The 71840-nt window shown below is 39.1% G+C and overlaps 3 protein-coding genes across 3 annotated transcripts; 1 reads left to right on the top strand and 2 right to left on the bottom strand.

Annotated features, from left to right (window-relative positions):
* The first annotated feature begins 17579 nt into the window (after positions 1-17579).
* pik3c3 (phosphatidylinositol 3-kinase, catalytic subunit type 3) lies at positions 17580-32643 on the top strand. Its single transcript, XM_041984965.1, has 25 exons — positions 17580-17976; positions 18827-19015; positions 19144-19287; positions 19476-19605; positions 20730-20816; positions 23109-23204; positions 23301-23372; positions 23470-23574; positions 23660-23752; positions 23864-24049; positions 24285-24415; positions 24793-24877; positions 25050-25117; positions 25212-25317; positions 25571-25687; positions 27745-27876; positions 28351-28479; positions 28560-28629; positions 28755-28819; positions 28903-28987; positions 29083-29157; positions 29244-29412; positions 29654-29744; positions 29941-30066; positions 32361-32643. Exons 1-25 carry the CDS (start codon positions 17912-17914, stop codon positions 32373-32375), a joined length of 2631 nt encoding a protein of 876 aa, XP_041840899.1. The 5' UTR covers positions 17580-17911; the 3' UTR covers positions 32376-32643.
* Positions 32644-33875: 1232 nt separating this feature from the next.
* Positions 33876-39671, bottom strand: LOC121639381. Its single transcript, XM_041984571.1, has 6 exons — positions 39431-39671; positions 37527-37696; positions 37146-37324; positions 36875-37037; positions 36599-36723; positions 33876-36518 (listed from the first exon to the last, which is right to left on the bottom strand). The coding sequence occupies exons 2-6, from the start codon at positions 37603-37605 to the stop codon at positions 36219-36221; spliced, it is 846 nt and encodes a 281-aa protein (XP_041840505.1). The 5' UTR covers positions 37606-37696; positions 39431-39671; the 3' UTR covers positions 33876-36218.
* A 2274-nt stretch (positions 39672-41945) lies between these two features.
* On the bottom strand, positions 41946-69287 carry tesk1b (testis associated actin remodelling kinase 1b). The gene is made up of 11 exons (XM_041986609.1): positions 69067-69287; positions 67635-68478; positions 52646-52767; positions 52283-52331; positions 50825-50971; positions 50213-50295; positions 46565-46655; positions 45543-45626; positions 44328-44414; positions 44026-44122; positions 41946-43933 (listed from the first exon to the last, which is right to left on the bottom strand). Exons 2-11 carry the CDS (start codon positions 67821-67823, stop codon positions 42807-42809), a joined length of 2076 nt encoding a protein of 691 aa, XP_041842543.1. The 5' UTR covers positions 67824-68478; positions 69067-69287; the 3' UTR covers positions 41946-42806.
* Between the last annotated feature and the right edge of the window lie 2553 nt (positions 69288-71840).

Raw genomic sequence — 71840 nt, 5'->3', positions numbered from 1 at the left:
CTGTAGGAGCATGTAGATGTTAAACAAAAGAGGCCCCAAAGTGGAACCTTGAGGAACTCCACATGTAATTATTGTCTGCTTAGATTTAAAGTTAAATTATCAAACTGGAAAAAACAGCTCAAAATATTTTGGGGCATATGACAGTGTGATTGGAATACATTGATAAATATTATTGAGTTAAATGAGTTTATCACATGTCTATATGGATACATTTAGCTTGATCTTTATCTTTATTGTGGATCCCCATTAGTTATTGCCACAGCAACAGCTAGTCGTCCTGGGGTCCACACACAAGTAACAAAACATACATACTGTACATAAAAAATATAACATTATAGTACACACTAAAACATTACATTTCAATATACCAATACGCTAACATATTAATATATCACAATAAGTACAATAAAAAATTATTAACTTTCAGCCAAAACTAGTCAGTCTCAAAATTACAGCATACAGTATTTGTTTTTCTTTTTGTTTTTTTTTAATGCAAAGTTGGCTTTTTCAATTTATTTTTTAACCATATCTTACTGGTAATCTGTGTTAGCTGTACTGGTAGTTTGTTCCAGTATGACATAGCTCTATACATCACAGTTTGCTGCATTGTTTTTTGGTAATGGTAGTCTAAAACTTTCCCTACAGGCATGCCTAGTATTACAATTTTGTTAATCAAATGTACATATTAGCTGTGAATATAAACAAGGAGGTTCTCTCGAAACATAAATATTCCTAACAAACAAAATCAGGCAACAATCTAGTCTGTCTTCTACCTTCAGCCATGACAGCTTGGTGTACATCCCTTCCACAGTCTCTCATTGAGCAGTTCAAGGCCAGATGAGCTGCCCTGTTATTAGGGGTGTGCTCATAGGGGACATTATGACTGGAAAAAGTGTGTAAATAAAACATTAAATCCACACTTGTTTGTACATATTGAATATGATCATAACTCCTTATTTTAGATGAACTGGAAGTGTAATTTGTAGATGGAGTCAGAGGTCAGTTAGCCAGGTTAGCATAGCTGAAAATAGGAAATAGTTTAATTCAATTAAATAAAACCTGCTTGCATCATTGTTGCTACTATCAATAATCAGTTATCTGTATTAACCTGTATTATCTTCATTTAATTGATGAAAACAATAGACATGTCAAAGCAACAGGTATATGTTTTTTCATGATTCAGCACTACAGTGCAGCAGCTAGCATCTTCTGTAACAACATCATGTAGAACAAGATTTAGCATGTTTTAAACCTTTCCAAATATCACTTTGATCCAAAATTTATTTTCATACGATTAATTTGTGTGTCATTGATAAAGTACTACTTAAAAAATGTCACAAGGTTTGACAGGTTTCAAGACCTTCAAAGAAAATAAGTTGTCTAGACTTGTTGACTTTTTGTATAAATTTCTAAGTATTAAAGCTCAGGGAGAGGGAGAGAAAAAAAAACAAACCTTTAATATTTAACATTAATGTATATTTTTCAGTAAATTTTTAATTGCAACTCTCATCAAAACTTTTTTTTCACAAATTATAACATTTATATTAATAACATAGTTTACCTTAAAACATAGGTGACAAATAAAGTCAAGTTTACTGCATATTATACAGATGTTTCAATTTTTATTCTTTGTCTCAAGACAAAAAAAAAGACAAAATGTCAAATGTGAAATATGTCTTCTGACCTAACATGAGTGTGCAAAAACAACCAAAAACAAAAAAACATTAGCTCATGTTCTTCCACTTGTTTACTGTCTGGTGATGAGGTCAAGATCGTAGGAAAAATCCTCACAAGCTTTTAACAGGGGGCCTCAGGGTCTCATATCGTGATGTTTTACGTGTTTTTTCTGGTAACTCCACGGTAGTTGAAGAGTGTTGATAGGTCTCTCTGATCAGCCAGGGGTGCTACTTCATTCAAACAATCTGCATGACTCACAGTTGCCTTGTTCAAGCTGCACACAACGGCTTTGTGGGTTTGTTGCAGGTTGTCATAAATATGAACAAAAATATGTAATAACTTAAAAAATCAGTTCTGTTTCATGCTTTTTTTTTTCTACAGTAGGTATATCAAGCAAGGTGTTTTAATAACCCATGCTCATCCTTATGTTTAGCAAAAATTATGTTGATCCCTTCCAAAGCTATGGGTCCTTTACAACACAGAGACAAAAGTTCACACCCTGACTTTTCAAACACGGTGTCGTCAGTGACACATAGGGAGGAACTCATCACAACAGAGGATGAGTATTTTCCTGTCACGCCTTTTAACTTCACGGACTTGCACTTAATTGGAGACAAGTGCATTTTAATTGTGGAAGACTTTGAAAAGTTCCCAAGACTGTTATCATGAGCTCATCACCTTTGGCATCTTTAATTTTTAATAAGAAAACTGTTCCTATCCATTGACCTTTTTGGTATGAAAACCAGCCAGAATACCTATGTATTAATGTCTGTTGGTGTTTAAATATTATATAGAATTGTAAATATTTTTGTTGAAAATTTTTATTGATTTAATTTTGAGCTTTACATTCACGTTTGCATATTCTCCTCTCAAGAGTTAATTAAAATGACCAAAGAATTAAAACGGGCTTTTTTAAATTAGCTTTGAAATTGTCCACTATTGATGAGGTCCTGATGTGGAGGAGAAGGCAGTTCCACAGTTTGGGTAAAAAACAGAGAAAGCTCTGTCATCCTTGTGTTTTAACCTGGACCTGGTACAACCAGAAGCATCTGATTAGCAGCTCTCAAGGCTCTGGAAGATGTGGGTACAGTTAAGAAGGTGCAAACCCATTCAAATACTTATAAAGCAAACAATAAAATCTTAAAATTCACTCTAAAAGGGACTAGGAGCCAATAGAGAAGCTAAAATTGGTCACGTTTTGTCCCTGTTAAGAGTCAAGCAGCTGGGTTTAAAATAAGCTGCAGGAAAGACCACAGAGACTGACTTACACCTAAATACAGAGTGTAACAGTAGTCTAGCCTTGATGAGAGCATTGCATGAATCCCTTTCTCAAGGTCAGAAAAAGATAGGAATGGTTTGAGCTTAGAAAGATCTTTTATCTGAAAGAAGCTGGCTCTAATGATTGCATTTATCTGTTTATCAAATAAAAAGTCATTATCAAAAAGCACTCCTATGTTTTTTGCAGATGTTCTTTTGCACAGTTCCAGAGGTTCGAGGTGGAGGGCACGTAGGCCCAAATAAAATTAATTCAGTTTTATCCTAATTTAACTGGAGGAATTTTTGTGCCATTAAACCTCCTTTAGACACGATTTAATAATTATCCAGTTATGAATAAAATTAAATGGATCCAACAGCTTCTTGTCAACTTCTTCACAATAACCCATCAATTTCAGTCAGGTGTGTTAGATCAGGGAAACAATGAAAACCTGCAGGATACCGGCCCTCGAGGACCGGAGTTTGACACCCGTGCTCTAGGAATTAAAGAGCAGATTGTAAACCTTCTTCCAATAAAGATATGAATGGAGCCAACCTACCGTAACTCATTCTTCAGAATGTATTTCAGAACCTTATCAAAACTGTCCTAATTTTCTGTGACATAATAACCATGAATTAGTCAGTCAGCACCACCGATGCACATTTGAACATTCAGAATCTATCTATCTATCTATCTATCTATCTATCTATCTATCTATCTATCTATCTGGTGAGTGTGTGCATGTAAAATATTTGTGTAATGTACCTTTAACAACGCAGTTGTAAGCATAACACAATATAACCATGCATTCTCTAATGTCATGGTTTTATTTGAAAGAAAAATAGTAAAATTCGTCATTTTAGCTATTCATAATTATGTGGTGCCATTTTCCCATCATAGGCCAATGCTTGAAAGACATGTAATTTCTCAATGGTAAAACCATTATAAAAACATTAATATTTCTCCCTTTCTATAAAACAATTTTTAAACCAGCATCAAATTTCTCAAATAGAACATTTATTTTGCACTTTGCAACATTTTTTAATCCACAATCAATACTGAAAATTCACAATAACTAAAACAATGACTGTGTTAGAAAATTGGCATTTAAAGGGTTAAAAAGAATTTTAATTATTTAATATTTGATTTTTTGGTAAGGGCTGAAGATGATTAAAACATCTGAGCAAAAAGAAAAAAAAAAAAAAATAGTAAAAAATTTTATTTTATAATTTTTAATAGTAGTTTTTGGAAGGGGACAACCAGAAAGGATAGTAAATTAGTGTTACCCACAAGGGTTAATGTTATTTGAACTTTTAACCGTTGTACAGATATTTACACAAAAATTCAATCAATGTGAGTTTACTAAGGAATACTTAACATTTCAACAGCATATGTACCATTATTTTTTATTACCAAGCAAGGCTAACACACGCCACGTGGTGTCTAACCAACCAATGAGAAGTGTGCAGACTTCGTGAAGTGTCCTGTGTTCTAAATAAATACCTTCCTTCGAAACTTCGAAACCATTTCATTCTACATTGTCAAAATGGAGAAAACTAAAGCTGAGCTCACAACCAACAACATGCCAGAGAAATGTGTTAGTTTTGCAGAAGACCCAGCCATTGTACATATTTCGTACAATAATTACAACAGTGAGCTCCTTCTGTTCATTACTACACTATAAAAATTTTGGAAAACTATGATGTCACAGAATACCCAGACATCCCATATATTCTGTGCAATAATCAGAACAATAAGCTCCGTCTGTATCTTACTCCTCTCATTGTAAAAATTTTGGACAAGTATGAATTTTACAGAAAACTACCAAAAGTTGGAGATGGTGGATGTTAAGCTAGCTGAGCTAAAACAACAAGTTACTCAAAGTAGAACTATGCTTACTAGCTTGGCTAAGGCAGTGGAATTTAACGTGGAAGAAGTGAAAAAGTGCAAAGCCAAAGTCAAAGCAATGGAGAAACTAAATGAATAAATAAATAAAGAGAACATTGAGCTGAAGATGAGACTTCATGCACAGGAGAGATACAGAATTAGGTGGAACCTCCACATTAAAGGCGTAGACGAAAGAAAGGATGAAGACATCAGAGCAAGAGTTATCCAAATCTTGGGGCACATAGTGCCTGATATGGGCACAAAATTGGAAGCTGCCGCTAATGTTGTGCACATGCTGGGAGAAAAAGATGGACAAAAGACATAGACACATTGTGGTTATGTTTTCTCACAGAGTAGTCAAAAGATTAAATTTGGACAAAGAGTAAAAATTCCTCCTTTTGCAAGGAGAAAGGCATAAGATTTTCAGAGATGTTACCAAGAGAAGGCTGAGAGGAAAGGCAGTGACTGTGGCCCCAAATAGAGCAAGCAAGAAGAGCTGGAAAGATCATCAAATCAAATCAAACTTTATTTCTAAAGCACAAGTGCTTTACATGATTAAAAACACTTATGCATATTAAAAAAATAAAACAATCATTCACATACATCAAAGTAGAATAACTATAAACACTCATTCAAATATTTCACATAGTCGCACGCACACACATGTATACACGCACACTGAGAACTCGTGCCGCCGAGTTCTGGAGTAGTTGTAGGTTTGAAATGGACTATTTGGGAAGACCAGAGAACAAGGCATTACAATAATCTAATCTACAAGAAATAAAAGCATACATCAGCACCTCTGTGCTGGCCGGAGAGAGAAATAGGCAGACTCTGGTGATGTTTTTAAAATGTTAAAATCCAGTTTTTTGTTATATTTCTGATGTGTGGAGTAAAATCCAGCTCAGAGTCAAAAAGAACACCCAGATTTCTCACACACTGAGAAGAATTGAAATTATGTAGTCTTGATAAAATGAACTCTCTCTTGCACTCAGGACCAATAAATAAAACGTCAGTTTTGTCCTGGTTAAGCTGTAAGAAGTTTTCTGCCATCCATGACTTAACATCTAAAATACAGTTTAAAAGGACGTTAACTGGCTCCAGGTCATCAGGAAACACTGCAATGTAAAAGTGTGTATCATGAGCATAGCTGTGAAAATCAGTGCCGTGTCTCTTGACGACATCCCCAAGAGGTAACATATACAAATTAAAAAGTATCAGGCCTAAAATTGATCCTTGGGGAACCCCACACTTGACTTTATGAATTCCTGAGGAGCATGTATCCATACTTACAAAAAATTGGCTATCTGTCAGACAGGAGTAAAATCATTTAAGAACAGTACCTGAGAGGTCCACCAGATTTCTGAGTCTGTCTAATAATTCTGGTGATCAGTTGTATCAAAGGTGGCACAAAGATCCAATAAAACCAAGACAGAAAATTCCTGAGTCTAAGTCAGATCTAAGATCATTAACAATTTTTGAAAGTGCTGTCTTGGTACTGTGGTTTGTCCTAAAATTGCTTGATATTTTTCTAAAATCTTGTGTTTATTCAAAAACTCATGCAATTGAATAAAAACAACTTTTTCTGTCATTTTACTTAAAAAAGGTAAGTTGGATACAGGTCAGTAGTTATCAAGAATGTTTGAATATAAATTACTCTTCTTCAGAAGGGGCCTCACCAGCACCTTTTTAAAGGCAGCAGGGAAGACACCCGTCTGAAGAGGGTAATTTACTATGTTTAAAAGCGCAGGCTCAAAGAAACCATAAAATGTTTTTAAAAGTGATGTGGGAATTGGGTCTAAAAGGCAGGTTGTTGTGTTAAGTTGGGAGAAAACTCAACCAAGCATCATTGCATCAACCAGGACAAAACTCTCCAGTGTTTCCTCAGGTAAAGGCAGAGATTCAGATCTGTCATTAAGATAAAAGACTGGATGTAATAACAATGATCTTACTTGTGAAGTGGTCTGCAAAGTCCCCACATGCAGCATCTTATGCAGGCATGGAGGACTTGTTAAAATCTGTTTGTTAAAAGAGCAATGGTTTTAAAAAGTAATTTTGGGTTGTTTTTATTATTTGTGATGAGATTTGAGTAGCAGAGTTTTCTTGCCTGTTTTACTGAAATATTGTAGAATTTGCGTTGTTCCTTTAAAATTTCATAATGGACTGTTAATTTTGTTTTTCTCTGTTTCCTCTCTGCTCTCCTGCAGCTTCTTTTTAACTCATTAATTTCCTGGCTTCTCCACAATGTTTTTAATTTAACACCTAATGTTTTTGTTTTAAGTGGAGCTGCTGAGTCAAAATTTGCAGCCACTTCATAAGTAATATATCGTTTCCTCACAGTTCTCTCCGAGGTCTCCCGCTGGCTAAAACTGGTGATGTTAAAAAACACACAATAGTGGTCTGCCACAGCCACGTCAACAACAGAGGACACGCCAGTGGACAGGCCATAGGTAATGACCAGGTCCAGGGTGTGTCCTTTGTTGTGAGTAGGCTGTGTTACATGCTGTTTAAAACCCATACTATTTAAAATGTTTAAAAACTCACTGGCGTAGGAATCACCACTGTTGTCAATGTGAAGGTCAAAATCACCAGTTATTAAAATTTTGCTGTATTTAATGTGTACAGTTGATAAAAACTTTGAAAACTCTAATAAAACAGGAAGGAGGGTTTGGTGGTCTATAAATTGTACTGGATAAAACAGGTGGGTTGTTAAAAAGGATGCTTAAATGAAGAATAGTTTTTCAATTATATTATTTGTGCTGATATTCTATTCTATTCTACTCTATTTTACAGTCATTTAGAAGACGGTTTTATCCAAAGCGACTTACATTTGAGAGTAAGAACAACACAATCATGAATTCAAACAAGATGGGACATCATAATTAAGTGATATAAATGTATATTTAAGTCATTTTGTTTAAATACAAGATCACGATTTCATCACACAATATCATTTGGGCATAAGTGCACACAGCTTCTTCAGTACTTGGTTGAGCCAAAGAGCTGGACAAATCTTTCTAACTCATTCTGTTGAGTAGAAGAGTTAAGCTAAGTGTGGAAATGCTCCTTAAACAACTGAGTCTTTAGCTTGCTCTTAAAAGTGGATAAGGACTCTGCGGATCGGACGGAGTTTGGTAGATCGTTCGACCACTGGGGAACAACAGAGGAGAAGAGTCTAGCGACTGATTTTGTGCTACATTGTGGTGGGAGCACTAGGCGTTTTTCGCTGGCAGAGCGTAGCTGTCGAGAGGGAGTGTAGCTCTGGATTAAGGAGTGAAGGTAGACAGGAGCCGTTTGGGTCATTGTTTTGTAAGCTAGAAGCAGAGCTTTGAATTTGATGTGTGCTGCAACTGGAAGCCAGTGAAGAGCAATTAGCAGCGGATCATCTGCAGAGGTTTAACTGAGCATGCAGGCCAGCCAGTAAGGAGTTGCAGTAGTCAATGCGTGAAATGACCAGAGCCTGGACCAGGAGCTGTGCCGTGTGTTCAGTTAGGTAGGGTCTGATCCTCCTGATGTTGTAGAGAGCAAATCGGCAAAACCAGGCAACTGAGGCAACATGGTCCTTAAAGGTCAGCTGGTTGTCTACCATGACACCAAGATTTGGTAGAAGACGTAGGAACAAGTGTGATAGAGTCGAGCTGCACGCTTATCTGTGGCAGTAAAGAAGGATTAGCTGGAAAGACATTAAGCTCAGTCTTGGACAGATTTAGCTGAAGGTGGCGATCCTTCATCCATGCGGAGATATCAGCAAGGCATGCTGATATTCGCATTGAGACGGTTGTGTCGTCAGGTGGGAAAGAAAGGAAAAGCTGAGTGTCATCTGCATAGCAGTGGTAGGAGAAACCATGAGAGCTAATGACTGCACCGAGTGAGGAGGTGTATAGTGAAAAGAGAAGAGGGCCAAGCATCGAGCCCTGAGGCACCCCTGTTGTCAGCCCATGTGATCTGGACATTCCCCCTTGCCAAGATACTTTGAATGATTTCCCTGTGAGGTAGGACATAAACCACGAGAGGACAGATCCTGAGATGCCAAGCTCCAAGAGTGTGGAGAACAGTATATGATGGTCGACCGTGTCAAAGGCAGCAGACAGGTCCAGCAGTATAAGGATTGAGGATTGACCAGTGGATCTGGCAAGCCGTAGGGAATCAGTGACTGACAGGAGCGCAGTTTCAGTAGAGTGGCCTTGCCTATAGCCAGATTGATATGGATCAAACAGGTTGTTGTCTTGGAGGAACTGTGAGACCTGACTGAAAACAGCATGCTCTAGTAATTTAGATATGAATGGAAGCAGTGAGACTGGCTGGTAGTTTTCAGCCTGGGCTGGGTTGAGTGTGGGTTTCTTCAGCAGCGGGGTAACCCAAGCTTGCTTGAAGGCAGAGGGAAAGACATCGGATTTAAGAGAGGAGTTGATAATATAGGTTACTGCAGTTTTGATTGTTGGTAAAATGCTCTGCAGGATGTCAGAAGGAACAGGATCAAGAGGACAGGTTGTGGGTTTTGAGCTGACTAGAAGTTTAGAAGTTTACTTCGTCCTCATTTAGAGAGCGGAAAGAGCAGAGTGAGGCACCAGTAGGTGGTTTGGTAAGGCTGAGTTGGTCAGGCTCAGTGAATTGGTTACTGATGGTAGCGACCTTTTCAGTGAAGTAGGAAGCAAACATTTCTGCAGTCAGCACAGTGGGAGGCTGAGCAGGTGGTGGAGATAGAAGAGAGTTAAACGCCATGAACAGTTATCGTGTGTTGGGAGCATTGCAGATCTTGTTCTGATAAAAAGGCTATCTTGGCTGCCTTTAGGCTGGATGTGAAAGTTTCAAGTTTTTGCTGGTACTCAGACAAGTCAGTGTGCTCTTTTGATTTGCGCCACTTTCTTTCTGCAGCCCTGAGTCCTGCTCTGTGCTCCCTTAGAACATCTGTGAGCCATGGACTGGGAGGATTTTGTCTAGCTGGTTTGGACACCAGAGGACAGAGTTTGTCCAGAGAGGAGGCGAGAGAGGAGCAGAGTGTTTCTGATAATGACTGTTGAGCAATCGAAGCTGTTCCACCGCCTTTTTTACCTCCACTGATAGAAAATAAAAAATTTAAATTTGGGGGAGATACCTCAGTGAGCACGACTGATGCATCAGTGCCGTTATGTGAATCAACTGCTGGTGGGTTACATCCATCAGCTGATTGTTTTTTGGACTTCAGTTCCTCAGATAGCTTCCGGATGTCTTCTTTCAGGTTAGTGATCTGTTTGTTTGTTGGTTCCAGGCTTTTATCGGAAAGTGCTGACGCAGCCATTTTAAGCCTTCTCCGGTTTCTGGTCAAAACCGTTCTTCATAAAACCATAATATTAAAAGCTACGGTTAGTGTATAGTGTAACTGTACAGTTCAGGTTTTAAAAGGCTTAAAACAGCTTAAAAAAAAATAAAAAAAAAATAAAAAAATAAAACCGATAAAATTAAGCAAAGTTGGGCAGAGCGTCTTGTACAGTGTCTGCTAGCGGAAGTAGGTGGCCTACTTCCGTGGACCCTTTGGATACATCGAAGGTCGCAGGATTGGATCTGATGGTTGAAGCTACTCTGATTGGGTGAAAATATGTGAAGGGACTTAATTGCATTAATCTACCTCAAGGGTTTAAAGAAAAAAAACTACTGAGTACAGTAGTTTTTTTCCTGTGCTGTTTGTGTGTGTATGTGTGGGTGGGTGTTCTAAAGTGAACAAGACCCAGAGATAAGTGAACACCTCCACCTGGGGCAGGACCTCATTGCCGACCCGGAGAAGGCACTCCACCCTTTTCCGGCTGAGGACCATGGTCTCGGATTTGGAGGTGCTGATTCTCATCCCAGCCTCTTTACACTCGGTTGCAAATCACTCCAGTGGGAGTATATCACTCAGACTTCACTTTATTGCCACTTGGCAAATCTAGCTAGCTGCCCCTTAATAAAAACTCATAGTCCAATGTGATAAACTCTGAATCACCTAAATTAAACTGCTACTAGTTATTGGTACACAGTACCAAAAAATGTGGTGTAATGCAAAATTCCTACAATAAAGTGTGATTTAGTTTTTTTTTTTTGTTTGTTTGTTTTTAGTTTTTCAGTAAGATGCTAAATTAATATTATAATTTTAAAAGGCAGATTTTTTTTTAGCAGATTTTACATGGAGAGGGGTTTTGTTTAAACCTGCGATTTAAATACAATAAATCCCCAGTGGGAAATAAAAAGTAATAGAAACAACTGTAGCTTAACATGGTTTTTTTTACCAGATAAACAGCACCTGTGCAGCGAATTTCAAATGGCTTTAATTTGGTTAAACTAGCTTTAGTTTTGCATAACTAATAAGTATTCCCATTATATCTAATTGCACATTTTTTCCAATGCATTTTAAACATTCAATTGTTATACCTTAAAAAAATGTCATGTTTGATATGTGCATCATAATACTCATCGTCAACTATGCTTTCTTTTGTCAATAGCCGAGATGTCACCTGCTTGAACGGCTTCTGCATAAAATACAAAGTGGATTCAGCACAACAACATTGAATCTTGATTACCTGGAGTTTTTATGTCGCCAGAAGCTGGACGTCCTGAACACCCTATCCAATTATGTACAAATACCCGTCGTCATCACAGAAGCTAATTTAGCCATTACAGTCATTTAAAAATATATATATTTATTCAGGAGCAGCAGGCAGGAACACTAATATTGATCAGTTTGTCATTTTTCTTTCCCCAAGCTTTATATTTATCATTTCATTATGCACACGGAAACTGATTTATTTACTTTATTGCCTTGCCCTGTTGTCTTATGTCATTAAAAAGTTTGTTTTTTGAAAGGTTTCACTTGTTTTCTTACCCTGTGGTGCCAGTCCCACTAGTAGGTCAGATGAGTTTTTAGTTAAATCTAGGTGTTACTCAGTGAGACATTTCATTTTACATTCAAAGCAAAGCAACTTTATTTCAACAACATGGTGATTAAAAGGGCTTTACAAAGACATTAAAAACATAAGATTATATGAAGCATAATTAAAAAAAAAAAAAAAGACAAAAAGGTAAGAACATAAACTAAGCATGATCACGGTTTTTTTTTTTGTTTTGTTTTGTTTTGTTTTTTTTCTTATCCAGCTTAAGAGAGACGGTGCAGATTTGGTCTTTTAAATACAAACCACTGAAATGCAGCTGCGAGACAGAATCCTGTCTGAAGGGGATCTTCAGTGTTGTCTGCGTTGTCTTTGACTTTAAGTCCATAGTGCTGGGACATTACATGCTACCACAGGGCTGGCTTTAATAGATGAAAGAAAGCCGCATCAACCTAATCATTTAACCTTATGAAAGTGAATTGTAAGGATGGTTATCATATATCTATAAGAAATATAGAGGCTAATGAGGACCATCATGTCTGATCTTTAATAAATGCTAGCTCGTTGGTTGAGATGAATATTTCCCGCCAAAAATGTATGAAATTATTGTGCTGGTTACACTTATTTAATCTATTGTCAAATATGACTTGATCATCACTTAAATCAACATTAACATAATAATGCATTCAGTGACAAACGTGTATGTGCAGCAATAATATGTTTATTTAGTTTTCACCCTCAGTAATCTGATCGCTGCTGTCTGTTCTGTAGCAGAGTCTGTCAGTGCGAGGTTGTTGGAACTATTAGAGGCTCCATGACCCACGTGACCGCTCTTACAGCGAAGTCAATGGATGGCGTAACTCCGAGTATATCGAAGGGTCTGTCGGAGACAAGGGAGAGAGACCGACAACTGACCAATCAGAGGATAAGACACATCAGCCACAGTCTCCGCCTCCGGAGTCTCAAAACTCCAGCAGCTGAGCGAGGGAGGACTGTTTAGCCGAGCGTGCAGTGACAGAACTGAAAGCGAGCGGGCCACCGCTGCGAGGACATTGGTCCACATATGTGAACACAGTGGATTGATGAGCTCTCACGAGGGTGAAAAAACTGAAAAAAAGCCATATAGGAGTCTCTGGGGGACACGGTCGAACGCCTTCTCCAAGTCCACAAAGCACTTGTAGATTAGTTGAGCAAACTCCCATGCCGCCTCCAAGACCCTGAAGAGAGTGTAGAGCTGGTCCACTGTTCCATGACTGGGACGAAAACCACACTGCTCCTCCTCAATCTGAGGTTCGACTATCCTGCTCTCCAGCACCCCTTAATAGACCTTACCGGGGAGGCTGAGGAGTGTGATCCCTCTGTAGTTGGAGCACACTCTCCGGTCCCCCTTTTTGAAGAAGGGAACCACCATCCCAGTCTGCCTGTCCAGGAGAATTGTCCCTGATGTCCACAAGATGCTGCAGAGGCGTGTCAGCCAAGACAACCCTACAGCATCCAGAGCCTTAAGGAACTCTGGGCGGACCTCATTCACCCCCGGGCCCTGCCACCGAGGAGCTTTTTAACCACCTCAGCGACCTCAGCCCCAGAGATGGGAGAGCCAACACCAGGGTCCACTGACTCTGCTTCCTCATCGGAAGACGTGTTGGTGGGATTGAGAATTATTTTATAAATAAAATTTGATTGATTTATACTCTGGTGGACCCGCTAGAGTTTTGGGTTTTCAAAACAACACAATCAAACAATTTTATGTGAAAATACTCAACAGATGTTTACTTAATCACAATTACAAGCCATATGAACAGCAACCATGGTTAATATTTGCCCTTTACCTTTTATAGAACACATTTATAGATTAATGTGCAACTCGTTTTTTTAAATAAAATGTAATATAAATATGAAAATCAGGTATAATCAAGTGAAGTAGGGGGGAAAAAACTACTGATATTATTCATTTGAACTTCATTAGACATATAACTCATTTAGGTTAGTTTACATAACACAAGTTGAACATATACAGTAACAATATCAGTCTCATCACATCAGCCCCACTGAATTCTGTTTACACAAGCCTATACAAAACATGAGGGGCAGAGTTTTACAGTGTGTGCGTGTTGCATATGTATTTGTTACACTTGCTGCATGTATATTGAGTTTTCCTGTCCAACTTGGGTCCACAGACTTCACATCGCTTCTTTTTGTTTTTGCTTACCACAACCTAGAATAATGAAAAGATCAGAAATGTTACTAACACCTCTCTCTGTTGCAAAGCATACATGACATACTGCAACAGCATCACACACTTACTTCAGGTTCATCAGATGGTGGTTTTGTAGGTCGGGTGGATGGGGCACCAGCATTCTCCTCTTGAATTCTCCCCACAATGGCTGCAGAAGCTGGTGTTCGTGGAACATGTTGTCTTTTGAGGATTTGAGGTCTCACCAGTGACTTTCCCAGTTCCTCGAGAAAGAGGCGTCTCCTCTGGAGATTCCCTCTGTTCCACTCTGTGTTCAGTGCCATCCAGATGACAAAGGCATCTTTCTGGTGGGCTTCTGATCCCGGAGCTGGCTGCTGATGGGCTGGTCGTCTTCATTTTGATTGAACCTCATCTTCTTCTTCAAAGACTTCAGACTCTGAATTTTCAGAAATATGAGCTTCAAATTCTGAAACCTCTTCCTCATCTTCAGAAGCTTCTCTCTCTTCCCAAATCAATTGCAAGGCCCTCTCAACAGATAATCTTTTGGCCATCTTGATCATGGATTAGATTTATATAGCGCTTTTCAAGGCACCCAAAGCGCTTTACATTGTGAATCCATTATTCATCCACTCCTCACTCATACCTGGTGATGGTAAGCTACGTGTGTAGCCACAGCTGCCCTGGGGCAAGCTGATGGAAACGTGGCTGCCAGTCTGCGCCTACGGCCTCTCCAACCATCACCGAACATTCATCCACACATTCATACACCAGCGATGCCAACACTGGAGGCAAGGAGGGTTAAGTGTCTTGCCCAAGGACACAACGACAGATGAGTGGGAATCGAACCGCCAACCTTCTGATCATTGGATTACCTGCTCTACCGCCTGAGCCACTGCCGCCCCACTTTTAGTAAAAGTTTGGTTCCCGCAAGACAGAGGGTAAAATGTGGGGGAAAGTAAGAGCAGACGGTGTTGGTTGCAACAATGTTACAACTTTGTGTGGGAACAGGAGGGACAGAAAACACTATCAGTAGCCCCAGAAAGGAGGAAGACAGAGTGAAGGTACACAGGACCTAAACTTTCCACACTTTATTATCCCTGGGTCCAGTGGACCCACACACCCTGTATGTAATATAAATACGTAGGGTGGTGTACAGTATGCGGTCATTGAAAATGTGTTTTGATTTATGTTCTTCACAGATAATGAGCCAAAGCCAATGGATTTCAGGTTGAAAAAATAATTAATTGTTTCATTTTTCTATTGATAAAAACTGAAAACGGGTCCCACAGACCCAAACAAAATTGATTTTAGCATGAAAGCGGGTATTTTTTAATGTGTAATGGTGACCTGCATCATAACCATATCTCTGCTGTTTTTAACAAAGCAAATCATTAGAAAATTGGGTAAAAATGCATGAAGTTGTGATGATTGTAGTTGGACATACTCCTTAGAAATAATTTTTTTTTATTTTATTCAAGTAAACACATCAAAATACAGCATGACATAAGTACAATAAATCACAAGTACAAAGAAAAAGAACAGGGCTGAGCAGCAACAACACAAAGGATGGGAAAACAAGAGTTCAAGGTAGGTTTATGTATATATATTAATGAAAAAAAAGTAAATAAATAAAACAAATAAAACAAAACGGCACAGATTATTGTTATTTCTGTTATTTCTTTTCTTCTTTATGTTATTTCGGAAGTTGTTTCAAATAATCATCCAATGTATGGGCTTTACCGGATTTGCAATATTTCAAAGCTTTATTCAAAAGGAATATTTCTCTTTTGAAGGCCTCAAGGATTGGGTCAATTTTCAGGAATCTACATTTGTGAATAAAAAATTTTGCTAGTATAATCACATTATTAATTCCAAATTCGTTTGTTTTATTTTCCATTCTCAAACCAAATCTAATTATTTGAAAAGTTAAGGGGGGATAATATATATTTTTACCGGTTATCCAGTACTGAATATCAGTCCAAAAGTCTAGTGTTTTTTTGCAAGAATAGAAAAGATGCTCCACTGTTTCAATATCCGCCTTACAGAAAGTGCACATATTCGAACTGATGTTAAACTTATTATGTAAAAACTCGTTGGATGGATAAATAGCATTTAAAATTTTAAAATGGATTTCTTTTGCTTTAGGTGGAATTGGGAAAGCTAAATATTGAATCATAAATTTCGGGTTATAATCTTTTAAAAAGCATTTTCTTTTTAGTTGAGATGGAAAGTAGTGTTTAGTGAGATTTAATCTCAAAAATTTATTGTTACATTTTTTATCCATAAATACACAACCTTCAATTATTAAAGATGGTTTTCTGATTATATAGGAATGGAAATGAGTCAAGATCTCTTTTGCCAATTGAAACATTGCCAAAGGAATAGCTTTTAGTACTTTCTTGAATTTATTTTCAGAACATACCACCTCATATTTCTCAATGAATTTGTAGTATGAGAGAGGATTTCCATCAGTATCTAATGAATGTAAAGTGGTCCAGATTCCTTTGTCCATCCAGTCTTAATAGAAAATAGATTTTCTATTTATTAAGATGCACCTATTGTTCCAAATTGAGGTTGTGTGAGGGGAAAAGTTGTGTTTGTACATCATTTTCCAATATTGGAGAACCTGTTGGTGAAAGTCTGATAATTTAATTGGTAATTTAGAAATTTCAAAATCACATTTTAGTAAGAATTCGATTCCTCCAAGGTTTTCAAAAATTATTTTAGGGATGTAATACCAATAATTGTTTTGTTTATTTATGAATAATTGAAGCCATTTTAATTTTAAAGTACCATTCATTGGTACAAAATCAATCATATTTAAACCTCCTTCCTCCAATGATTTAACTGTATCATTCTTTCTGATATAATGATGTTTATTTTTCCAGATGTAATTAAAGTGATTTTGATTTATTTTTTTCATGGAATTTTCAGATATATAAGCATTGAGAGGGGTAGATTAATCTTGAAAGACCATCCATTTTAGTCAGCAGAATACGTCCAAAAATGGACATGTCTCTTAGGAGCCAACTATTTAAGATCTTCTTAGAGTTTTGTATATTATTTTCAAAATTTAGGCTTTCTCTTTAATTATGTCCTTTGTGATTGTAATTCCTAGATATTTAATTTCATCTCTAGCTGGGATGTTAAAGTAGTTTCCAGGTGGTTGATTGTGAATTGTTAATAACTCACATTTTGTAATATTTAAATGTAAACCTGAAGCTTTAGAGAACAATGAGATTTGAGACAGTGCAATAGGGACTTGTGAAATGTTCTTTAAAAATAAAGTAGTGTCATCAGCTAATTGACTAATAATCACTGGATTTCCCATCAAATTTAAAGGTGCAATATTATGATTGTTTTTCATAAAAATTGCCAATAGTTCAGTCACAATGATGAAGAGCAGGGGGGATACTGGGCAGCCTTGACGAATTCCACGTTTAACATTAAAGCGTTTTGTTGTCCCGAAAGGTAGAGAGATCGAGCTACTCCTTAGAAATAAATGCTTTGGAGGCGCATGAGACACCCATCCAAGATGGCGGCTGCGTTGTTCGTCAGCTCCAATAGGCAGCGCATGTAGTGAGTGCGTGCGTGCGTGTAAAATATTTGTATAATGTACCTTTAACAACGCAGTTTGAAGCTCCGCCTTTTTCCCCTATGTCACGCATATCCTTATCAGACTCGATCAATCAATGCATGATTTCGCGATCCTCGGCTCAGTCACATTCGCCACACTTCGTCGACTATAGACTTCTCTGGCCTGGCTGTATATGTCAGTTGCCGCTGTGTTTTTGTGTAGCTTACTAAAAAGCTCATATCATATCCGATGAGACAACCGTTGAAGTAGCACTTTTGCCGTGTATACAGGCACCTAAATAATTTTAAAACGGTGTACAGACTGACACAGTCTCAAACCGTGTGGTCGGGGTGTTAACTCGGCTTTGTGGGGTGTTCCTGTGTTGATCTGAGGCCTTGTCGCAAAGTCTCATAAAACCAGCCGGGATTTCATGTTGAAGTCGTCTGGTTTGGGGTTAGAATTTAGCGTTTTCCAGTCGGAAGATGGAAACTGACAAATTTAACTATGTCTACAGCTGTGATTTGGACATTAACGTTCAACTTAAGATGTAAGTTCCGTACTTAACGCGTCTCTTTTGGTCATGCAGTGGGACTGATGTACCCCGTGACTTGACAGGGTGCTTGGTGTTTACTGTGCAACAATTTCTGTCACTAATATGCTATTCTGACTTAAATATTCTTTTCTTTTCATTTTTCATTCTTTATTGTCTTAAATACTATTTATTGATTATATTTTAATTAAGTACAAGTCTCACAATTACAGAAAATAAAAAGTCAGACACTAACATTAACATATAATAAACTACACTGTCTTTCATCCCAGTGAGTTGACAGGTTGTAAGTTTTCTGTGTGTAGTGTTTCTCGTCTTATTTATGATGAAACCAAGTAATTAATCGTTTATTGTAACCCCGTGAACTGAAAGCTTACTCTTAGCATGTTTACTATTAGCACAATGACTCAGGGGAGCGCATACTTACTGAGCATTATTTATACGAATATATAAACTACATTTTATTGTGCTCAGTTTTTGCATTATAAATGTGTAATTACTTAAATGGTCTGCTTTTTTTTGTAATCAACTGAATCATGTGTCTTGTGAGTCACATCATATGTTAATGTTATTTGGAGTAAACTTTATACATGCTGTCCTTGTCTAAATGCAGTTTCTACACTACAGACGTGTGATTTCCTTCCATATTATTAGCAAAGAGAATTGAACAAATTTACCAGAACATGTAGATAAAAAAAAAATAGGCTAAGCATCCACAGGACTTAATTAAAGATCTTGCGATGTGAGAGCAAGTTGCAGCACTACTTGAATATGAAAAAGAAAAGTTAAATAACCTGATCCATTTTCTTACCTCTGTGTGTTGTCTTTTTTGTCTTTCCACTTCCAGAGGCAGTTTGGAAGGAAAGCGAGAGCAGAAAAGCTACAGATCACTGCTGGATGACCCGATGCTGCGGTTCTCCGGCCTCTACCAGGAGAACTGCTCAGACCTCTATGTCACCTGTCAGGTGTTTGCTGAAGGAAAACCTCTCGCCCTTCCTGTTCGCACGTCATACAAAGCATTCAGCACACGTTGGAAGTAAGTATGTCATGTCTTTTTCAGACCTTCATTTACAGGTTATAAGTAATGTATTGTGGTGATATTTCTTATATCTGTGGAATAGTTAGATTTTGTTTGTTTTATTCACTCTGGTGTCTCCTGTACAGCTGGAATGAGTGGCTACGGCTGCCAGTCAAGTATCCAGACCTTCCTCAGAGTGCTCAGGTTGCTCTCACAGTGTGGGACATCTACGGGCCTGGCAGAGCCGTTCCTGTCGGAGGAACCACTGTCACGTTGTTTGGCAAATATGGGTTAGTTTACTCTACTACTGTTATGTATGGATTACTGTTGATAAGACTGGGTTTTGGCAGTTCACTGCTAGGCCGAAAAATAAGCTATGATTTCATCTTGCAGCTGAAGTTTGTTTTTATTTGTATGTAAGTAAACAGGAATCATAGTGACCTGTAGCATAGCATCAACTCCTCCTGTCCCATTTTAGTATGTTTCGGCAAGGGATGCATGACCTGAAGGTTTGGCCAGGTGTGGAGGGGGATGGAGGAGAGCCCACCACCACACCAGGACGCACCAGCAGCAGCCTGACGGAGGACCAGATGGGCAGACTTGCCAAGGTAAGTGTTCGGATAGGAAGAGGAAGGGTTGTGGCGAGGGTAGGCTGGTGTGTGTGACCATATACAAGAAACAGAAAGAGAGTGACTAGGAAAAGGAGTAGAGGGGGAGGAAGAAGAAGAAACCCCTGCATATAAAGTTCTGTCTAAACAATAATCTGTTCCAGGGCCCTGACCTGGAGGTACTCAGTGATGTGAGTACAAGTGCAGGAGTAGTGCTGGCAATGGAGAATGTGTGTGTGTGTGTGTTTTACTCTCTTTGTATGAAGCCCTTGGCCAAAATGTATTTGCACATAAATCTTGCTGGTATAATTAACAGTTTTGATGATGATTGCCACATTAGGACAATTCAGAGTGTGGCAGAGACTTTGGATTCTTCTTCTGTCCTCTTTGTATTGCACTATGTGGGAACCCCATCATGAAGTGAAACTTTCACTGCATCTGCAAATGCATTTTGAGCCGGGTGGTGGTGTGAACCCTCGTCTGTCCAGGTGTATGGCTGTGTTCTTGTAAACATCACATACATTTATTTTTAAGGTTTCTGTTGTTGCTATGTGTTTGTATGTTTTAGTGTGTGTGCGCATGGATTTCATGTTTGTGTTTAAGTGGATGCAAGAAAATGATCATCAGTTGCTTTTGATGCTGCAGCTTTTTGGGTTATTTGTTTGGAGGGTGTCAGGGAGAATGTTTTCAATAGACTTTTTTTTTCTTCTTAAATGTTCGTTTCCCTAATGCTCCCTGATTTGTCTTTCTTTTAGTACAGTAGATTTAATCATTCAGGATTGTGTTCAGCCTGCTACTATTTCATATGTTGCTTTAAAGCGTGAGCACTAATTCCAGGCAGCTGAATTGTGAGCTTGACTAGTGTGTGTGCTAACATTCTCAACACCTGCACTCACCATCCGATGAGTGGATTGGCTGCTGAGTGTGTGAGCAGCGTTGTTGGACTGGCTGCTAGCACTGAGTTAATGCATGATTGGTTGAGCTGTTTGCACAGCAACCACCATGCTGTGTCCAGTTCTGCAACAATATGGCCCCAGTTTTGCATTTTTTATTTATTATTGTTTTAGTTCATCTCTGCCTTCTTCTTTTCCCTGATGGCCATCTTTATTCCCATCTACATCCAGCTGACAAAGGCTCATCGGCAAGGCCACATGGTGAAGGTGGACTGGCTGGACAGGCTGACCTTCAGAGAGATTGAGATGATTAATGAGGTGAGATAGTTTTGCTGGATTCTAATTCAAAACTGTATGAGTGTGTCTCAGTACCTTCCAGTGCACTGGAAGATACTGCGTAGTGCGCACTAAGCATTAAGCACTACCTTCTGTAGTGCACGCTATCATGGGTGAGTCCAACATTTTGCACTTACCGGTAGTGACGTACCAGCTATTGACGGCGATTCTACTACCCGCTTTAATTTACAGAATGAATTTCCAACTCTGGAATTTACTTTCTTTTTTTTTCTCCTTACTTAACCCCACCTGTAAACTTTGTTGCATCCAACGCAGGATCCTCCTTGGGCTGCACATGAATTAGAACGTCTGCTTATTTATTTAAGGTATATGACCCTCCTACATGCTGCCTAATGGCAGCACAGCTCCGTTAATATACCTTTTTTTTGGACAATCCGTCCAGGTTCTTCTAAAATCCAAATCCAAAATCACGTTCACATAAGTGTTTGCATGTCATCATACTTTATGTTATTAAATGTCTGTAAAAGGCCTCATTTGTAAAACAAAGAACAGTGGCTTCCACTGTATTTATCCTGCCTCAGTTGATAACAATAGAAACCATCAGCACACGTTCATGTGTCTTTGCATGTCTCCCCCATACCTGTTAGTATAAAGTGCAATTTAAAACACTAAAAAAAAGCTTTTAAATATGCAATGATATGTTCACTGAATTAAAGTACTTGACATTATACATGTGTTTTCATTGGTGTTTACACTGATACGTTCACGTCTGCAACAGGAAACCGATTATAATAGAAATCATCATTTAATATATGAAATGCAGTAATGAAGACGCTAAAACAGGGATGCAGAAAACTTTTTATTAAAACATTTCTGTCTTGCCGCCTCCTCTTCTCCACAGCAGCGTGCTAATACCAGGTGGTAAATGCCGCAGTGCCACTGCTGGCTCGGTAGTTTGATGCCACAGTGACCTACGGTGAACACACAATGGCAGGTTATATATAAGCAAACATTATTATGTACTTTATGGGTACTTTGCAGACTCTTATCTAAAGTGATGTAAAATCAGCTTGGGCTTTGTCAGCGGTACCATGGAAACGGGCCGGTTCTCTAACCAACGGTGTTGCCTAATCAGTTTTCAGATCAAGGACCATTTCGTTTATGCCAGAGACCCCGCAGTGCTTAATCTGGAGGTTCAACAATCATGAAAAAACCTACAGAACCTATAGCATTAATCATTTTTAACACTTATAGCCTATCTACGTCCGGTAAACCGGCTAAAAAACTGTTAACATCTACGTGTGCTAACTCTACTGCAGCCTCCAACAAATGATCAGATCCATAACTGTTGGCAGGGATAGAAGAGATAAGAAGCATGCTGCAGTTTATATTAGAATTATGATCAAATAACTTCATACTGACAACAGTACAAAATAGCCTCTGCCTGCATCGGTACCGCTGAGTCGGTGGCTGCCATTATTCAGCTTTGAAAAACTAGTTGAAAGTCCCTCCCCTTCCACTACTTCAGCAAGATGGCCTCCGTTTAGTGCGCGTAGTGTCCATCATTTCCCACTAGATTTTTGGCCGAGTTTAGGGCAGAATCTCTGTACTTTCAGTGCACTTTTTACCGAAATTTCTGTGTCAGCGCACTAAGCACTTAAATGTAGTGTTCGAAGTATAGAAGTGCGCGGATTGGGACACACCCTATTTTAAAGGTTTGAAACACATTCAGGACAGGCTAGCTAGTCAATAGTTTATTATTAAGTCCATATTAGTCTCAGCCAATTGTTTACTTTGATAAGACTGTGCAAGACTGTATTTGCTATTACATGATAAGCACGTGCATTTTTAACAGATATTTCAACCATGAGTAATTTTTTTTTTTTTTTTTTTTGTTCCATTTTTATTTTTGTCTCTCTTTGTCGTTTTTTTAATTACAAAATAGACATTTTAAAAAGCAAAATTCACACAATAGTAACAGGAGGGGTTACTTTCTGTATCACCGGCTTATTAATCTGGTCTCATAAAAAGAGTTTTCCTCATAGATGATCCACAAAGTCTAGTGTGGGTCCGTGCTTTAGTCCTGAGAGAATAGGTCAGTTTTTCCATGGAGTATATTTCCTCTACAATGTCCTTCCACTGATTGTAGCTTGGAGGATCACATTTCTACCAGTTCCTTGTAACTGCCTTTTTGTATGCAAGTATCAACATTTTGAATGGAGATAGGGCTTCAGGTATCAAACGTTATTTTAGGATCCTCTGGAATCTTGACTTTGTTTTCTCTTTCAATGAAATCTGTGTGTATTTCTGCAGAGTGAGAAGCGCAGCTCTAACTTCATGTATCTCATGGTGGAGTTTCCCCGGGTCAAAACAAATGACAAGGAGTACAGTGTTGTCTACTATGAGAAGGTAATTTTATGATATTAGTGTTTAACTAAGTGTATGTCACACTGCAGGACGTCAGCAGCATATGTGTCAGCTGATGAGAGCTTTGTTTCCATTCAGGATGGAGATGATTCATCCCCCGTTCTTACCAGCTGCGACATCGTCAAAGTCCCTGACCCACAGATGGGGATGGTGGGAAGATCAGTTCTTATAACAGCTTTAATTATTTTTTTTGTTTTGTAGATTTAGTTTCAGATGTCTTCTTATACTGTGTTCATGTGTGTTACAGGAGAACCTAGTTGAGAGCAAGCATCACAAACTGGCTCGTAGTCTTCGCAGTGGCCCTTCAGACCACGACCTGAAGCCCAACGCTGCTACTCGTGATCAGCTCAATGTAAGTAACTTAGCAATCTTGCTTTATAGATGGTGTACTGTGTATGTACAATTCTACAATAAGTACATTTTGGATGTCACCACAGATTATTGTGAGCTACCCTCCAACCAAGCAGCTGAGCTCGGAAGAACAGGACCTGGTGTGGAAGTTCAGACACTACCTCACCACGCAGGAAAAGGTGTGTGCAGTGGTGGTTTCTTCTCTTTACCCTTCACAATCATTCTCTCCACATGGATGCTGCTTAGTGAAAATTTGCACATATGCTCAGTTCTTTCTCCTTCAACTCTAGGCCCTGACAAAGTTCCTCAAGTGTGTGAACTGGGATCTGCCCCAGGAGGCCAAGCAGGCTCTGGAGCTGCTGGGGAAGTGGAAGCCGATGGATGTGGAGGACTCCCTGGAGCTGCTATCGTCCCATTTCACCAACCCGACAGTGAGACGCTACGCTGTTGCACGATTGCAACAGGCTGATGATGAGGTATGCTGAAGGTTGGGGAGGGAAGTTTAACATCTAAGTGTGTACTCTTGCTAGTGGTTTCCCACTTACTAATGTTACTCAAACCCTCACAAACATGAATTAAAACTTGTTTTAAGTACTTAATTGCATGTATTAAATACATTTACAATATTAGGTTTTAGAGCCTTTATGGGGAGAAATCTAAGCAAATTCTTGTTGTACTATTGTTATAATGGTTCCCACCTCCTCTCTCTAGGACCTGCTGATGTACCTTCTCCAACTGGTGCAGGCTCTCAAGTATGAGAACTTCAGTGATATTCAGGGAGGCTTAGAGCCAGGCAGCAAGAGAGACAGCCAGGGACTTTCGGATGACTCCACACTGGACAGGTCAGAGCAACATTTGAAAAGCTGCTTTGAATGCAGCTCATAAAATAAGTCAGTGCAATGAGCCACGCTGACAGGCAGTGTGAGGGCACAAACATTTTTCTCCCAACTCCGGGATCTAAATTTATCCCAAAATGTTCATTGGCTTACGGAGCATTTGCAGTATTGGATTATTTCTCTTTCAGAAAGCACAATGACCTCACCGGGTGCTGTAATTTTACTGGCTGGATGCAGAGAACTCTGTAACCACACTGACCTCCATGTAGAATGAACCACAAAGACAATAAAATGAAATTACTCAACCTACTCATTTTAATAGGCGTCTTAAAATGTCATGTTCTGGCTTTATTCTTGATCATTTTGTTTTATTTTGCTTGTAGTTGTCAAATACTTTCTGGTGCATCTGGATCATCAACTGTCCCACTGCAGAAAGGCAAGGAAGGAGCTGACAGTGAGAATTTAGAGGTAAGAGACCTCAAAAACAAACTGAGGTTGAAAGGAACTTATATAAATTCACAAAAAGCATCTACTGATAAAGAATTTCAAATGTGCTGTTTCTTTGGTAAACAGCAAGAGAAAAAAGGTCAGCAAACATCAGAAAAAGCACTAAATTGTCTTTATAAATATTGTTTTCTAGCAAGACCTGTGTACGTTTCTCATCTCGCGTGCTTGCAAGAACTCTACACTTGCCAACTACTTGTACTGGTGAGTAATGCTTGCAGTGTTTCTGTGAAGATTAAAAGCTGTGTAGTTAATTAAAACAGATGCTGAGTGAGTTGAATCGGATTTTCTTCTACAGGTATGTGATTGTGGAGTGCGAGGATCAGGACACACAACAGAGAGATCCGAAAACCCACGAGATGTACCTGAACGTCATGAGGCGCTTCAGCCAGGCTTTACTTAAGGTGAGTACCACAAACTAAATTTAAACTAGAAACATTTATTTTAGCTAAACAAAAACAAACAAAATCAAATCTGCTATATTCTTTTGTAAAGAAAATGTTCAAGTGAAATGTAAATTAAAAGCTTTACTCAACAGTTTTTCAGTCTGAAATATTCCTGCATCACAGCTGTCAGACTGATGCTCTACAGCAAACTGAAAAAACACCAGTTAGCTAAATTTAGATGTCCTACAGTACAAACTCTTCTTCCATCCAGGGTGATAAAAGCGTGAGGGTGATGCGGTCCCTCTTGGCAGCCCAGCAAACATTTGTAGACAGACTGGTGCAACTGATGAAAGCTGTCCAAAGGGAGAGTGGAAATCGTAAGAAGAAGGTAACTCATCTCTCATCACTTGGAAAACTAGTAAAAAAATCTGCAGATTTAAGTTTGCAAAGTCTTTAAAAGGTATGCTGTAGATTTCAGTCTTCTGAATTTGTGGGATTTTGCAGTTTTAACAAATATCAAAAGAACATGTCAGAAGGATCATTATAACAAAAGTTTAAAAAATAACAGACATGACACTAAAGGTATATGGAAAATAAACAGTGTAATTAGAAAATACTCAAACGATTCAGATTGTGACGTTGAGAGACCAGATGTGGTCTATGGGTTCAGTGAATACTTTTTAAATGTGGGACCAGAGTTAGTAGATAAAATATATAAATAAAAATGTAGGAGATACTATGGAAAACAACTTCAGAAATCCAGACTCAATTTATCTGAAACCAGTAGAAGCAAAATAAATCACAGATAAAGTAAAAAGATTCCAAATCAAAAGATCAGCTGACTGGAATGGACTTAACATGATGGTAGTAAAAAAGGTTATTGATTGCTTTGCCACTGACTTGCATCTTTAACGTATCATTCAGCTCATAAAATGAAAATAGCTAAAGTTTTTCCATTACATAAAGCTGAGGATGAACACCATTTTGCTAATTACAGGCTCATTTCTTTATTTTCAGTTCTGAAAAATATTGTTAGAAAGTATTTGTTTAAAGGTTAGATCATTTTATTGAAAAGCATAAATTACTAACAGAAAGTCAATATGGTTTCAGAGCAAACAGACCTACTTTGATAGCAATAATTAACAGAAGAAATCATAAGTAGTATGGATAATAAAAGGTACTCTATCAAAGTATCAATTTGAAGATGGCTTTTGGTACCATTAATTTATGAAATACTGTGCAAAAAATTGGAAAGATATGTAACTGGGGGTGTGGTGTTAATCTGGCTGAAAATCTGTATTGAAATCCGGCCACAGTTTTTACAAATCTGTAAACCTGCGGTGTACCGCAAGGGTCAGTGTTAGGACCCAAATTATTAGAATGTATTAAAATGATTTACATAAAGTGTCTAACGTGTTGAAACACATTGGTTTTGCTGATAACACAACTATATTTGTACTGGGGAGTACCTCCAGCAACCACAGACCACAGAAGTGACTAAATAAAACAATAGTTTGACATGGAACAGATAGTCATTAAATTTAAGCAAAACAAAATTTATGGTATTTGGAAGCTGTAGTATTCCTTTACATACAACACTAACAATAAGAATTAATAATGTTGAAATAGAATATCTGAATTAAAGTCAGACCTAAAATTAGTTTAAAAAAAAACCAAATTAAGTCAGAGAAAAACTAACACGTGTACTTAATTAAAATCTCGATGCCTGTATTCATCTCTGGGGTAACACTTCCAAAAGCAGCCTGCAACCATTATATATACTACACAACGTGGGTCCTAGGGAACACACCTACACACTACTTTTTAAAGCAAATACACTCAAATTAGGGGACCTGGTCAAACTGAAAACATCTCTTATGTTCAAACCAAGACACAAATTACTTCCAGGTATCATTAAAAAAAAGTTTAAAGACAGGGACGAGGATTATAACCTGTGTCCGTACCACACAGAGGAGGATGTGTTCATCGTTTTGTGTTGTAGATTTAGGGAATGGGCTGAGTGAGGAGTTGAAGCAAATCACAAATTTAAAAAACATTTACAGAGGAAAACAAAAAAAGAAATGGTTGGGAAATATGTGGTGGAGCAAAAGTTGTAAATATTAATTGGCTCAAATCAACCATTGAGCGGTAATGATGTCTGTATTCATCTAGTTATCTAGGAGTTAAGGGTTTTTGGACACTTTTATTCTGTACATCTTTGTTATAAGTTGTGTTCAAAATAAAGTAAATGATGATGATGATAATGATGAAGTACATTACTCCATTTCCCCCCAATAATTTTATTCTGCTGTAGCACGTGGGGTTTATTCCCATAATGGGGTTTCAAATATTACTCTCCATATATAAACAGTTTATTCTGTTAATTGGCTGTAGAAGGATCACACAGATCATTCTGACTTGTGTTTTAATTGCCTGTGACTGCAGACAGAGAGACTGCAGGCTCTGTTGGCTGACAACGAAAAAGTGAACCTCTCAGAGATCGAGCCAATTCCTCTCCCTCTGGAGCCACAGATCAGGATCAGAGGCATCGTCCCAGAGACAGCAACACTTTTTAAGGTACAGAAACTTTCCTGTGCTTCCTATAAATGAAACTTCTGGCATTTATACAGGTTATAAAGTCTGGAAAACAGATTTTTTAAAATAAATATTAGTGCTTTGTTCATTTTTTATAAACTAGAAAACCAAAAGTAACACCACAATTAAGACAGAATACAACTTTTGTGTACAAAATACAGTCGAATCCTGCAAAAAGCATCACTGTGTATGACGGTTGCCCTGAACCAGACGGCAGTATGCTGTACAACAACCTTTCTTACAAACAGGAACACACTTCTTATCCTGATTGTATGTGTGCTGGTTGGTTGAATGACAAAGCAAACATTCAGTCCAGAAAAGTGCGCTGAAAACTTTAGCTGACAGGCTAAATCACAGCTCAACTGCATCCCATCACACAACATGTAAATGCACCTGCAGGTGCCAGCCAGGTCTGTGTTATATCATCGTGTTTGTGTGTGTGTGTGTGTGTGTTAGAGTGCTCTGATGCCAGCCAAGCTGATTTTCAAAGCCGAAGATGGAGCCATGTACCCAGTTATCTTCAAACATGGAGACGACCTGAGACAAGATCAGCTCATCTTGCAGATCATCTCGCTCATGGACAAAGTACCTTATCTTTACTTTGTCTACTTTGTTGTTCTCAGCTCTTCAATTCAAACTTGTGTTTTTGTGTTTGCTGCATATAGTTGCTAAGGAAAGAAAACTTGGACCTGAAGTTGACCCCATACAAAGTTTTGGCCACCAGCACCAAACACGGTGAGATCTTATCACCACTCATAAGTTTGTGTGGGAAGTAAATCTAAAAACACCCCATTATGTTACACATTATTAACTGCTATATGTTCCGCTCTTACTAAAGTTAACTAAAAATCTTATTTCAGGTTTTATGCAGTTTGTCCAGTCTGTTCCTGTTGCTGAAGTTTTGGCCACTGAAGGCAACATCCAGGTGAGCAGAGATATAGAAGAATGCCTCATAATGCTTCAGTCAGGCTGCTTCTCACGTCTGACGTCTCATTTTAATCTTAACAGAGCTTCTTCAGGAAGCATGCACCGAGTGAAAAAGGACCCTACGGCATCAGCTCGGAGGTGATGGACACCTACGTCAAGAGTTGTGGTGCGACGCTTAACACATCATCGATCACACTGTTGGCATGTTTCGGTGTAATAGTTAGCGGACTAATCAGTGCCTCTCTCTTTCTGCCTCTCCAGCTGGTTACTGTGTCATTACATACATCCTGGGAGTTGGAGACAGACATCTGGATAACTTGCTATTAACAAAAACAGGTAAAGCAAACACACCCTTTAAAGACATTATAGTCTTTCTGCAGGATGAACTTCTTCAGACGGTATTTTCTCCTGTCTTCGTCCAGGGAAGCTTTTTCACATAGACTTTGGTTACATCCTGGGTCGAGACCCCAAACCGCTGCCTCCTCCCATGAAGCTGAGTAAAGAAATGGTGGAGGGGATGGGAGGCACGCAAAGCGAGCAGTACCAGGAGTTTAGGAAGCAGTGCTACACCGCCTTCCTTCATCTGCGAAGGTAAATTAAAATGTTTCTGTGGAGGAGAGCTGGGAATTAACTGTGGATCAAAGGAACTTTATGATATCGTTACACTATACATAGCATCAGACTTTTAGCTCTTAATGAACAACCGTTCTCAGATCAGGTCAACACACTTAGAAAATAAACTAGCAGTCTTTAATTTGACCTAAAACTGGTTGACGGCAATCACAAGTAAAGTCAGCCGTGGTAAAGTCTTCCCTTCGCTCTGTTTCTTCAGATACTCCAACCTGATCCTGAATCTGTTCTCTCTCATGGTGGATGCTAATATTCCTGACATTGCTCTGGAGCCAGACAAAACCGTTAAGAAAGTAAGTTTGTTGTTAGCTTTTACTGAATAGGAGACGTTCATCAAAAGCCTGTATTTCACTGCATAGTCACACATAGTCGAAGCACATCTTTTCTTTTATAAACATTATGCAAATGTCCATCCCGTGTATCTGAGAGACACCAGAATGGCCCTCAGGTTCATATCATGTGATCAAATTCAATGCTTTTTACCTCCAGGTGCAGGATAAGTTCAGATTGGACCTGTCGGATGAGGAGGCGGTTCACTACATGCAGAGTCTGATTGACGAGAGTGTGGGCGCCTTGTTTGCTGCTGTGGTTGAGCAGATACACAAATTTGCTCAGGTAAGTTTATTCTAAGTTATAAACGGGGTAGGGCGGCAGCTGTAATCATTTCACCAATCAAACAGTTTTGGTGTATTTACTGAAGTCATTATTGATGTTTTTATTGATGAATTAAAGTTTCTGAACAAGCCACCAAAAATGATCATAAAGGCGTTCAATTGTGCTGAGAATTCATAATTTATTTGAATTTGTGTTATAGTAATAATGCATTTTATTTATAAAGCTTTTTACATTTGGAAAACAAATCTCCATGTGCAATAAAATAAAGTAAAAAAAAAAGTACTATAGCAAAAAAAAAAAAAATAAAATAAACATAAAAATATGTTAAATTAAAAAATATTTTACTTGCTCATAAGCTTTTAAAACCAAAAAGGTGTTAAGGGAAGCAAATTTTAATCAGGTCAAATTTAGTTATTTATTTTGCTAGATTTACAAACATCAGGCTGATTTGAAATCCAGATTTAGGTGGAGAAGTGACAAACAAGCAACGTCATCATCCTCTCCCCCTCGACTGTTTAGTATTACATGGGTTTTGTGGTTAAAAACGGATCCTTGGTTTTAAATGCTAAATGTTAAATTATATAGTCCCTTTTTCGTTTTTTTGTTTTTTCTCCCTATAATATACTTCTTTAATAATAAAAACACATTTGATGTCAGATAGGCAGAGGATATTAAGTTAACCATATGATGAATCAATGACTCACCTGCCAAAAGGCTTAAAAATATCCATAGTTCATTGTGCCAAGAATAATAAATAATACATTTTATTTAAGTCGCCTTTCAGGAAACCCAAGGACACTTTACAATTCAAATCAGCAAATCAAAAGTATACATTACAAAAGTAAAGCTGTCTAAATGTAATATAAAATAGAGTAAAATAAAACAGTAAAATGCAGTAGAAATACTGTAGTTTAACCTTCTTCTATTAATCTGTTTCAGGGTGTAGGCAAGTTCGATAAAGTGAGTTTTGAGATTTAAAAAAAGGGAGGAAGTCAGTTTTACTAAGGAGGAAGGAAGTTCCAGAGTTTGGGATCAGAGCAGCTAAAAGCCCTGCTCCCCATGGTAACGAGGCGAGGGGAGGGGACAGTGAGATGGAGAGAGGAAGAGGATGTGAGGGAATGAGAGGGGAGGGCAGTATGGACCAGTGTGGACAGGTGAGGAGGAGCGAGATGATGAATGGCCTCCTAAAAGTAAAAAGAAAGATTTTGAAAAAGATTTGTGAATTAATGCGTAGCCAGTGAAGCTGTTGTGGGGCGGGGTGATGTGGTAAGACGATGGTTGTGCAGGCAGCAGAATTTTAGACCAGTTGAAGTTTGTAGAGCGATTTGCGGGGCAGACTGAAGGTTGGAGGTGACCCGGATGAGAGTGAAGGGAGGGGTGAAGGCGGTTAATGTTGCAAAGATAGAAGTGTGTAGACCAAGTTATGTTATTGATGTGAGCTTGGAAGGATAAGGATCCCAGAGTCTTAAGCTGAGAGGGAAGTGAGGAGCTGTCGATTGAGAAAGAGAAGCTCTTTTTTTTGGAAAAAGTTAAAGGGTGTCAATGAGAATGAACTCATTAAATGCTATTAAGTTTTAGGAAATTGAAAGAGAAACAGGACTTTCAATTGTCTAAACAGTTGGAAAGACAGGGAAATGCGAAAGCTGAGTTAGGTTTGCTGGAGATGTATGGCTGGGTGTCATCCGCTTAGCCGTGAAAATACATGTTGCATTTCTGGAAAATATTGGCAACGGAGGAAGATCTGCGTGATTAAAAGAAGGGGACTCATGACTGAGCCCTGGGGACACTCGCAAGTGACACTTCTCCATTAAATTACCTGATAATACGTGAAGAAAAAGATGATTAAATTCACATCGTTTTGAGTTATGCTCAAATACCACCCACATACAACATCTTTTACATATCTCACATTCTTAGTGGACACACTTGAACCTGTCGCAACAATTCTACAGCTGCAAACAAAGAAAAAGCAATAATTTTACCCCTTTTTTACAAAATACAAATGTTACACCATTACTAACAAGCTACTAAATACATAATTCAGACCCATTTCACAACTGGTCCAAAAGAACCGGAAACACAGGCATTTAAGTCAAATCTGAATGTCACAGGAATGTTTTATGTAAAAAAAACTGTAAATTTTAATTGTCCAGTAAACTGAGTTGCTGGCACGCTGTAGAAAACTTATCTTCCATCTCTGTACTAGTTTCTAAGAAATCAAATGAGGATGCAGCATAATTTTACGTATTAGTTCAGGTCACAGTAGCTCATGTCAGCTGTGCTCCTCTCTTCAGTATTGGCGCAGATGAACAAAATGGACGGCTGACACGAGGCTGAACTGGATCAAACTTCTGCAGCACAAACACATGATCGTACGGCTCCGGGCCGTCTGACTGTGTGAGAAGATGAAAGAAACCCAGTGATACTGATGAAAAGGCCAAGAATGCACTGCCAACCTTTACTGCAAGATGGCAAAACAAAGACGTGCGCTTCTTTGTTTGCTGATGTATATATCATGTAAATTAATTACTGAGTGAATGAATTGTGAGGCCAAATAAAAGACTTGTTACAACTGAACATTCTGTTTGTGTTTTTTACTCAAACACAGGGTGTATTTGGTCTTTAGTTTGGCTCAAGAAAGGCTGCTGTGCAGTGTTTATTGCATGCAACATGTTTCACTGCTGACCATCTTTGGACAGCCACACTGTCGACGCTGGGGGCCTGAAACAAGTCAAACCCCCTGAGGGTTGGTGAGTCACTGAGCGAGTGACTAAGCATTTCCCTGCCAAACACAGAGAGACATCACACACAAGCCAGTACTGGTTGTTCTGACAAGTCCCATATCCATTACTGAAGCTTCTTAAGTGTTTCCTGTGTAGCCACTGTTTAAAGTAACACAGTTAAAGCATTTACATGAGGTAAGACAAAGGTCATAAAGTAGCTGGCACCTTATAATAAAAGTTTTTTGACCCTCAGCTGACGAAAGATAATTGTCTTTTAATTGGCAGTAATTTAAGTTTGTTTTTCAGAGGCAGAATAAATGAGAGGGACATCATCCATGTCAGCAGGCGACTTGCTTTAAAATACACTTTAAAACTTTAAGCTGGTTCTTTAAAGATCAAAATGCCTATGGAATGGGGGAAGAAGGGAAATAAATACTCTGAGGCGCAACATTAGACAGAATAATGTGCCAAGAAATACAACTTAAAACTCAAAAAGGGAAACATTCAGCTTTATGTTTAATTTCCTTTGTTTTGCTGCTTTGATTTGATTTTCCCTCCTGTAATGCTGTGCTGTTGAATTAGTCAGTGTTTCCTACAATACTGTATCCTAAGCTCAGACTATTCAAGAAACATGTATTTTTTTGATGCTCTCAAAGAGCTCTTCAAGCAGAATATCCCACAATGCCCTGCAGTGTTCATTGTTGGGATGCATTACCCAAAGGCATTAACAGAAAGGAAGAGAAATAAATATATTCACAGCTGCTTTGAAATACATAACATTTAAATAGCTGAAACCATACTATCCGCACATATGGATAGAAAAAAATATAAAACTTAAACAGACGGCGCAAATTACACATTCACTAAGAAGCCGTCCTGCCCAAATCTCATACTTGCTACGTCTGTTTCTGTATCAATACCATCATGTTTTAGGTTGCAAAGACAAGGAGAGTTAATTGTACAAAAATGTAAATACTATATTGTTGTACTGTTGTTAAAAAGTTAATAAAATTCAAGTTTTAAAAAGCTCCACAACTTGTTAATATTATATTACATTTATTATATGTTTATTTAACAGGGACAATTTTGCTTCATAAAAATATACAAGGTAGATGCAGTGCATACAGATTTCTAGCCCAGGCTAATTTACAGCCACAGTCTGTGGTTAGACTTTCAAAAGGAAAACAGACAAAACAGTATTGAGTTAAAGGTACGTATATTAAAAAGGCACACAATAAGATCAGTGTTAGCAGTAAAATGGAAGATCTACAAGTATAAAGATGGGGAAAGAAATTAAAAAAGTTTGAAGTGTGTGTGCATGTGTGTGAATTTTTAGCTCATTTAGACCTTTTATATAGTTCAAATTTGTCTCATAAATAAACCTGGCTTTAGTATAATTAACATAAAGACGAGAGCCAGTTTAATAACCTTCAGTTATTTAATGTTGCACTTGTTAATTACAGAAAACGTTGGTACGCTCATAACAAAGACAAGTGTCATGTGCAGAAATCATCATCTGACTGGACTGGGAACAACTCATTACCAGGTTACAGATTAATGCTCTTATAATCCAACAATAAGGAGAGTCACAGCCATGTCAGGAACAGAAATTTTAAGTAAAATGTGTTCTGCCTCTGGATGCTGCAGAGAGCAGGATTCCTACTGTTGTGTAGTCACACACAAACCGGTGATCTCCTTTCACAGTGGAAACACTTTTTTTATTATTAATAAAAGCCATATCACTGGCTCATTTTGGGAAGCTTTGGATACCCCCTCGAGGTCTGTGCGTATTCTGGAAAATATGGATGAAGGAACAAACAATGCTGGACAGCCAAACCCACAAGGCTCCCCAATGTTGCGGAAAGACTGCAGCACCAGCAAAACAGAAGGCAGAAAAGCAAGATGTTCCTTGTTTTTATGGAGGGGTGTAGAATGAGGTGTCAGTCATGGGCGAGAGGCAAAGAAGCTCTAATGGCTCTACGGTGCGTCAGAAACATTTCAGGGCTATAAATAAGAGGTGGAAAAAAAATACTCTTTGTTATCGCTTTGGCCAGGAGCAGCAGTGCAAAGAAGCAGCTGGCTGCATGTGGGGGGTCAGAAGTTTTCACAGTTCTTGTTTATGAAGATCATGGCTTGAACTTGCCTGAGGGGGTGAAACCACAACCAGATTTAGACTTATTTTCTCCCTCTGAGCAGTACATGTGTACATACACAGAAAAAAAAAAACATTTATGTTTCACTTCTAAATCTCTGCTCAGCTGTCTAATCTCTATCATGCAGCACCCTGACTCATGAGGAACGTGTGGCTATATTTTAAATTGGCGATCACTTGATGCTACATAGAGATCGAGTCATGACCCACAATGTGCATGAAACAACAGATCGGTTTCTGCTCCTTGGCTTTTTCCACTGCCTGTTATCAGCCTCTCCAGATCAAAGATCAAAGATTCTTTATTGTCATTTTCACTGCATTTGCTTACACAAGAGAACAAAATTTTGATTCTCAATTAGTGACTGCAGTGCATTAGAAAAATCAATAATATAGTAAAAATATTTAAATATAAGCATCATAATAGACTTATAAATAGAAAATAGACGAATAAATAGAACATGCAGAACAGTACTGTGTAACATGTCTCATACTGTAAGCAGAAAGTGCTTGAATCTGGGCCTTACAGTGAAAGAAAAGAGGCTCTGCTGCCTACCAACCTACCAGCTCTTTAGTTTCTATGTTTTCTAACTGGAAAAGTCAATTAGATTCATTTAACCAAGAAATGTACTGAGCGTTATATTTGAAGCTGTATCTTCAGTTGTTTTCTGTAGTTAAATTTATTTTGCTTTGAAACAAGCTTTATTATAGAAATTTTAACCACATCTTCTTGTCTTTTCTTAGGAAGATAGTTTGTCTAGTATTTGACAGGAAAATGCCGTTATGTGATGAAGGAAGGAACAATAAGACACCACTGGAATTTATTTTGTTCTGTTTTTTTTCTTCTATGACATGTTCAGAAATGTGTGATAATATGTGTATCGATCAGTTTAGTGATTAATCTGGAGCTTTTAATTATATCACATGAACGTCTTTAGCAGAAATAAGTGATTTTAAATGATTATTAAAGTTTAAAATCCAAAACCTTAACTACACATTTTTTTCCATTGATTTTTTTCCCTTATTTTTAATCAGATTGTGTTTGATTAAAAGATGTAAAGAAAGCTCAGAAGATTCAAATCCCTTTAAAAAGGGAATTTACAAGTTTTCTGTTTTCTTATCTAGAAACCGAGTTTACTTTAACTTCAGTTTATCTTAGATAAACTATCCTTGATGATATCCTAGATGTTACTTCTGTTTCACTCCTCATAGAGCATGGTGCAAACCACAGCCTTGCAAACTTTTGCAGAGCAACACTCAGGGATGTGTCTCGCAGTCGTTTAGTCCTCATTTGTCCTACATGTCTCTTCAGAGGCGTGGGACAGATGAGGGATGATGATGCAAGACTCCAGGCCTCTCTCTCTCTCTGGTCCTCCACTGTCCCAGTAATCTGCCCCTGCAGTAGGGCCATATTGGACAGGATCACTGAGGCTCAAGTTTCCAACGATGGAGGTCTGATTCGGACTGGGGTGGAAGCTGGAATAGGACTCACTGGAGGTGTGATCATCAGCAAATTCCAAGTGAATGTCACAAGGGTCAACCGGGACCAAAGTTGTGGAAACCAAAGAGATTGAATCATTCTGTATGGGCAGAAGTGAAATAATTTATTTTGATATAAAGAAGGACAGAGGACGAGTAGGTGAAACAGGGTAAATCATACCAGAGTCTTGGGTTGATTTTCAGGCTGGGGTGTGGCTCGCCTTGGTTTTCGCAGGAACACAGTGAGAAGTAATAAAAGAAACAAAGATGCCAAACCGATTCCCAAACACAGCATATGGAGCATCCCTGTGGATGTGGAAAACAAACATCTTCAACAAATATACAAGCAATAAACAACAGGGATGCAGAATCCGGTAAATAAAATGCTACAGTGGGATTAAGTTGGTCCTTTTGACTTGAAGATTCCCTTCTCTGACCTCGTCAGTCTCCTTCTGACCTGAATTGGGCACAGTTTCAACGCACTGAGGAGCAGATTTTGGGGAAGCAGCCATGGAAAAAGTTGGGAAGGAGAAGTTGGCCACAGCACAGTAGTTCTGATCCAGAGACAAAGCAGAGAACTCCACAGTGGACACATCTTCCTGGGTCCAAACTGTGCGGCTCTAAACAATACAAACAAGTGCATGACGGATGCTGGCAGGTATGTAGAGTAAGTAGCTATATGACATTTTTGAATAACAGCCACAAGTTAAACTGGGTGAATTTTAAACCTGGTTTTCAGAGAGGTTGAGCTCGTTGTACACAGTCACTGTGGTCCAAGGGTCAATCAGTTTAGAGACAGGACAGCACCCATCACGAGAGCACCTCCTGTTGGCAGCACAAGGGAACTTCACCTTCACTGACAGACTGTCATCTTTCCAAGTGACAGAAACAGATGGAGGGCTAAAGGCTGGAGTGGGCAAAGGAGGCAGAGAGGGGAAGTGTTAATAGCCTTAAAGCTTAGCGTTCTTTATCCACTTTCACATATTACACCTCGAAACAGGCGATGGGAATGACAGCAGATGTCAAACTAGAAAAAGAAAGAAAGAAAAAAACTAGAAAAAGAACTCTTCTCTCTGTAAAAGTTTAATCTGCTGTAGATAATCACTGACTGAAGTCACTGTAGTCAAATTTGTGTGGCTTGATCCAGACTGTGGAGCCGGGGCTGAGATGGACGCCGACACGGATCATGTTGTACAGCTCAAAGTTTGAAAAGACTGGAGAAACGTCACAGCTGCGAGAGGAGATCCAGACGCACCACGGCACATCCTGCCAGGGATCCCTGCAACACAACACATGTGATTTATCAGTCTGATCCTCACCTCCTTTTATTGAGAGTTTTGTTTTAGTGGGTTGAAAGGAAAATCTACTAAACTGGGCAATTTTACACGCCACCAATAAAGAATGAGCAGCTTATATTTTTTTTTTTTACCAAACAGGAGTTAAAATGGAAAGCGAGTTCTTCCAGTCATCTGTAATTTAATTAAGAATAACAAAGACTGTTTAACGAAGGTAAAATGAAATATGTACCATTTTTACATGAGAAGAACATTGCTGAAAACAAGGTATTAAAACAAGCAATAAAACCCTCCAATAAGTACTCCTACATCTCACAGCTCGAGGCTATGAGCTACAACAACATGAGGAGATGGCATTACCATGGCTTAAAATTATAATGACTTTCTGAGTTAACAAAGCGTATTCACTCTGTGGTTGGACCGCGGATGTGAGGCCTGCACACAGAGAAATCAAGTTTGATTGATCAGTCTTGTCTATATTAATCACTTTCACCTTCACTGATAACTATCACATAGTCATGAGTCTTTTGTTCCCATCAATGCTGATCTGAGCAGGATTCAATAAAAACCTACAATTACAACTATTTTAAAACACAGGACCGAAAGCAGACTCAACACAAACCTGTCGCACTCAAAGCCCACATGTTAGCTGCTTTTTTGACCAGTGGTTATTCTCTCTTTATCAAGCTCAAAATCTGCAAGTTTAAACTGTACCTGCAAGAAATCTGTTAGAAAATTATTGAAAAAAATGCAACATGCTCTGTACCTAAAAATAACTTTTATAAATGTAAAGAAATAAAGGAAAATTGCTTGTCGGTCAAGTGAAAAACACCTCCATCATGAAGAAGGCTGATCCTCTGGTAGCCTTTGCTAAAGCAGGAGAAACTACTGAAAAGTTGTTCTTAACTAACTCTTCTAGCTTCTATGGACAAAAGCTTAGCTGGTCATGCTTTCTTTACTTGATACAGTGTAGGTAGCAAACCAAATTGGAAGTTTTCACTTCTGCTTTACTCTTTTGTTTATTGTTTCACTGCCTAAGAACCGCCTTAAAACCACCCAACCAACAGACTAAGTGCTTGTTTAACCTGAAACCATTTAAATGTTTTCTTCTCAGTCTGTATGAACAGAATCGGATTTTTAGGTTACCTTTGTTGAAATATACTCTAGTTTATGTTTGTTTTACTAGTTTGACATTGACAGTATGAAAACATATTTATAGACTTGCCTTTAGACATTAGTAGAAGAGAAACAGAGGCTGGAAAAATGTTTGTTTAAGACACATACTGCAGATTAGAAAAAAAGGAATTATAATTCCTGTGGTTTAATATTCAGTTTGTTAGAAATAGTTTATTTACATGTAAAAAAAAAATATGCATTTTGATTTAGACTTTTACAAAGAAAACAAATGTCGATGTGTCCAAAATCTTCTGTGCTTAATTGTAATATTCAGTTGTTGTAACTATCAGAGTATGCTGATTTTAGTGACTACAGTTTTATTTGTTCTCCATTACACTGAACTGTTATTTCTACAATACAGATGAATGTTAAAGACTCCACACAAGAACTTTTACCCCAATAAATAGTGACTGAAGTGTACAAAGATGAAAAAGTCACAGAGTGGGGGAGCAAATAAAATGGAAAATGCAAAAATAGAACTTCAGAAAATACAGTCAGTCCCTCTCTCACTCACACACACACACACAGACGTCAGGACTTACCCCTGTGTCTTTGTCTGCACAGTGTAGGTGATATTAGGACTGGCATGGGGACAATCCCACCGCAGGAGGCAACTTAAGTCCAGTGATTCCAGAGCAGTGTAACAGACTAACCCAGTCGACCCTGAGAGATTCGCACGAAACCCATACACCAAAATAGCACACACACACGTACACACAGATGCTCAATGACCTCTTAAATCTAACTGTCACAACTTTGTTAAGTCATACAAGCATGAGAGCCGCCAATGGAGGAAGTAGTTTGATGCAACATGTAGAAAAGGCAATAGAAAGTACAGACGAAAAAATAATTTAAAAAACTGTAATCACTATTTAAATGTTAACCAATAACATAAGCAACACCGTATAGATTTAATGTAGTTTTTCTTCTAAATCACATGACTGCAGCACTCACCTGTGATGAGCAGGACCACAATGACACACAACCGCATCATTACACCGTATGCCCCCATGGCAGCTGCGTGACCTTTGGATCAGGAAAGCAAGACTCTGATAGGCTTATACAGCATGTAACAGAATACTGGCGGTTACAGACTCCCTTTAAAACCAGATCGATGCACCTGTTAAGAGCCACTAAGGACGTGAAAGAATAAGCTGCAGGGAAGAATGATAGCCTGGGAACAACAGGACAGTGAAAGGGGTGGAGATAGATAAGGACTCAATTAATGGATGGTCATTTTGTAAGAGAGAGGATAGGCTATCCTGTAGTGCTTTTCACTTAAAGAGGAAGCTAAGGAAAACAATATGAATAAAAGTGACAGAACCTAAGAATACAGTTGTCAAATAAATAAATAAAATTTACTGAATTAATGTTTAGCTGCTCCTCATTCTAACCTTATTCAAATGTTTTTCATTTAATGCTATTATCTTAATCATAAAAACAGAAGAACACCTAACCGAGTTTATTTTAAACCAAACAGCAGTTATTTTTTTCCTTTGGTAAACAAGTATTAAAAACAGAAAAATAGAAGTAGAGGTGGTGAACACAGAATGTTAAAGATGAATGTCTGGCTGTAAAATGCAAACAAATGAAGTTGCATCTCAGTTTTTGTTGAGGTAAATATAATTTAGAATAAAACCATACAGTACTCATGTCCTACATGATCTGCCAGTCTAGAGTGTACATACAATATAGATGCAACCTCCAGATCTAAGAAGTAAAGCCAATGCCAGTTTCGTGAATCTGCATTCTTTCCAGTGAGTTATGACAGAAATGCTGCTCTTGACTTTTAGTGTTTGTGGACCAATAGCTGGTTTCATGCCTGCTTTATGAATGAGGGTCAAAATCAGAGGATAATATGCCTTTAATGAAATGAGGAGGTGTTAAGTATTTCTGAGTTTGTTGCTTGCTCATGTATCTGTGAGCTTTAAAGACAAAATGATAAAGGATGCCTTTTTTTTTTAAACCCATCACTCCTTGGTAATTCACACCTTCCAAATAAAAGTGGCTCAGCTGCACCGTGTTAATCGATCATGGCTTGAAAAGTATACCTGAAAAGCCCTGGTGTCTTACCGTCAAGAAATAGCAGATCACTCCAACTTTGATAAGACAGGACAGAATCCTGATGGTGGAGCCAAGAACTACTCAGAACTGGGATGGAATAAGAGATTTTCTTTTATTTATTTCATTTTATTTTTTTGCAGGCATTGCATCCTGTTTCTTCTCTAAGCTTTCTCCAGCCAGTAAAAGTCAGTCTGATGTAGACTCAACTTATCGAGTTGCTGGCATGTGATGCAATGCCATAAAGCAAAACACAGGTGCCGTGTGATGCTTTGGGCTGGAACAGAAATTTGTGAAGTGTGATTTCTCAGCCTCGGGAAGCTACGGGACAATGAAGGCACCAGGAGTTTGTATAACAAATGTCAGTGTGCTATCACAATGAGTCAGAAGCATAGAGTCTTTAAAACAGAAACAAAATAAACCTTAAAACCTTTATGCCATATATACATCACTGCAAAATCAGTGATTTCTTGCAAAAAAAACTAAAATCAAAACAAACCCCAAACTGTTGTACAAGTGCTAAAGAGTATTTAGATATATGGAAATTTTTAGTGATTATCTGGTTCATGAAACCTTTTATTTCGATTTTAGGCCTTAAAAGAAATCTAATATTCAGCTTCTAACATTGTCTATTTGACAAAACTGCTTTCTGTTATATGGAGGAAAATTGCTTTGACCAAAATGGCTAATTAAAGTCTTTAAATGTTCTGAATTCAGTTTGGTCATGTTGACCGTCATATTTACATAATGCTAACAAAAATGGACATTTTATAAGCTCAATACCACACAAACAGGGTAATGAGCACATTTTAAATCAACATCTTTGTATGCAAATATATGCCAGTGAGCTAAATGCTAAAAAGGTAGTACATTTGCAATGTTAATCTTTATTTAGCATGCTAGCATGCTAATATTTATGCTAATATTAGCAATACCAATAGGAGGTTTTAGGAAATGCTGACAAGGCAACAAAGTGCAATATACATCAGAAGAACATCAGTGCATTCTATCTTTTTATTCAATGCAGTTTTAAATAATAATCTGTACAACTCTTGCGCAGGTTTTTAACATTCATTCCCAAATATAAAGATAAACATAATTCTCCTCTTAACAGTAATACGGTTGAAGTGCTTAACCAGGCAACCAGAAGAGCCAACAAAGATCATACAGAAACAAAAATAGTCATAAGAATGGTGTACAGTGCGCACAGACACACAGCCTCTCACATTCATGTCAAACAAACCTGTACATTACACATACCTCTGCAATACACCATACACCTCTTGATAATTAAAGACATTAAAGCAAAACTGCCTGTTCATTCAGAAGCAGCACCAAACATTGAAAATCATTGCAACTGTATTAATACTAAGCTTAACATTCCTTATTTCAGTATCATATCATCCGCCATAAGAATCTTTACAACTGTAAATGTACAGGATCAAACTGACTGGGCCCCAAACTGCAGAGTTCACATGCTGATCAGTTCTGGATGCTTCCATTCAATCATCAGTAAATCACAGGCGCGGCTGACATCACAGACCCTCGGTCCAGCAAGGGTATAACCTCCAAAGTTCCTGTCCCACAGCTTTCCTGGAGAAAGCCTGCCTTTTCTGTTTTTGTTTTGTTGTGTTTTGTTTTTTTTCCCTCAAAGTCTGGATATAATTTTAATAAACCCATCTAGACACTCAGAGCTTCCTGTGCAACAAAAAAAAAAGTGTCTGGAAAAAAGCAGAGTATTGCTGCATTAAAATCTGTGCAAATTTTAAGAAGACCCGCTTAATTTCCAGGGAAGAAAATTTTGATGCAGAGTGTCCATGGCTGCTCTGCATGCATTTGGTGTTGAGAAGTCAGGGTTTATGTTTGCACCCCTGGCAAGGAGAGTCCCGGCTCCAGGCTGGTGGTGGTGGTTGTAGGGGTAGGTGAGGGCGGCAGGCCTTTGGGTCCCGAACCAAGCAGCCCACGGGAGGCCGCCTGGTCCCCATTTAGGTTCTTGTAGGGGTTTCTGCGTGGTGGAGCTCTAAGACACACTGAAGGGAAGCGAAGACCTGCCAGGCAGCAGCCGGGACAGGAGATCACCTCTTCCTGGTCCAGAGAATGTCCGCTACCTGAGCCAAAAGGAGAGGAACCGGCAGGGTCACTGGGCGGGGAGTGATAACCGTTGTTGTTGGTGGTCGGAGTATCGGTGGCTGCGTTCCAGCCAAGTGGTCGACTCACAACCATATTGTGGTTGTCCAGACTAGAGAGGGGTGGGAGGCACAGAGGACCGTTGGAGATAGCTGACCCCCAGCCATTTGAGAAGGGAGGTGTGGAAGGTTGGAAGGGAGTTGAGGAGTGAGAGGGAGGTGGGGGCTGTTTGGAATGAGGAGATGAAGTGATGTCCTGTGTATCTGGAGAGCTGGTACAGTCCATGGGCTCTTCATTCCTCTCCTCTTCCTCCTCCTCCTCCTCCTCCACCTGCTCCTGGTCCAGCAGGTTCAGAGATAGAGGCTCAATAGACAACGGTAGACCTGAGTCACCTGTCTCCTTTTCTCTGCCTAACAAACTTTCCTCCTCGCTCACTCCGTTCATGTCCCCATTTGAATTGTCCGTTTCGGACGTCAGCTCCTCCTCAGTAAGGACAGTGTTTGGTGCTGATGTGAGGTGCGGGGGCGGCGTACAAGGCAGCGAATGGCAACGCCTGTGCCTCCTGGGCATGTCTGCACCATCGGCCTCAGATGCAGGAGCGTCATCACAGTCTGGTGGAGGAGGCAGTGTGAAGGTCAGAGAGATGACAGACTTGCTGGGAGTGTCGAAAAGCTTGATCTTCCCTCCTTTGAGATCCTCTCGCTGGGAGAAGGGGTTGAAGCGAGCGGGAGGGGCCAAGGGAGCAGATGGGGGCGTGTCTGGAGAATGCAGCATGTCGGACTTACTACGGGAGAGGCGGGGATCTGACAAGAGGCACAGGGATCGCCTTCGCACAGGATGAACAGCTGGAGAAACAGCTTTTTAAGAACAAATAAACCAGAATGAAGTGTTAGTTTTACAAATGTAAATATTAGTTTAGTTTTATAAGCCGACTAAAAAAATATCCCACCTTTGACCAGAGGCTCATCCTTCTGCCTTGTCTCAGCATGCCTCTTCTCCAGCTCTGCTACAATTTGTGAGAAAGATGGACGGAGCTTTGCATTCATCTGGCAGGAGGGAATAAATAATGAACACAACAGTAAATGAGAAACTGATGCTCTAACAAATAATGGCAGTGCCAGACTGATCTAATCATAAGAAAAAAGTTTTTTTTTTTCCCCCAACCCTACAACCAACTGGACACAGAGAGAAGGCAGAGATATCAACATATTCTTGGATGGTGCATTCAAGAGTCAAATGAGTGCGTCTTACATTGCAGCAAGCAATGGCCAAATCCAGGAAGTAAGGGGGACATTCTCCCACCATCTGCCGAAAAGCCTCCACATCTAGACCAAAATCCTGGATAAAAGCAAAAGAAAATTTTTAAAATTCCCCCCAAAAAATTAAGAAATTGTGACTATTTTTCCCCCTTCCAGTTGAATCATGAATGTAATGTTTTCAGTCTCTAATGACTTGACATGGTTCAGGCAGCTGATAACTTCCACTGTTCTGCTGTCAAAGGGCCACAAGGGGGAGAAATGCTATCAGAATGGCCTCGAAGGCTTCCGTTATGGGTTTCAAATTTATACTGCATCTAAAATGATTATCTAAAAATAACATTGGCAGACCAGTTTTTAATGTTTTACACAATGATAGATTTATGCAGTGTGTGTGCATGGACAGATGTTAGTCAAATGGGGGACATCAAGTTAATTTTTATTCCTAGAACACCGAATACAAATTAATGCAGCCATCAGATGTTCCTTCATTTTATCTGCGTAACAGTGCCTACAGCAATCTCACAAAGCAACATTTTCAATGACTTTACAAAGCTCAGTTTTTCTGCATTTCTAGTTTGAACACATGGCATTTATGCAGCGAAGCATTGAGGTGACCTACTGAGCAAGAGTCACAGCACATATTTAAGGTTTTTTTTTTTTTTTTTTTTGTTAAAATCAAGAAAAGGAAGTGAGCTTCCTCTTCATTCAAGATGGTAATCAGTAAAATTTTGAAAGATACAGCTACCGTTTTAGATGTTGACTAAATCCGCTCTGGTGCAACTTTTGCTTAAAAATCAAAGTCATTATGACACTGATGGTTGCACAGCAGCTGTATGCAGGAAAGCTACTGTCCCTGAAATTCTAAATATTATCTCCTTGAAAAAAAAATCTCTAGCTATTTGATCTGCCTCATACCTGGGTGTGTTTCTAGGAACATTCTAATGAAGTGACTTTGCATCTTGAAGTAATCTTTTGTAAATAAGGCATTGGCCTAGTCTCGAATCTTCATGGTTCTCTGATGTAGTCAAAGGCACTTTTTGGGTTCATATGCGAACACACCCTTGTTAACGCCTTCTTAGCGTGTGTGTTAGTTTTTTAACTGGCAGAGCTATATATCACAAAGAGACCCAATTAAACAAGACGAGCATGTGATGATACTTGAACAGGAAAACTGCTTGCCCTGTGATGACAGCTTTGTTATCAGTACCTCAGTGCGTGGCAGGATGTCGGGATCGGCCTGTATTCTTGCAATAATCTCACACAGGATGATTCCATATGCAAACACGTCCACCTGCATAGACAGGACGACAAGCTGATCAAAGACACACAAGAGCCAAATGCTGAGGTCAAATAAAGCAGAAAAGCAGCGTAAACCAACTGTACGTTTTACAGATTAGTTTTCATTTGATCAAACTTGTCGACAGTTTTTCATTAATCTCACTGACAAAATATGTAAACAGACTAAGCACAGAAAGTAAGGAAATTTACTATTAATGGACTATTTCTTCCTGACAGGACTACGTAATATTGTCAGCTGGTGTTTATTATCCATTGTAAGAAAGCCTGATAAGTCAGCTTTACATAACTTGGAAGGATTATGCTTCTGCAGAATGAGCAGCACAGCTAAATAAAGAGGTAGGTAGGTAGGTAGGTAAGTAGGTAGGTAGGTAGGTATTAGAGGAAAAACATAAAAATCAGCCAAACATAAATTTCCTTTCTTTTGGTGCAAAGTTTATTTAGGTGAAAAAAATATTCCCTGTTAATATTGTTGGTAACATTTCATAGTTTGTCTTAGGTTATTTGGTTGCTATGCTGCCAATATACAAAATTTCCCTGTGGGCACCCTCACCATTAAAAAGTTTGTGTGAATGTGCCCATAATTTAAATAAACTGGACCACCTTCTGATTTCTGGTTTGCACCAAATTTGAAGTTTCCTCCAAGTCCAGACGGTATAACTAAGGCTGTAAGTAACGTTATCTAGTTTGCATTGTTTAATCATCAGGATTTCCACACGGAAATTACTCGCAACTCAGGCGAAGAAATACTCCCGTTATGTAACAGTTTTGTTTTCCTTTGCCATAATAATGGATTTCTAAAATATTTATTGCTTTACATCACTGCCTGGCTCCTTGGTTTATTTAACTGGGTTTAATTACACCCACTATGGACCTTGAACTCTTGCAACAATCTGGATCTGAAAGGAAGTGAGGAAAGCGACCCATTGTTACCTTTTCATTATACACTTCTCCTCTGAGCACTTCCGGAGCCATCCAGTAGGGGGAGCCGACAACAGCCAAAGGCTCCTGGACTTCTTCCTCACTGCAGGGAACAAAGAGGAAGGAGGGAATGGAGGAAAAGAAAAGATGAGCCATGTTAAGATGGAGATTATTGGCAAATAGTCTTGTTAAAAAAAAAAAGTTACTCTAAAATTAATCATGAACTAAAGACAATAAATCATAAAACATTCATTATTATTAATCCTGGTTTTCCCACCTCATTCCCTTCACATTAGGACTGATAAGGAAAAATTTATCCCAGGTTCCAACTCCTTGCTGCTTTGTTTGTGATTTACTTTTTATTCCCTAATCTTGCTGTATAACTCGTTCAGACCATACAAGCAATCTAAAGAAATTACAGCCTGATGGGAGACAGGAGTAAAATGATTAATATGGACATTAGGTCCATCTCAGTCTCGTGCAGGTGGTGAGAGACTGTCACCTTCAGCAAACCTTTAAAATCACCAGAATCACAATTAGATTTTCTGATATTTGCACAAGGCCTGCAACAAAAGTTATTTCAATTTATTTAAAAAAAGGATGCAGGAATGTATTTTAGTAAGCGTCACTAAATTTACTTTCACATATTCAAGCCCAGCCTTTACAATGTAAAGCTGACTTAATGATGCATGCAGCATGTTAAATTTGACTTCATTTGCACCCCCCTCCCAATTCTGTAGCCTGTGATTTATAAAAAAACACTAACAAGATGGCAAAATGGTGTGACAAGCAGTCATAACACTCAATTAGATTAATGCAGAGCCAAGTCAAATGCAGCTTCATATGAGTGTTTGCTTCATGTGCACTTCCTTTGTATCTAAGAAACCGCAGTGTTTTCAGTTATGGAGATATTGTGCAATTTTAGCTTATTTCTCTTTTTTTAATTTTTTAAAAAGGAAGAAACCTTGAACACATGCTTACTCACACACCACACACACACACGCTGGCAGATACTTCCTCTCCGTTCTATTTCCATCTGCTACCGTGCTCTATGATACAGCAGAAATATCCAAGGATGGGGGGAGAAATGAGAGCCGAGACAGTTGTGGCTCTCAACGTAAACACTGTTAGGAGAAGTGGACTGACAGAAATAAGAACGCTCTGAAAGCAGAAGGAAGCAGAGGGGAAACAGCTTGACGGAGAACTCAAATAAACAGAGAAAGTGGACTGGCAAAACAAGAAAAACTATGGCAAAGTGATAGACAAGAGGGAATCATTTTTTGAAGGACAGCAGAGATCCTGTAAAGCAGAAGAAGCAGGAGGAGGATGGGAATAGTTTGACCTTATTTGGAGAGTTTTTCCTAAGGCCCCATCATCTCCTTTCCCTTCCCTCTTAACTCTATGCCATGAACTTTAACACTCCAGTAAAAGCCACAAACACACTGGAGTATGTTTGTCAGCATTATCCAGTCTGTTAGTGGTCTGCTGCAGGATGCTACAGTGGTGGGGAAAAATAAAAAAGCAAACATGGCCTTGAGGATGCCCGAACCACAATTCACCAGCTGCTGTTGAAACAGAGTTAGGAGCAAACACAGGAGCAGGCAAGCAAAAATAAACAGTGACGAGCATTCAGGTGGAGGTTCTGCATTGGAAAATATAAACTTTCTTTTAGTTTTCAATCCCCCCCTTTCTCCCCAAACATCCTTTAGCTCATTTGATACATACCGACAGGTTAAGTGAAAAGCATTAAAACCTCCCTAGTTACAAGCTTGTCCTCCTCCCCGACAGTGACGCACACTTGTGTAAACACAAATGGCGGCTGGGCACAAAGTGAGCGGAAGCAGAGCACGCACTCGCGCGCACACACAGAAGAGGGCAAATCAGGCTACAGCAGCAGCTGTCTCTTCTCAGCCAGAGTTGTGTTTTTATTTGATTGTGGACAGAGGACGGGAAGATGATGCCTGATGGGACACAACTGTGAGTCTATACAAGTGTATGTGGAAGCATCAGCTTTGCATTGCGGTCATCCTCTCCCAGCGATTCCAAAGATGTCCTTCCTGTGACCTTTGGGATGAGAAATTTGTCCAGTTTGATATTCACCAAAATGAAAACCAATTTTTCAAAGAATTCAATGAAAAGATTTTTTACTCATGTCTTTGTTAAACTGACCCCATCATTTCCAGCACACTTATATTATACCAGAGCAGCCTTGAATATCTTATACTGCCCGATCAACCAAAAATGGGACACAATCATCATAGTTAAAGCTCGCCTCCCTAAAGGCACACTTTTATGAAGCAGCAGTCAGCATTCGTGAGCACTGCCTTATCCTCTTAGTGGAGTGAAAAGGAGCAACATTGAAAATCATGACAGATCAGTTGTGGTAAAAAACAATAAGAGGCCAGGCTAAAAGCCAAGCCCTAGAAGAAGCAGCTGGGGAGAGGGAAGTCTGGGCTTCCAGTCTTCAACTGCTGCCCCAGCAACCCGACCCAAACAGCAGAAGATGATGGGATGGATGAAGATTAAAAATCCAACTGGAGCGTCTTAATGTTAGTCTCGTTATTTGTAATTGTGTAACAGACAGAGGGATCTAGTCCTTCATTTAATGAGCATTAGTGTTTTTTCCCTCTATTTGCTCTTGTTATTATGCAACCATCTGCTTAATTATCTAAAATGAATGAAAATGTGAATGGAAACTCTCTGGTATCAGGAAATGCAGATAAAACAACCTACTTCATAACAGAATTAAACAGATCAGAGTTTAGATTAATTCAGTGCAACAGCCTCCAATTCTTACTTAAATGCATGACTTGACCATCACTTTTGTATTTAAAAACCTGACTGGTGATGAATAAAAGTTGAACTTCATCTGTCTCTACATCAGCAATCCCAAAATTATATCTCAAAAGAAAAATAGATCAAACTTTCAAATTATTTAACAAAAAAGAGGTTTTGAAGGCTATAAAACGGAGTATAAAAAGTTTCTGAAGTTTTTCCCTCTTATTAAAATCTTGGTCTTACTTATTTTACCCCACTAAACACTTTAAATTCATGCCTTCCCTCTTAAATTGGAAAATATTTTTCAAATGATGGCAATTCTAAGTAAAAAAATTGGATCATTAACCATTTCTGGAGGCATGATGTCACTGGAGAAACAGCAGAAGATATAAAACTCATTTCTAGTTTTTAAACTGCAGGCCAGCTGTAAATCAGACCACATAAAAGTGACCAAACACAGCTGCAAGTACAGTAGAACAGACAGTGGAGTTTGTGGTGAGCCATGACAGCTGAGATTAAATATTGACAGCAGGTCTGTGAACCAAGCTGCTGTCTTTCAACTATCCCTACCTTTGAAATTGTGCTGCAACAGTAATAATTGTTATTTTACAGAGCTAAATGGGGTTAACCACAATATTTGGAGAAGAGGCAGCGTCTGCCTGCATACTTTAGAAAAAGCTGAATTATTTAGTCTGAATAACGGCCTCTTTATGTGTGCAACTGTCTCATGTGAAAGTCCAAGAGAAACAGAGAAGTTGTGTGAAATATTTTCTGTGCATACAGAGATATGGTCTGAGCATTACACAGGACAAATAGACGTGAAAGAATGTGATTTATTGAGCGTGACTTATCTAATCACAATGTGTTGATGGATGGACCGACCTGTAATCTGGGATTTTTTCTGCCAGGCCAAAGTCTCCAACCACAGCCGAGCACACGCCGCCTTCCCAGCGCACCAGGCAGTTCTGCACAAGGCCAGAGGTCAGAAACACATGATGCCTTAAACTGATGTATGTCCAGGTTAAGTATATATATATTAATATATAAAATAAATAAACATTACGATCTACATGCAGCCATCTAGAAAGTAGACATACAGAAGCTTGGGGATTTTCTGGGCTTGAACCAACCACTTTTATATACTGTATTATATTTTGTGCTCACGTTGATTTTAAAATCACCTGCCAGAATATTGATCTATTCAAGCCTAAACTACCAAGAGGGCAGAGAATTTCTATAACCCTGTTGACAGAGCCAGTTTCATCTCATTTCCAGTTTCAGAAGTCTACATTAAAAACTGGAAGTCTAACAAGAAATGGCACATTGCATAACTTTCTGTATTTGTACCAGTTTTGTGCTGCGGAGTACTCATACAACTGACTGTAGCTTAATGTTTATTTTTGCATTTGACATTTATCTATTACAACATTCAAAAACAACTACCAGAGGAAGATCAGCCTGTGTTGATGCTCAGTGATGTGTGTGTGTTGTCACCTTGGAAGTGAGGTCCCTGTGGAAGATGCCTTTGCTGTGTAGGTACTTCAGTCCCCGAGCAATGTCCAGAGCCAGGCTGAGCCGTGCAGTCCACGACAGGTACATGTCGCTGCCCAACAGCTGCTCCAAGTTACCACCGTTGATGTACTGGACCATAAAGGAATAGAGCAAGAACAACAGCAGCAGCAAACAGATGTTCATTAGGAGTGCATTTGTATTCCAGTGGTGTTGTGCTTAAAAGAGGATATAAATATAAAAATATATGTTTGGATGGAGGAACTTTAGCTGGGCAATAATGATTATATGTGCAGCTTTATAATCAGTTATGTAATACTCAATTCAGCTTTATTTTTCTTGCGCCAATTCAAGACAAGTCTGATCCACATTAGTTCCGATTTACAATAAATGTATTCATATAAGCCAATGGAAGAAAATTAATGAAAATAAAAGCCAACAGGTAAAAGCCAAGGAAACCAAAGATTGCATAGACACTTTAATTTAATCCCCCATCCTGAGAGTGCACAGGACAGCAGACAAAAGTGGAAAAGAAAAACTCCTTTTTAAACAGGAAAGAAACCCTCCAGTAGAACTAGACTGAGGAAGGGCAACCATTTGCCTCGACCGGTTCATATTCAGTCCATGTAATTTTCTACTTTGATTCCAAAGCACTTCACCCTGCCTTGAATTATTATGTAAAAACCTCACTGACCTTAAAATTCTTTTGTGTGGCCAGCAATGTTAAACCATTTGTTAGGTAAAACCACCACATTTAAAATCTTTGACTTGTTGCTGCTGTTATAATAAAACCAGCAAGAAATTAAGACGTCACTCTGGGTCAAAAGAACACTGTTGTACAGCCTTTCTTAAATATATATATATATATATATATATATATATATATATATATATATATATATATATATTTTTTTTTTAAAACAATAGTTTGCTTTTTTATTATATTCTTCTATGAAAATATAAGATAACTAGAAAGTTAACATCAAGTAAGTAATGCCAGTTTATTATGGACGTATTTACTATATTCCTTTATTTCTAAAAGCTGCTGAGCAAATCTTTTCCAAACCCTTTCAGCTGCTGAGTAACCATAGCAACGCCTGGTCAACGAATCACATGTATGAAACATGTGGCATGAACTGGCTAACCTCTGCCTGTGCTAAAAGTCAATTCTGGTCTGTGGTCAATTAGCGATAAACACTCCTGTTGTGTGTATTCAGTAGAGTTCATGGGCAGAGACGAGTGAGAACTGCTGCTTCCATTATCAAACCTGTTCAGCTGCCTGGAAATGTATCCAAGCTCTAAAAGATTTTAAAAAGGTTTCATGATCCATCCTTCACATCTTCTAGCCATCCTGTACCATCCTGATTGCCTTTCTTGTAAAACTGCATCAAGATCGACTTCTATTGGTTTAGTGTGCACTTCAGCCTCTTGTGGCCATCTTACCTCTGTGAGAGCATGAAGCTGCCCCTCGTGGACACACACTCCTATGAACCTGGAGTAAATGAAGACAAAAAACAGCACTTACTGAAAATAGGGAGAACAAGAACTCTCCAGGAACACTTGTATAATAAATGAGAAGTCAAGGCTCTTCTTGCTGTCTGGACAAACCAGATCCATTTCAGGTATTTGAAGGTCAATATTCAAAAAGAATATTACAAGGGGTTTTTAAATAATTAAAAAAAAAAAAAAAAAAAAAAAAAAAAATAGGTGAATTAAACACACTAGAAAGAAAGAAAAACAATTAAACTAAAAAAAAAAAAACTGTTTCAGGTTAACAGCAACATAGAAACTGCATTTCATTTTTACCTGAGTATGTTACGGTGCGATAGTCTGTTCATGAGCTGGACCTCCCTGAGCATGTTGGCTCTGTTACTGGCCAGGATGTTCATCTTCAGAGCCATAACCTGACCTGTGACACGATGCTGCACCTGCATGAAGAGGATTAAAAGACATGCTTTATGCTTCAAGTCACATTACCAATGTTACACTGAAAAGGCTACAAAATTAAAGCTTCAAACTTTAGCAGAATTCACAAAGCCAAGGAAATTAATATAAACAGTAAGTATAAACATTTAGGACAAAAAATAAACAAATAAATAAAAATAAAAATCTCATACAGCCAGCGCTGGGGAAAAAATGCAGGAAAGGTGACTATTTGGACAGTTCTGTTGCCTATTCATCGTGATGATTTCACTATGCATACAGAAATCTTATCACTATCACAGTGTGAGGAAATGAGAAGAATGTGCAACACTGTGCTGAGTGATATGAGAAAAACCAGTCATGAAACTTTAGCAGGTCAGCTGCATGTCTTCAACGGCCTTTCTGCCAAACCTGCTGCCATAGCAATGGCTCTGTCTGGTATGGTTACCATAGAGATGCGACACTCTTTCCACAGGCTACATATTTGTGCATATTTGCTTGGCACATAGTTTGACTTCCAAAGAAAGGCATACAAGCAGCAGACAAGAGCTAAATACTTCAGCACCGTTTACAGGGAAGTCGAGGCGTTTCTTATTCTGTGGGTGTGTTAGTTTGTGTGTGGCTGTGGTAAAAAAAGCCTTGTGTTGTACCGTATGTGTGTAATTACTATTGCTGGATATACTAAACATGGGTGCAAAGGCTACTGTTTGTGTGTGCACTTTTTTGTATATATTCCAATGCTTTTATGCCATCTTTCACCCAATTTCCTCATTTCTGTTCAGCCAACATGTTTTCTACATGGGGCTTAATATGTTATGCTACCATGCGCTTTACAAGTTTGACTGGGATTGTCAAGCAAGCAAATACCATTTAGCACCAATCTTAAAATACACTTAGAGTTTTTCATGTCATGAGATTTACAAGAAGTTGACACCAAACTCGAACACTCCAAAAAGGTATCGTACATTTTGCCCTGATCATGTTTGCACATTAAATCTGATTTAAGTTACTGCAGTTCACCCTATTTAATCCAAAGGCAGCACATGACCTAAGAACAATGTGGCATACACAAATTTAATACAGAAACAAATGCCAGATAGAAAACAAGGAAATCCACTTGCATCTGAGGGACAGGGAAGTCATTAAAGAGCACACAATCTGCCTGAGACTAGAAGATAACCAAGATGAAAGAATCATGGGGAAATCTTTGTGGTTTAAAAAAACAAAACGTAGTCTTGCATCACACAGTGAGAGAGGTACAGAAACCACCTTGTGGTGCATCTACTGCTACAACCTACATCTCCTAATCAGCCAACAGGAGCATAGCACAGAGTGATGGGTTGCTCAACAGGATGCTGGCACTGTTGTATGGAAATGAAAACAAATCTGAGCAGAGCAGATGGAAACCAAATGAGCTAAATGTAACTTGTGGAATTCAATCAAAAGGAGCTAATCTGGTTCAGTTGTGGCAGCCGTAGTCTCAAAAGTAGTTCTTAGAAAATGAAAAAGGGGCAGGCAAAAAAAAAGGGACTTTAAATGATTAGATAATTAAATGATTATCTAAATCACAGAAACAAAACTCCACCAACAAGACTGGCTCTTCTTTCAATAATGAAACACCCTCCAGTTCTGATACAGGTGATCTAAACTAACCTCTTTAGTAGCCACCACTGTTGACTTTAGTCCAACCTTAAATCCTCCAGTAGCTACCAGGACAGGATACCGATTGTTCTCTCCTTATAAACAGCCACTGACACATGGCTAGAAGCGAGGCAAGAAGGATTATCTCATGATTGAGCTTGCGATTCCCATGAGAATCCAGGAGCTTTGTAAGGTAACTGGATGTGTGAAGCAGGAATTATAGCAAATCTTCTCTTGCAGCCTCTCCAACATTTTCTACCCATGTACTCAACTTCAGTTATCCTGCTCACGTATAGGAGACATGCTTTGACGTTTGTGCAGATCACTAAATATCTGTCAAATTTAAATATACAGCAATCCCTCACAAAGAAGACATCATTGATTGCTATTGACAATCCAGTCCTGAGATCCATCTCTAGACAGTTTCAATATCCCTTCAAAACTTGGCCAATGTGACCCTAATGACTGTGTGCATCAGCAACCTACACGTGAACCCAGCAGCTCTCCAGATGGTAACAGCATCAGAAGAGGTTAAATTGCAGCAGCTTGGAGATCTCTCAGGTGAACGGTGGCAGGTCTTTAAGAAAGCCAAGCAGGTTCTGTTGGTTTAATTTCACAGTTTAAGGGAACAATAAGTTAAAATAAAAAAAAATCTTGGTCGATCAGGTCAGTGTGTATCTCTGTTTAAAATGATGTTTTACAGAAAACCCCAAATAACCTCAGGTTCATGACCCAACTTCAATAATGACAAATGTTTGTGACCGAGGACTTCAAACTTTATTTAAAAGCCTGTTGGTTAGTAGCAGCAGGATGCCTTCCAATGTTTTGGTGTTTTGTTTACATTTGGAATTAATAGTTGGGATCCTAATGTTTGGCTGTAAACTACATTTCCTCTAAGCTAATAATAAAGCTAAAGCATTGAGGCAAGGTTTCAGGTTGCGTCTTCATTAGGGACATGGCTCTGTAATGAAGGGCTGGCAGAGGGAAGTAGGGCAGCGGGAGTGAGGGTCAAAGTGTCGTGTCTTGTGCTGAAGTCAGTGACACTGGCCTGGATCAGAGGGGTGATGGAAAAGAAAAAAAACACAAAAGCCTATTAGGGTGCAGACAAGAGAGCAGCGACTAATACATACACTCAACCATAATGCACATGCATGTTGCCTGGGCATTTTTTTTTTTTTTTTAAGTGAATCTGTAAATTTATACTTAAAGCCAGTTCAAGACTTCAGCCTGTGGCAAAGTGCTGCATGCAAGCTTGAGTGCTCACTAGCAAATTAAAAACACTGCAGTAGTTGCACCCTCCTGTCAAAAGAGGGAGCTTGAGTGGAAATTTAACGATGTAATACTATAAAACTTAAATGATGCAAACTCCCTTTGGTTGGTAGATGAAGCTCTGGAGCCAATCAGGATGCATATTTATCCAAGAAAAAAAACAACAACAACAAAAAAAACAAACTAAAAAACAAAAAGAAAACCATCTGCACCCATGAGGACTGATTACAGAACACAAGGCTCTGCCTCGTAATTGCTTTAAATCATATTTGCCCACTGTTCCCTAAACGCATCAACCTTAACCATGAATTTTAAAAAAATTACACACTCCTCTATAATCCTGTGATTGACTACCAGCCACCCACTAACACACTGACTCACACTGTAGGCAGGTTGCATTGCAGACATGTGCCAGCTGCTGATGCAGCAGTGGTTGGAAATGCAACCTTGTTTGACCTAGCTGTTTTGTCCCAACAGATTTTTGCCTCCAAACAAACAAGCTCTCTCTCATCATCATCATCATCATTATAGACTCGAGTTTGACTCAACACAGAGCTCAAGTGCATTATTTTCTCAGGGCCTTGTGTGTGTATTTTTTTTTGTGGTTCAAGAGGCTTAAGTTTGCAAAGTCCCCATGAAATGAGTGTTGCTACTTCTATGTGCCTCAAATCCTGCCACACTAATGGTCCCATCCCAAGATGTGCCACTGGAATGCCTACATAAAGATTATCCCAAGAGACACAGTAATTATACACACATACACACCCAAGCCCGAGTACTGCTCACACACACTCAGACACACCCTATAAAGCTACCCTTTCAAACACACTCTGCCTTGGTAAAGTGCTGGTGTCAGCAGAGGAAAGGTCATGGGCATCTTTTCCTTTTCGCTTCACGCAGCCAACATGTGCAGCGATGTCTGTCATTAGCCAGCTGCCCAATGACAGAGACACCAGAGGAGGACACACACACATGTGCTAGATCTGTAATTTCTTTTTTTTCCCCCAGCAGACTGTACTAAAAGAAATTACAGGTTTATTTGTTTCCGTTTATATATATAAAAAATAAAACAATGCTAAGTAGACAACCTTGGAGGGAAAAACAAACAAAAAAAAAAAGCATCTTAAAGCCCAACACAGTCAAATGTAAAGTTCCTTTTTTCATTTATTTTCTATACCACTTTTTGTAATTCAGTCTTGCTGATGGTCCATCGCAGGGCCAACAGAGACACAAACAACCACTCATGATCACACTCAGTCCTAGGGAGAATTTAGAGTAACCAACTAACCTAACATGCGTGTCTTTAGATGGTGGGAGAAAACCCACACAGACACGGAGAGAACATGCAAACTCCACACAAAAAGGCCACTGTTCGAACCCCTCCCCAGCTGAGGCTCAAACCAGCGACCTTCCAGTGAAGCCACGGTGCTAACCACAACACTTCCGTGTATGTAAATTTCTATAGACAATTTAGTCATTAGAGAAAATAATTCTAATACAAAAAGTTACTTTCTCCTTGCACCTGGATTTAGAATCAATTTCAATGCACTAAAATACTTCCCTGTAATAAAAAGTTAATGCATAATTATGGGTAGGTGATAAATCAGGTTGACCTTAGAGGGAGGATGTGCTGCCTCCCTTCTGTTTTTAACTGGAAAACATGTGGGCATGCAGAAGCACATCAACACTTCACTTGCCTCTTCAATATACTTTTAAAATAATTGTTAAATCTAAAATCAGGTAAAAAAAAAAAAAATCAGAAAAAGCCTAATTCTGTTAAAAGTTGTGTAAATATTAAACCCTAATGCTTGGTTTAATAAAAAAGGATTCAGATCTCATATTGTTTACATTGTATAAATCTATAAATATCTAGGATGTTGCAATTACTGAAAAGGGGAAATGGTACAATGATTGTTTTGCAACTTTCCTGCAACCCTGTTATATACTCTTTGCAAGAGAGTAAACAATGGAGCCTTAACCACTCTGCTGATTAAAGTGATACCTGATAACAGATTCTAAATGACCATGTTTCTGTAATATGCTCCAAAAAGACAAAAAAATCCTGTTAACTAATAGACTTTAGTACATTTAAGCTCCATTTTCATGGCAATGATATCAAAATACCTCTCTCTATGCAGATGTTCCGTGCACAGATGCTTTTGTCGGTCCACATGCTGTACTTTCACCTAGCACAAGTGATTCTGACTGTAAGGAAAAGAGTACACTTGTTTCTGCAGAACAAATTGCATCCTGCTGCAGTGTTGCAGACATGAAGATTTTGTTTATGTGGTTTATGCAGTGCTGGTTGTGTGGTCACATTTAACTCAACACACAACTGAATGACTTTGCCCGCAGACAGCAGGTCAACACTGAAGGCCAAGCGGATTTTATTATTATTACACAACTTCCCACCAGCAGCCAGCCAGAGTTCTCATCACCAGCTGAACACATACCATCATCAATCAATTTTAAAAACAGTTGTGGGATTATCGTGATGTTGACGTCTTCCTTACAGCCTCACTCGCCTCTTGCCAGACACATTAAAAAAAAAAAAAGAAAAGAAAAAAAGACTGTGCCCAATAAAATAAAAAAGAGCTTCTTCTGCACCACTTAACAGATGATTTGCTTCCATTTTAAAATAAACACTAACCCATTTAACATGCACACTGTACACTGAAGTGTGAATGAACTAAATTAAATCCCAGAGGGGATGAACTCCACTCACTCTGCAAGATCGGAGAAAATGACTTCACTTCAAGAACGACTAAAAAGCCCGAGCCGCCACCTGAGGCTCTGCTTTCAGTTAAAGCGTGAAGAAGCGTGTGAGGGTGTCAGATTGAGAATGTATGTGCGCAGGGGACCCAGACGAGGCACCTGGCCAAGTGGGGGTCTGTCAGGATAAACAGGCGGGGAGGTCTCGCTCTGCGGGGTCAAGAACGAACAACCTGATCCAGAAGGTGAACAGTTCAGGCAGCAGACAAGCCCACACACACACACACACAGACACTCCTACACCTACTAATCTGTTGCACAACAGCAGACCTCAACAACTTACCCATCAAACACAGTCACTGAAATTCATGCATGCAGAAATACGTTCATTCGAACTGCACAATTTCTCCTATTTTTTTCAAAACATGAATAATAAACAAAACCTAAGGAGTCATTAGTTGTTGTGCTTGGTATTACAAATCATTTCTATATCCATCGTTACCTCTAGATACCAGTAACTCTTACACACTATAACTATAAAACACAACTCTTCTTTTCATAGGTACAACCTGGTCCAGCAAACTACTGGTTGGTTGTTGAAAAATCTCACAGGGAAGCAAAAGCATTGAAACCAACCTTATAAAGTTTAGCAGATTCGGACCATAACATGACCACACAGGTCTAAAATTAAATGTTTCTGCTTCCATGCTACCACTTAAATCATGTACACCTCTGTACCTGCTGAAAAGCCAAATTGCCTTCTTGATTTTTTGTGTTTCTATAGAGAAAAATTATTTCTAAACTTTGAAAGTGCCAGCACAACCTTTGCTGCCCGACTCATACTGGAGGTCTAAGACCCTGTTAACATCTAGCATCACATTTCAGGCCATCTGCTTGCAGGTTGGCAGTACAAGAGTACGCACATGTAGGATGCATATAGATCTTATTGTTCAGAACAAAGTCTGAGGTCGTCTTGAGCTGAACAATGCAGCATTTTCTTTTAGTAACATGAAATCTATCCTGGGCCATAGCAACTGTCTGCGACTAGTAAGAAACAATACGTCTGGTAGTCCTGCAACAGGTAGCCAAGCCCATCAGCAAAATGAATCACCTTGAAGTGAATAACTGGATAGTTATACCATGCATAGGTCAGTTAAGCTGCGATTGGATCCTTCAAAACAAATAGTTAATGACATTATGTACTAAGTTTCAGGACATCTAGACCTCTGCCACTTAAAGACTGATTGTTAAGCGTCCTCTTGTCAGTCCCTTTTATGAAAGGCTAACACTAAATTAGCTACGTCTATTCATCCAGGTGTTCAAAGTCTCTTAGATAGCGGTTTTTATAAAACTGGATTGCGTCCAATTGTGTTTTCCTGAAAGAGATGTTAATTATTTTAAATGTTTCTTTAAAAAGCAGCTGCCATCGCAATTTGAGCATTTCCACTGAATCAGGGAGGACAAAGAGGTTTCAGTGAGTTGTATAAAACCCTGTGCACTGTGTGTGGCTTTTACACCATAGAGATAAGTAAGTAAATGTTTGTTTTGATGTTTCATAAAAACAGGCTTTTAAAACAAGATGGGTCAGACTTTAACAACTGAGCTCAGCTCCACCACAAAAAAAAAACAACATTTCACCATTTCTGTGATATTGGAAAGAAGCCGACGCCACCACAGAGCCATTTGTTTACCTTCTTCCAGGGGAGTAACCCTCCTTGAGGTTAAGTTAAAGCACTGCCAACATGCAGACGGGAGGAAACGCTTATTGTGCACCGATATAAACACATGTACACTGTCTCTTGAGATAAATTTCTAAAAACACTGGCAACCATAATAGACTAGAGGGAGTGACCTGTAAAACAGAAGTGTTGAGCAAGAACTGAATCCATTTTAATCCCTGGTCCAGTTGAAATATTTTAGGCAATTAACAATGTTCGTGTAAAGACAGGCAGGTCACATGCTCGGCACTTTCGTGTTTGTGCGACAGTGCAGAACATAAACAAAGCTAAATAGTTGTGCAGCGAGTGGCGCAGAGCAGGCTCCAACTGGAGCCATGGAGGGGGCGAATAATGAAGGGAAAGTGCTACACTAAGGTTGTGATGTTCAAGTCTGCACTGGCTCTCCCATACCAATCACCACCGTCTAATAGTAACAAACACACACTCGTACAGCCTCCTAATCCCGAACACTGAAACTGATCACAGGCACAGAAGAGACGGCTGATGATGGATTGTGGTTTGTGTGCATGCAACTCGAAGGATCAGTTTTGTTTTCCTCTCCTTTGTTGTTTTAGCTTTGCCAAAACTGAAATTCTTCCAGCAGCCAGGATTTACCAAGACCTGCTCACATCAACATGTTCTCGCTGGCAGATTTCAAGCCTTCGCTGGCTAAACAATCAGTATCCCTCCTGGTTTCAGGGAGTGTCATGGTTTAAACTGATAAGGTTCCTTTAGAAAATCTTGCGTATAACAGACAATAAAAAATTAAATATGCACAGAAATGCATGCCTATCAGCGCGTAGCAACTCTTTTCCTTCACATTATCTATTTAACATGAAGCCGACTCAAAAAGCTTCAGTCAAGGTGACAGTATTCTGTTCAAACCCACCCTTTATTTTTCTTAATCATATTTTGAACATGATACACCTTTTGTTGTCCCCACCTCTGTAGCAACCCATCATTGCTATGATGCATTCGCTTACCCCATCACCAGTGAAGAACATAACCTTAATCTTTTGTGTATTATACATTACTGAATACTGAGCTTTAAAACAGATAACAAAAGATTGGTGGCAAAGCTCAAAACAGAAGAAACCCAACACCACAAAATACCCACAGCGATATCCCAAGATCTGTTTCACAAAATAAAAAGTGAAACACAAACTAACCAAAAAACAATGTATATGAATAAATCCAACAAGGTTAAATGAATAAATAAATAGTCTTAGCCTTATTTTAATCTGAAAATCACAATCAAACCAGGTGGTTCCCTCTCATATTATTAACCAAGCATGTCCTTAAAGGATAAAATCCCAACAGATGCATTCAAATCTGGAGATTTCACCACTTTTTCCAGCTCCAGCTCCACTTTATTTATGTAGCAGTTTTAAAACAACACAGACCAAAGTGCTTCACACCAAAATAAAACAATAAAACAGTAAAAAGTATAAAAACATATGGTCAGCCAATAAAACGGTATATAAAAAAAGTATAAAAAGAAAAATCTCAACTAGTATTAAAAGCCAAAGAGAAAAATGTGTTTTAAACAGTGATTTAAAAACAGCAAGTGAAGAGGCCTCCTTATTATGTGGATGTAACTGGTTCCACAGTCTGGGTCCAGCTACAGAAAATGCTTTGTCACCTCCACGTTTCCTCTTGGTTGAGGGGACGATTAAAAGTGACCGGTCTGCTGATCTAAGGGAACCTGTTGGTGTGTCTGTAGGAGGTCTGACAGATACTGTAGAATTTTAAAATCAACTCTAAAACAAACGAGTACCCACTGAAGGGAAGCCAAAACCGGAGTAATGTGTTCTTTTTTTTTTTAGTGCCAGTTAAAAGTTGAGCTGCAGCATTTTGAAGCAGCTACAGCCGATCAAGGGAAATCTGACTTAGCCCAGCATAAAGTGCGTTGGAATAGTCCAAGTGATTATAAATAAAAGCATGAATTAAAATCTCGAGATGATGCCGAGAAAGAAAATGGTGAACCTTCGACAGTTGTCTTAGCTGAAAGAAACTAGACTTGACCACTGGAGCTTATTTGTGAGTCAAGTCTGAGATTAACATCCAAGCACACCCCAAGGTTTATTGCTGCAGGTTTTAAATAATCAGTCAAGAACCCCAGGTCAACGGGACCCTTGTAGGAATCACTGGGCCCAAATAACAACACCTCAGTCTTTGTTATTAAAATGAAGACAATTAAATGACATCCATGAATTAATTTCCTCTATACAATCAAGTTATGGTTTTGCAGAAGATGCACTTTTTTCAGGGGAAAATAGATCTGGCTGTCTTCAGCACAAAAGTGAAAGGACATGCCAAGCTTTCTAAGAATTGCACCGAGAGGGAGCAAGTAAAGGGAAAAAAGAAGCGGTCCAAGAATGGAGCCCTGAGGAACTCCACATGAGAGGAGCAGAAGAGGACTCTGCAGCTCCAATCTAGACACTAAAACTCTGCTCGGTTAAATAAGATCTCAGCCACTGTAACGCTCCACCCCGAATGCCAACCCAATTCTCCAGGCGAGACAAAAGGATCTGATGGTCCATTGTGTTGAAGGCTGCTGTGAGGGCCGACAGTACCAAAACCACACAGTGACCCGAATCTGTGGTCATAATAACATCAAAAACCCTCAAAAGTGCAGACTCTGTACTGTGTAGTGTTTTAAAACCAGACAAACAATTCAAGGACATTGTTTTTTGTTTTTGTTTTTTTCTCAGGAAAGACTGCAGCTGTGAATACACAACTTCGTCCAAAACTTTACAGATGAAAGGAAGCTTAGAGATCAGCCTTAAGTTTGATAGTATTAAAGAGTCCAGGTCAGGCTTCTTAATGAGTGGTGTAACCACTCCATGTTTAAAGCTTTCAGGTAAACTCCCATTAGTCAAGCTGCCATTGACGATATGGTGCAGATAGGGAGCTAAAGTGAGGAAGACCTCTTTAAAAAGACGAGATGGAATAGGGTCATTGGGAGATCCAGCAGGCTTCATATGTCCTACTAGATCATCCAGAAACTGCAGGGTAACAGGCTCAAACTAATGAAAACCAGCAGAGCATGGAGGTGGAACAGAGGGATCACAGGAGGGAGAAGCAATAAGGTACCAATCCTGGCAGCTGTGATCAACCAAACCAGATCAACAGAAAATAAAAAAAAGATCTCCTCAAATACATAACAGTGGACCCATACTCTCCTTTAAAACCCAGATCTGTTGATTCTGTGGGTTTTGGGCCCAATAACATTGTCAGATCCCTTAACTGTAGTGGGTTCCTGTTTGGGGTTGTGGATATGGAGTAGAATAAGATCATAAACACACTAAGATGCAGTGGGACAACTGATGGGAAAAAAGATAAAGGAGACTCTCACTTTATGATTAATAGAAATTCTGATTTCAGCATTACCTGCAAATTTCCAGCATAAATCAAAAGTGCTCCAAAACTAATTATAAAGGAAATTATGTAGAGAAATATAATGGCTTATTTCTTTGCTCTTTATTAACCTAAAATTTGACTAAATATTGCCCAGTAACACAGAGAAGTATCAGCTTTCGGCTTGGTAGAAGAATAGCACATGAAAAATTAAAGAATTAATATATTAAATGATGAAAATCAAAATATAATAGAGAATAATTCATCTGTAAAGTCATTTTTAATTGGATGCTAGTTTATAACAAGCACAAAAACAACGTAAGGTTGAGAAATATCTAAGTGATTGGAGATAAATTAGAAAGTTGATTAAAAAATATTATTAAGTTAATCCCAGATAGCCTGCTGGCCATTTTTTAGGCCTCCGCTCTAAAATTTCATAAAATCTCTGCAACCAAAAGGTCTGTTTGAATGCTTGTGGACTCATATTCAATGTAACACTGGGGTGATTAGTAAGATCTATACTAGGGATCCACTGATACCACTTTTTTTAAACCAATTACAAGTACTTACATTTGATTACTTGCTGATACAGAGTACCAATATAAGTACTAATTAATCCCATTACAGTTGACTGGTAAGGAGTGCAGACCAGAATGTCAGATGTGCCAACTGTATGGATAATTGTGTGATATGTCAAAGGGGTCATCTTCTAAATATAAGGCTTGAAAACTACCAGAATCTCCATAAAAAGAAAGATAAAGTGTTTTTAGTGGATTATGCTCACAGCTGTGACAAGACCAAAAGCAGCTTCTCTTGCCGAAATAATGCAACATTTGGATTTTATTTTAAAATAGAACCAGTAATAACTTTGTTTCTGGACACCCAATGATAACAATTATTAATAAATCTCTTTGCATTAACATGTTAATTTTGATGCCAATAGTTTATCCACATTGGTACTGAGTTGTGCAGTATAGGAACACTTTTATGGAGTACTGATTACAAGTACACACACATAGTATCATCCCGATATCCAATACTGGTTCATCCCTAATGCGTACATATGTGTTACTGGTAAAGACTCAACTAAAATGGCACAAATGAAAAAAGTTTCAGTTAGTTTAGTTGTGTTGGATGCTGGGAACTGTTTTTTTCTTCTGCTGCCTAGTTAATGCAGAGAATTAACAACAGCATCAGTGTTTTTTCCATCAAACTGAAACTGAATAAGTGTTAGTGAGGTACAGTAAAGTGGAAGCACTTAGAGAGGCCAGTAATGGTGTAATCAATAAAAAAAATTCAGCCTGAACCAAAGGAGACAACACTTCTAAAATGAACATTGTACGATTGTGCCTGTAAATCATGGAGAAGGGGCCAAATGAGCCAAATCCGACAGGAAGGCTGTTGCGCAATATCTCATTGGGATAGAGCAGGTGTTCGCTGTATTACAAATATACCATCCATTATCAGAAGGAACAGCTGGAATATGACGCAGTAACACAGTAATCCAATTAGAAATGGATCCAATTTGTTTGTTCAAAACCCCTGCAGCCCTGTAAAACGCAGCGATAAACAATCTCTTCCAGAAGTTAACCGAGCTGCTGACTGATGCTGCAATTTGTTTCTGATTGAGAGGTTTTAATGCTTTTGAGCCATTGGGTTTCTGAGGTTGGGGTGGGGAGGAGGAAACAAACAAGAAGGACAACACAAAAGCAAGACACAAATTACATTAAAAGGAAAGAAAAAAAACACCTGCAAATAACAGATTTTTTTAAATAAAATACTTTCTCAGCACAAATGCTCTCTGGGGAGGTGAAAGTCTGCCTGCAGCGAGCCTCAATTGATCTGTACTCAGGACTGATGCTCAACAGCAGAACACTCACATGGCGGGAAGCCGGAGCCTTCCAAACCAACCAGAGCAAGTTTCTGAAAGCTCAAAATGTAAAACACAACCACTGCGCAAGTTATACTTACGACTACGTTTAATTAACATCTGAGGCAGGTTTTTCCTTCACCGCAATCTGGCCTTTTTTCCTTTGAACCCATTCAGGATCCAGGGGCAATTGTTCAGTCAGTCATGCAAGCAAAACTTTGAAAAATGACTCATAACAGCACTAATAATTTTGCATTTATATTGAGCTATCAAAGGGTAAGCTAATCTGATCCAAACCTAAGTGGCAACTTGAAAAGCCAGCAGTAAACATGGTGACATTTGCATGCTCATTGGCTATTCAAAAGGGCAAAAGCAGAGGGAGCGAAGTCATGAGGCCCAGTGGCCTGGAGAAGAGGGAACACAAGGAGTCTGTTCAGAAAGAACATTTAAATTTCACTTTAAGCTGTTGCTTCTTTTATCTGTACTAAAAGACATAATTAACAAAGTGCTGTATGAGAATTGTGACATTAAAATTCAGCTAAATTTGGTGTTTTATAGTCTGCAAAGGAACATGAATAACAACCTGACGGGAACATCTCCAGAGATCATATCCTACAGTAACAGTCAAAGCTGGCTGAAACAGTCAATACCTGGAATACTGGGATAAAAATAAACAAATAGTCTGGATGTAGTTTTTGTCAAATTTTTGCCATCTTTAAGATTTCTGCCATATGTACAAATTTCTAAATCAGGATAGTCACACTGAAAACAAGCCAAAACAGACTTTTTTAAAAGAAGGGGCAAGTTTGTAACCTGGCCAGAATAACAGGAGCCCTATGACGATATGAGACACAAATAATCAAGTTTCTGGAGAGAAAAACTAAAAAAGAAGCCAGTAAAACAACAATGAAAATTTTAAGCCCTGCATTCCTGTAGGATTTTCCATTGCTCTGCTGTCAAATAGTGTTAACATCAACTTATCATCAAGTTGAAAGATATTCAAAAGCAATTATGTGTCCATCACTCTCTCCTGAAGCCAACTATTAAATCCTCTAAATGTCAGAGCTTAACAAAAACAAGATATAACAGCACTAATTTGAGTTATGCTTTGCCTCACAACTCTGCAAAGAAAACTGAGTAACTTCATGAGATGCATGTTCTGATCCCACCTGCAGCTAAATTATGTTCCATGGACCAATAACAAATCACCGTGAGTGTTTTGCAAAAGCTGAAAAAGTAACATTCCAGTGCAGCAAGTTGAGCTGTAAAACCAGCCAATAAAAACAGGAGGAAAATTTGTCAACTGCCTGTGAATACAATAAAAGCTTTCATTTTCATGTCCAGAATGTGAAAAATTAACTACGTCAACTGCAGCACCTCGCTAGCTAAATAAAATAGAGTAAATTAACAGTTTATGGTTCAATGCACCAGAAAGACTGAGGCACATAATAAGGTGTTAACCTCACTTTATCACAAGCCCTGAACAACAACAACTCAGTTAATTAACTCTACAGCTCGTAATCCAACCGTGAGCCTCTTAAAAGAAACTACTGCTCTATATCGTTCAGTTTATTCAGCAGATGTTTCCAACTTTGTAATAAGAATTTCACAACATTTTAAGATAAAAATGCATTGATTTTTGCTTTATGTGACCCTCAAATATAATCCAAAAAAAACTTTCAGACTCTTCTAAAGTAATTTTAAATGGGTTTTCCATCATCCCTCACACAACCAAGACTGCTCCTTGATTGGCCACACTTCGTCATCTTGCATCTAACACCATCATTAATGAGGCGTTTTCTGCAATTTGACTTGAAACAAGTAAGCAGCAGTGTGTGTCAAATGGAGGAGGTCCAGACAGAGGAGAGCATTGGGTTACCTCCACGTGCTCATGATCTACCTGTCCTTATTGTATCCATTTACACACCCAAACACAGGGTGTCCAATGACTGATAAGGTGTCCGTTTCCACCATGACGCCATTCTTCCAAAATACAAACTCGTCCCTCCAAAAAGTCAGTCTTCTCAGTTGCTTTTCCTGTTTGGGTCTAGGATGCCCTGGTTGCCATAGATACCGTTTCTTTTCTAGATTGTAGATGTTGTTTGGTCAGGTGACCTGGCAGCTCATTCACAAGTTAGTCTGTTTTTACTTTAAATAGAAGTAGTGTTTAATGGCTTAACTGGTCTCTGCGGGTGTTTACAAGCATAAATCTTGTCATTTACAAGCTGCACGTGCACCAATTTAATGCAGCAATTTAATGCAATTTAATGAGCCAGAAAGTCAATGACAGGTTTTCTCTCACCTTGAACACTTCGGAGAAGAAGCCCGCGCCGATTTTCTCGCGACTGAAGTCATCCAGGCGGGCCAGGGTGGACACGGCGCTGCGCAGGGCCCGGTAGGAGGACGGTCGGATCCGGTTGGTTCCGTGGACGCTGTGCATGGGTGGCTCTTCCTCTCCCTCCTGCGCCGGCTCGACCCTCTCCGTCTCCATCTCCGACGGCCCGGGAGGAGCAGGAGGCGGAGGCGGGAGATGGAGGAGAACGTGGGACGTGTGCGTAGTTTAAAATCCAGCCCGACTACTGTTTACATCTCCCCAGTCCCGCTTACAAGTCCACAGCGCAGGGCTCTATCCCGAGAGGGGGGCGGGGTTCTGGTGGTGTTGGTGGAGAATGCTGCAGCTGTGGTCAGCGACCAGTTAAGCTGAATTCCTCCTGTCAAATTCCTGCACAAGTTCTGGACGAGCTTGTGTCTGTCCGTCTTCAGCTAACTACGCAGCTGCAGCGGTGCATCCTGCAGAGTCAGTGCGCAGTTTGGGCGACATTTCTTAAGCAGCACAGAACAAGAGGTCGTGCCGTTTTCTTCCTTTATGCTACTGCTTAGTCTCTTGTCGTTTCCTCCAAATCCGCTCCGTCCAACAGTGGGAAAAGGCCAGGGCTCCCTTCCTGGTTCCACCAATTGAATCCCGGGTTTCCAATGTGCACAGAGCCGCCTCGGTGGCGCTGCAGCCTATAAACTGAAGAGGGAGAACGAGGAGGGGGGCGGACACGGGGGCGTTAATTCACTAAATCATAAAGTGATGTGAACTGTCCGTCACTGAAACTCCTGCTACTCCTTCTGGGGCGATGATGGCTTGATGATAGCTGACCCTGCAAATGATAAAAGATCAATTAATTATCATGCATGACGCTATAAGACGTGAATGGGCTCAACAGCGATTAGAAATGTGCCTAACCATGAAAATTGCTCCCACTTGAGATTTCCTCTAGAAATTTGGAGTCCAAATTTCACAGACGAGTAGAGGCCGTTGGTCATGTTACCACGTTGATAGGAGCCGTAAATGCAGCATTATCACCTCATTATCATTGCTTGTACTTTGCACACACAAAGCGATTTATTTTTTAAGCTGATGTATTTACCGCAAGGCATTTAAAAACTCGGTCACATTGGTGGGGCAGGGGGGTAGGATCTCACAAAAATCCCCCTGCAGCGTGCATGCAGCCTGCAGGATCCTGATGCTCCCCCTAAAACTGCGCTTCGCAAATCCCCTAACAGCCTGACTGTGGTTCGTAAATTATAGATGCCAAACTGAGCTGAGTTTGTGGGCTCGTCTGTCAGGGACTCCACGAACGTACAGACAGTAGGCTTCACGATTCAGGGGTAAAAAGCTGACGCACGAATGCACCGAGATCGAGCGGAGACGCATGCTTGTCCGCAAAAAGGAGGGTCTGACTTACCTGGCCTTCTCTTAAACATATCCTCGACATGCGCTGGCGTCTTCTGCAGATCACCGAGTTCGGATCAGCTGCGGCGTTCGGTTAACAGTAGCTTTATTCTACTAATTAATCATCTCTGAGCGCCGCCTGCACGCACACAGCGTCTGTGGTTTCGTTTTACGTCTATGCTGCCGCTCCTCTTGAGCGCGCCTGCCTGGCTGTGGACTGGCTGCATGAAGGAAATGGAGCGGTGACTTTTGCTGTGCTTTATTGGAGGCAGCGGGGCGGGGCGTGTCCTCACGTGATCATCACAGAAAATGCACCTGTGGGGGCGCTTGAACAAGCCCTGCTCACTCCTGTGTCCGCAGAACCGTTCACAAGAAGTGTAACGCTGATTGCTTTCTACCAATAAAATGTGATTTTCCTGAGGAAACACACATGGTCACACGGTAAAAAGGGTTTTAATAATTATAAGTAAAAGCTGTGAGTGCACATTCTGCCTTTTCTGATTCATGGTACCCACAAACCCTGAATAAGCTGCAGTATGAACGATCGCAGGAGGTTTATCTTGCTTTAATTTAGTTGCCTGTTGCGCAGAAATAAAACACAAATGCGAGTTAAAGGAGCAGATATTTTAGTGGTCCGCAGCACAGGAGTTAGGTGCATTAGATGTAGAAGCAGGAATGATCTGCAGATGTTTGTCTGCAGTAGCCTACAGAAGTTTCAAGGGACTGCAGCAGTATAGGCAGAACATTTGTTGAGTGTCCTAAAATATTTAAAATAAATTAGGAATTTAGAATATTACACAAAATAAGAAAATACCAAAATACAATTAATGAATAAAATTGGAATTATTTCTATTATTATTTCTATTATTATTTAGATCACTTTTTGTGGTGATTCAGGCTTGGTTACCTTGAAATTATTTTCAAATTTTGAATTACCACGAACTGTCCAGACCCCTAAATTAGCATCAGTTAATCTCTTTGTCCAGAAAAATAAATGAAAACTGCCACACAGACTATCTGGCAGCAACAAATCTAAAATAATGTTGGAACAGGGGCAACAAAAGGCTGAAAAAGTATTTAGCACAAATCAAAAACAATTGGAGGAGCTTTTGACAGCTATTTAGGTTAATTGGCAACTCCATCAATGCTAAAAAGTTCATAGAGGTTTTTGAGCAACATCTGCTCCCGTCCAGACAAAGTGTCTTTCATGCTTTGAATATTTCAACAAGACAGTCCTAAACCGCATACTTCATCCATCACAACAGCAGGGCTTCACAAGAGTCCAGCAACTGGTCTGCTTACTTCCCAGATGTTTGAAGACAGTTGTTAAAGAACAGTGGATGCTACACAATGTCAAACATCACCTGTTTCAATAATTTCTTTAATTTTATTGCCATCAAACTCAAAATGAGCTTATGGAAAATGGAAAATGGATCACATTCAGCATCTGATATGACAGACACATGCTGCCTGTGAACAGAGGGATTACAAGACATGAGCTGGCTCTTAAGGGTCACAAGCCAGAAAGGTCACAGATACATGTCCTGCTAAACTGATATTTATCACATTAACTCGACTGCTGAGACCTAAGCAAACACATTTAAAGACTTTTCACTCTGTCCACACCTGACAGTCTACAGACCTGCTGAGCACACACTTCCCAGCAATTTCAGGCTATAATAAGAAATAAATGCTGGGTTAAACTTGAAGGAGTTGGCTGGAATTAAGCCAAGGTGGTCTGCGTGAAAGGACGAATAATTAAAAAAATCCATGCTAGTCTCTAATATTTTATATAAAAAAGTTAAGTGAATCCTGGCAAAATGGAAAAGCCTGTTTGCTAGCCCTTTTAATTATTTTATATTTGCAATGCAACAATTAAACTAAACCACTTTACAACATTAGCAGCATTTTTTTGCAAATTAAATCATGAAAAAATTATGATAAAAACACATGTTTACTTTAATTAACAGATCAAATTAGTTCCTTCATAAGAAATAAACCAAAACAAACGGATATTTCAAGTAAAATCAAGTTTATTTACAAGATACATTTTTGTTTTAAGAGGACAGTCTACATCCAGACATGAATATTTACGTCCCCCAGCCGACTGTAAATATTGTTTTAGCTACCTGAAGGTGCTGAATGCCAGAGAGCCATAAAAAAACATGTTGTACAGCGATGAGCCATGTCACACCTCACAGCCACATACCGCGAGTGGTTAACACATTCAGCTGGAGGTGTGCGAGGTTCATGTCTGCCACTGTGTTATTATGTTTATCAGCTCGGCCCTGAAGCATCGAGGTGGCACAATCACTGGAAACAATACGAACTATTTATTATTTAGAGCTGAGATCACTTATTTATCACGTTGTCTGTTGTATTTGTTGTGAGTTCACGCTGGGCTTCACTGAGCATGTTGTGGGGATTATGTGCTAGCATTCATGCCTGAGTGTGAGCGTGCATATGTGTGTGACAGGGGATTATTCAGACCAATGCTGCTGACCTCTCTGCGTTGCATCATCATCCAGCATAGCCATGCTTCCCCTTGTGACTTTTTGTTGACTTTAAACTGAACTGATGGGGTAACAAATACATACACAACCATTTTTCTTAAGATGTTATGGTGACATTTTTTGTTTGCACAATCTCAATTTGCTTTCAGATATTGAAGATGATTTTTTTTTTGTAGGTTTTCTATGTGTCATGTTTTTTTTTCTGAAATATCTAAGCATGTTCTGGATGATATGAGTCAGTGTTGGTTTGGTTTGGAGATAGATAAGTTGAAAA

The sequence above is a fragment of the Melanotaenia boesemani genome, chromosome 5 (assembly GCF_017639745.1).
Source record: "Melanotaenia boesemani isolate fMelBoe1 chromosome 5, fMelBoe1.pri, whole genome shotgun sequence".
Classification (NCBI taxonomy): Eukaryota; Metazoa; Chordata; class Actinopteri; order Atheriniformes; family Melanotaeniidae; genus Melanotaenia; species Melanotaenia boesemani.
The sequence above is the reverse complement of the archived record's forward strand: the minus strand, read 5'-3'. Positions and strand labels throughout refer to the sequence as shown.

What these genes read in the sequence shown, in the direction of transcription:
- pik3c3 (XM_041984965.1), top strand. Translation starts at nt 17,912, where the DNA reads ATGGAAACTGACAAATTTAACTATGTCTACAGCTGTGATTTGGACATT. An exon ending in AGATGGGCAGACTTGCCAAG is followed by an intron (nt 19,606 to 20,729) that starts GTAAGTGTTCGG and finishes ATCTACATCCAG; the next exon opens with CTGACAAAGGCTCATCGGCA. An exon ending in TGCAACAGGCTGATGATGAG is followed by an intron (nt 24,050 to 24,284) that starts GTATGCTGAAGG and finishes TCCTCTCTCTAG; the next exon opens with GACCTGCTGATGTACCTTCT.
- LOC121639381 (XM_041984571.1), bottom strand. Translation starts at nt 37,605, where the DNA reads ATGATCCGTGTCGGCGTCCATCTCAGCCCCGGCTCCACAGTCTGGATC. An exon ending in ATTTGACTACAGTGACTTCA is followed by an intron (nt 37,325 to 37,526) that starts GTCAGTGATTAT and finishes TGCCCACTCCAG; the next exon opens with CCTTTAGCCCTCCATCTGTT. An exon ending in AAAATCAACCCAAGACTCTG is followed by an intron (nt 36,519 to 36,598) that starts GTATGATTTACC and finishes CTGCCCATACAG; the next exon opens with AATGATTCAATCTCTTTGGT.
- tesk1b (XM_041986609.1), bottom strand. Translation starts at nt 67,823, where the DNA reads ATGGAGACGGAGAGGGTCGAGCCGGCGCAGGAGGGAGAGGAAGAGCCA. An exon ending in AGCTTCATGCTCTCACAGAG is followed by an intron (nt 50,972 to 52,282) that starts GTAAGATGGCCA and finishes TTTATGGTCCAG; the next exon opens with TACATCAACGGTGGTAACTT. An exon ending in GGATGAGCCTCTGGTCAAAG is followed by an intron (nt 43,934 to 44,025) that starts GTGGGATATTTT and finishes GTTCTTAAAAAG; the next exon opens with CTGTTTCTCCAGCTGTTCAT.